Raw genomic sequence first — 60,879 nt, 5'->3', positions numbered from 1 at the left:
AACATAGTAACCAATGGAACCAATTTAATCTATACTACATATAAAGCAAATTGTGCAATGTGTAGCATGGCCAATTCTGTTGATGCATTTAATTCCATTATTTTCCTAAACTGAGAAATTTTACATTTTGTATTCTAAAATAGTATGATGACATGAGTTTGTGCTAGGAGTAATGTTAAATAATACAACTTTAGACACATGTAAACGTGTCAGTATTCAGCCAATATATGATGATGTTTTCAGCACGTACCATGTCACCAAAATGAGTTCATCATAAGGCGAGGACAACATGACGGTTGTATGAGACAATCCCTCTGTAGGCTATAACCCCTATGACAACACAGAGCTTTTGTCAACATGGCAGAAAGCCTCAAACTCAACTGGCTCCAGAGACTCAGCACTCATAAAACCAATTAAATAAAATCTGATATTTATTTCAATAATTTGAGAACAATTCCAAAACCAATCTTCACAACAAATATATACTGAACAAAAATATAAATGCAACATGCAACAATTTCAAAGATTTTACTGAGTTACAACCAATTCCAATAAATTCATTATGCCATAATCTATTGGCGGGAACTGCAACACGATGTCTTACACGTCAATCCAGAGCATCCCAAACATGCTCAATGGGTGACATGTCTGGTTAGTATGCAGGCCGTGGAAGAACTGGGACAATTCTAACTTCCAGGAATTGTGTATAGATCCTTGCGACATTGGGGCTGTGCATTATAATGCTGAAACATGAGATGATGGCAGCAGATGAATGGCACGACAATAGGCCTCAGGATCTCATCACGGTATCTCTGTGCATTCAAATTGCCATCGATAAAATGCAATTGTGTTCGTTGTCTGTAGCTTATGTTTGCCCCTACCATAACTCCACCACTACAATGGGGTACTCTGTTCCCAATTTTGACATCAGAAAAACGCTCACCCACACAATGCCATACACGTGGTCTGCGGATGTGAGGCTGCCTGGACATACTGCAAAATTCACTAAAACAACGTTGGAGGCGGCTTATGGTATTGAATTGAAAGTTAAATTCTCTGCCAAAAGTTCTGGTGGACATTCCTGCATTCAGCATGCAGTTGCACTCTCCCTCATAACTGGAGACATCTGTAGCATTGTGTTGTGTGACAAACCTTCACATTTTAGAGTGGCCTTTTATTGTCCCTAGCACAAAATGCCATTTAATCAGCTTCTTGATATGCCACACTTGTCAGGTGGATGGATTATCTTGGCAAACAAGAGAACATTTCTGGGATCTTAAATTTCAGCTCATGAAACATGGCACCAACACCTTGCATGTTGTGTTTATATTTGTGCTCAGAGTATTATAAAGCGTTTGTACCTTTTAGTCACAATTGTTCGGTTTAAAAACATCCAATTATGAAAAATATTCCCCTTACTCAACTATATTTCTTTGTTGATCCAACAGTAGAGTGAATAAGTTGTTAGTCGGTATCCATTGTGTGGGAAATAACGCGAGTGGGGAATGGGCTATTTTTGCACCTGTGCACATTTTGCCCTGGCCTCTATAGTGGACTATTCAGTTTGATAAATGAGCATGTCATCCATATACATCTGAGTAGCAGGACACATAGACTGCAGATAATAAATCGACAATGAGGGGAGCACCGAGACCACCAGTGACACGTAACAGACCCCCCCCCCTTGAGCCTTTAAAACGTAACAGGAACAACCAAGTCCATGGTCATGCCATTAACTATAGCACTCCGGTTAGATGGCAATGGTGAAGGAGAATGAAAATGGATCATTTTGATGTTCAGGAGGACTACTTTGTACTCAACAGAAAAGAGCCATAACCTCTACTACAATATAGTATGTAGTAGTACTATGCACTGTAGTAGCAGCCTAAACAGTCACTGTTGCAAACCTGTGGAAGGTTAGTTTGCCTCCATGTGTCTCTAGCTTGCTCTAATTACTGCAGCATCAAAGGATAGAAGAAGCTCTTCATCCTCATTAATGGATTCAAACAACATTTGCAACAGACAGCAATATGACCATCCCCAGACATCTTCACACCATCAGCTGGTGGCCTGCGCTTTAATGAAGATGAACATTACTACTCGAATGCGTTTGGATATTTTGGGGAGGAATTTCACGAAAAGCTCGAAACAATCAAGCACCAAAAGGTAAGGGCTTCATATTCCCGAGAAGGAAACCGCGTTCATTTTCATATATTATTTATCTCCCTTTATATGAACTGTGGGAAAGCAGACGACATATAATGTTGCCTGTAAGTAACCTCTCTGAGCTTCCTTCTTGAATCCGTGGCTTTGTATCCTAAACTCCGCCCTACAAGAACACAACATAGTTCCTCATTCTGTATTCTCATCCACAGTGCTTCTTAGTCGGTTCTACCTGATAAGAAATGTACAATGTGGCTATGTGTCCTTACTATTTCAACAATTTGTTGATGACAAATGCATGCAATAGTTCTTCAGTAGTACTTTCATACTATACAGTGGGGTGGTAGGGTAGCCTAGTGGTTAGAGCGTTGGACTAGTAACCGGAAGGTTGCAAATTCAAATCCCCGAGCTGACAAGGTACAAATCTGACATTCTGCCCCTGAACAGGCAATTAACCCACTGTTCCTAGGCTGTCATTGAGAATAAGAATTGGTTCTTAACTGACATGCCTAGTTAAATAAATACAAATACAGAGCAGCCTTGGGGCCATATTGGGTCGACCACTACATTTCATGTTGTGACCTTGTGACCACATAAATGAGTTTCACTGACAAATACTATTTCAACCATTTGTTGATGACTAATGCATGCAATATGATATGCTCCCTTGCAGTTGCCATGAATAATGTGTGAAGATATGATTGTAATTTAAGTCCTTATAAGCTACCCGAGGAGAATCATGGAACTTGTTGACTTGGCAGATGTTTGTTGGTATGCAACTGTGGTTTAAGTAAATGTGCATAATGTGTTCTTGCATTGTGATCATGTCGGGCTTTGTTTTTTTTGTTAAGGAAGTTACATTGCCTTGTCTGGATGCCATGAAAGGTATCCTTATATAATGTACCATCACTCCTTGAACCAATATGAGTGTGTCATTACAGTGAAGCACTTATTGATGTCACATGGCAATGTTTGTATTGCTGGTGCAAAGGTGAGAGTGCCTGTCCAGCATTGGAGACTGATGTCTGGAGAGTAGGCCTATGGACTTTCAGTGCATCAGTGACTAAAACGTCCTTATTGTGTCTTCAAATACAAAATGTATTATCAAAATTAATCAAACAGTTGTCTTGACACTATTCTGAATGAGATTGCATGAATAGCCAACTGGTCAGCATTTGCAGTGACCACTTTGTCTCCAGTCAGAATGTACCCAGAGCAGAGAGAACCCATCACCCGAAGCAAGTCCAACGCCCACGCAGAAACGCAGTTAATTTGCGCAGAGGCTGGTTGATATTCCACTGTTTCGCTGTTTGGTTCCAGGGTGAGGTCTCCCAACAACGAGAGAATTGACTGACAGAAAAACCGAATTGAAGGAAATACTGAAGTAACCTTCAGTTCCGGCGCGACTAGTTCATCTTTCTATATTCATGGGAAAAGTGTGGCAACAACAGATGTACCCCCAGTACTCCTATTACTACCCCCGATACCTGCAAGCGAAGGTACAGTAAAACAGTGCTCTATGTACTTGAAAATGGGCGATTGACTCTACATCGTAAAATGATCAATCCGCGGTTAGATTCGACAGTTGATAAGAACATGTTCTTCATCTGCCTCGGTAGATTATTGTACTCTATTTTGTCTGTCAGATTTCTTGTTCGCTGGGGTTCTGTTTATTAAGTCATTTGAAACGCATAGGCCTATATTTTCAGGAAAAAATGATTTGAGATCACTTTATGACTTAAGCACCCTGGACAGCTGTAGGCAATTTAGTGCATCTCAACACCTGTAAAACTCTTCTGACAGATTTTTCTTTACACTATTGACTTGGATCATTTGGATTTACATTGGAGTGACTGTGGCTCTCCAGGGTTAGCTAATAGAAACGATGCACAATTTATAGGTTTACTGTTATTCCTAAATCCCTTAAACACTGCCATGTATAATTAAGTGTTAGATCAAGATAGCATCTCCCAACCCAATTTATTTGATTGTGAATTGTTTAGGTAGTTTTTGATATGCTGTTTCGTATTGATGAATGGTCATAAGAGCGCAAGTCAGGTTTCATCGAATTCTTTACAGCATCATTAATGAATTATGTGTTGAAAATCAGAGGGCATATGGGGGTCAAATGACAGTCCTCAATTGACCTACAGACATCACCACTGAACATCAAGAGGCTCCTACAGAATACTTTGCCTCACTTAAGCTCCATACATGTTTAATCAGCTTGGCTGCCTATTAAATGACGAGGTCCCAGAGCGGAAGCCCTATAGGCTGCTTAGTATGCAACAGTAAAATGAGGATATGTTTTCAAACAGAGATAGACATCTGAGTGTGTCGATCCAATGAAAAAGACCTTAAACGGGATTTAGGAATTCCATTGTGTTAGCTACACAGCCTATTATAGCTGAGTTATGGGCGATTTATTTTCCATTTTGATATCATTTGAAGAGCTTCCATACAACTAAGTGATACCAGCAAGAGCAGGTTTCTCTTTTATTTGACGATATAATTTGTAGAGAAAGTATTAGCTTATTCGCCAAAGTTACCTGCATTCGTTAGTCATTTAGTCATAAAATGCTGACTTTATAAATGACACGCAACTCCATCTTCCTACTGATGAGCAAAATGCCATGTGTTTTTTTTCTCCTTCAAATCCCACTATTCCATTGGCTGAAGAGTCATTCTTTGTATTCGATTTTAAAATAGGGTCATTCATGTGATTTCCACATGGAAAGGGATGTGGCCCCTTTCAGTTTGTTTTATGACACACCATATATGTGTGTGGTGGCCTTAGTACAGAAGTGGCTTGTCCACTTCAAACAGGGCCTTGCTCATGGATTTGTGGATAACTGACATGGCGGTTTACATTTCACTGTCCTGCTCTGTCCTGCTGGCCTCTGCTTGGATCCAAATGCAATGACCCTGTTATAATCTTATTGAGGGGGCCTGGCACAGATTTCTCATCTATTTTGGTGTGTATGTGATGTTGAGAGTCTTTAAAGGTTTAGTGATATTGTAGGTTATTTGTTGTGATATTGATTTAGTATAGAAGAGCTGTATCATGTTCAGTCAGCGGCAAAATATTGCATTATTCATGATATGTGCTTTTGTTGTCGTCCATTTGTTGTTACGTTTTGAGATACTCTCACAGGAATCGCATTGACAAAGCACAGAAATTCATAGCGTGTTTTAGCATGTTTGTCAAGCAACTGGATTTCTGTTTCGGCAGGACACTAGCTACAGTACTTTGATAGAGTAATTCAAGTGGAGCAGAACAGACTGCTTCTAGTTTCAGAACAAAGTGCTTGGTACAAACTGGTGTCGAATATCTATGTGAGCGATCCAGTATTTCAGGGATCCACTAGAATATGGGTTCACAGATTTACAATAGTTTGAAGAACAGATGAACAAGTGTTTACATTGAAGGAAATAAGCTTTTACAAGCTTAATAATGATTCAAATCCAATTAAATCACTATTTTGTATTCTTGTTTGTTGTCAACACAAGCCTATAATAATCCATTGAAGGTAAGGACATGAACTGCCATCGGACATTACAATGTTAGACTGTGAACAATGGCATTACGCCGAGGCTGAAAAAGCCCTATACAATGTTTACAATAAAGTTTGGAGAGTTGCCTAGCAGCTGAATGTACACAGTTGAACAGCACAATGTTACTGCTCTTTATGTTGGTGCAGGGCTGAAAGAGCAGCCATTGTGCTCCTATGATTCTCATTCTTGGGGACTTTTGACATGAACAAAATGTGGGTTTACACGGTGCACAATAATATACCCACCCTGCTGTTGAGGCTCTCTCTGCCAAGAGGCTCTTTCATAAAAAATAGAGAAAACATTGAAAAGCCTCATCAGAGTTAGAAAGATGTCAATGGTGACACACGGGCCATCAAGGTAATCATTTCTTATTCATTGCTTCTTGCGTTCAAACAATTGAAATGAGCATGCAATGAAATAAAGCAACAGGAGCTGTTATATCAATTGTAACATAGCAGGAATATTTCAATCTATTTATTTATAAAAAAAATTCACTTTGCAAAGTCAATTATTATAGAGGCAGAGTACTTTTCAGGGTTTTAGAATTTGGGATTTTCACTTCTCATCAAGGCCCCTGTCTTTTTTTCATGAGAACATATCTTATTTATGAGAAAAACATAAACATCTTGTATCAGGCTATTGCATTGATAATCAATTTCCCCTTTCTTGAATTATTTATGAAACACCTCACTGGATCTGAGGCGGGGAATAGGAAAGGTAATTGAAAATGGGTGCATTCATGTCAATCATGTATTTATTTTCAAGCAATATGGATATGAATGATTTTCAAATGAATATTAAAGAATGGATGTGGGTTATTCAATGTTTCCTATTTGCTTTCACAGCAAAACAATAATAATAATAATAATACAAAATCTAATTTGTTGCCATATAGAGTAGTATGAAATGAAAATATTTGTTTCCTACTTGGAATACATTGCATGCGCTACATTTAGTCAGTACACAAGATGAAACATTCTTCAAATTTTTAGAAGCACTCTTATATGAATGTGGCATTCAGTATGACATAAAAAAAAACGGGAAAAGTTCATTTGCAATGTTCTATTACAACCCCTCTCAACTTACCAACAATAAAGCCAAAGCTCTCTCATTGAGCAATGTGCTCTTGACAGCAAAACATCAGTTTTTGATATTCAATCCCTCAGCGCTGGTGCCGTAAGTCAAATTTAGATCACCTGCCACATGATCCCATCCCTGGTGCTGACATCACATGACCAGTGAGTGCTTCAGACAGATGGGTAGTACAGCATGTTTACCCTGTACTTTACTGTCCTGTCCAAGCTACTCTCTGTTTATCATTGCAAAACTGTCTGCTGACTTCTGTCAAAACTAAGGTTGACACACATTTTCAGGATCAGGCATTTGGGAAGTTTTGTTTGTCTAAAGCAAAAGTTTGTAAGACCGTCATTGTCCCGAGTGTAGCATCCACTCTACAAGCTTTTCTTGAATTGCCTGTGCAAATTGACACTCCTAATACCTTGCAGAGTCTCCTTTATAACTAATCTAATGTAATACTTTGATAATGTTTTGTGTGAGATTTTCCTAACTGACTTTTCATCGTATTATTTTAATTTGATGAATTTAGAAGTATGGAAAGACTTTCCAGTAATCTACTCCTGGATAATGACAACTTCAGGTTGAGCTGTTCTTACCCCACCACCATGCCACACACACACACACACACACACACACACACACACACACACACACACACACACACACACATACACACACACACACTCACACACGCCTGTCTTTGTGGCTTACTCGCTTCCACCCTAACGTGCTGGGTGTCGTCGAAAATGATTCTGTTGCTGCCTCAGAGGGGCTTTGTCCCGTGAACTCACCCCTTCCATCCAGGCAGGAAGGTAAATATACAGAGCTGTTTGTAAAGCCTTCCTGGTACTGGTGGAACTCTCTTTCCTCCACTTGAATTTCAGGGTGCTGTGGTATTGCTGGATCTCACTCTGAGCGAGCTAACAGAGAGGAAGGAAATGGATGGGAGATGTCAGCGTTTCAAAGAGGACAAACTGTTGTGTTAAACCGTATAGCTGCTGTTAGTTTCCAGACAAACTGATTATTATAATTATTATGGGCTGTGAGTGCCTGATTCCTTGAATGATGAAGTCTTAAACCAACTGTTCTCATAAAGGGCTCAAATTGGCATGTATAGTGGCATGGTGTGTATAGTCGTCATATATTAGGCAAGCTGCTAGATTATTTGTAAGAGCCCTGATGTCTGTAGGGTTTGGTCTGACATAGAGCCAGAATTAAATTGATAATTTGTTAGCTCTGCCGATTCAGCAGAGACTGTATCATGTCAAAACAGCCTGCTTAGGAACTGATTTGTGGCCGTGGGAAATTGGATATCACTGCAGGCCTTTCCGTGACTGTAGGTTCAGACATAGGTGAGATATTTGTCATACGTCATGTATAACAGCAATTCTCAAGCACCAGAAGTGTTGCTTTAAGTCTGTAGAGGACCACATCTTTAGTTTTATTTCACATACACTACTGTTCAAAAGTTTGGGGTCACTTAGAAATATTCTTGTTTTTGAAAGAAAAGCACATTTTTGGTCCATTAAAATAACATCAAATTGATCAGAAATACAGTGTAGACATTGTTAATGTTGTAAATGACTATTGTAGCTGGAAACGGCTGATATTTAATGGAATATCTACATAGGCGTACAGAGGCCCATTATATCAGCAACCATCACTCTTGTGTTCCAATGGCACGTTGTGTTAGCTAATCCAAGTTGATCGTTGTAAGGCAGAATTGCAAAGAAAAATCCATATCTCAGACTGGCCAACAAAAAAAGAACAGATTAAGATCGGCAAAAGACCACAGACACTGGACAGAGGAACTCTGCCTACAGGGCCAGCATCCCGGAGTCGCCTCTTCACTGTTGATGTTGAGACTGGTGTTTTGTGGGTACTATTGAATGAAGCTGAGGACTTGTGAGGCGTCTGTTTCTCAAACTAGACAATCCAATGTACTTGTCAGCTTGCTCAGTTGTGCACTGGGGCCTTCCACTCCTCTTTCTATTCTGGTTAAAGCCAGTTTTCTCTGTTCTGTGAAGGGAGTAGTACACAGCGTTGTACCAGATCTTCAGTTTATTGGAAATTTCTCGCATGGAATAGCCTTAATTTCTCAGAACAAGAATAGACTGACGAGTTTCAGAAGAAAGGTCTTTGTTTCGGCCATTTTGAGCCTGTAATCGAACCCAGAAATGCTGATGCTCCAGATACTCAACTAGTCTAAAGAAGGCCAGTTTTATTGCTTCTTTAATCAGCACAACAGTTTTCAGCTGTGCTAATATACAGTGCCTTGCGAAAGTATTCGGCCCCCTTGAACTTTGCGACCTTTTGCCACATTTCAGGCTTCAAACATAAAGATATAAAACTGTATTTTTTTTGTGATCAACAACAAGTGGGACACAATCATGAAGTGGAACGACATTTATTGGATATTTCAAACTTTTTTAACAAATCAAAAACTGAAAAATTGGGCGTTCAAAATTATTGAACACAATGTATCACTTCAACAACCTCCAAAAAAATCTCCAAGGAAAAAAGGAGGAAGGAAAGATTCAAATTGGCGTTTTTGGTAGATCGTGGTTTAAAGTGAGCACCTGCTGAAACCAAAAGGAAACGTTTTATTGTGATTGGGTTTTTGTTTTTTTGGGCTGATTTGGTTTTAGACCAATGTTGACATTGCTCTGTTTGCAGTGGTCAAAAGACCAGATGTTGCATAATCTCATTAGCGGTTGGTTCAAAGCCCCTGACACAAAAGGGCGAACAAAACTAATAGACTTAGTAAAAGACAGGAAATGCAGTTGGGGAAAGGATGTAAAGGATGACAACAAGCCAGGTGAAAGAGAGAGAGCCTGGTAGAACAAGAAAGAGGTCAGAAAGATGACCACAAAGGCAACGACCACCTTAAGGTCAGCATGCATTCATATTCTGACAACATCACCACAGTTGGTTTTCGAATCAGAGACTGAGAATGGCAGGTGAATTGGTTTTGATTTATAGCCTAGCACAGCCTCTAAGTGTATGTACTTCTGGCGCCGACAGAGATGGCCGCCTCGCTTCGCGTTCCTAGGAAACTATGCAGTTTTTTGTTTTTTTACGTGTTATTTCTTACACTAGTACCCCAGGTCATCTTAGGTTTCTTTACATACAGCCGACAAGAACTACTGAATATAAGATCAGCGTCAACTCACCATCAGTACGACCAAGAATATGTTTTTCGCGACGCGGATCCTGTGTTCTGCCTTTCACCCAGTGTAACCGAGTGGATCACATGCAGCGACCAAAAAAAAAAAAAAAAACGACTCAGAAAAAGAGGGAAACGAAGCGGTCTTCTGGTCAGACTCCGGAGACGGGCACATCGTGCACCACTCCCTAGCATTCTTCTTGCCAATGTCCAGTCTCTTGACAACAAGGTTGATGAAATCCGAGCAAGGGTAGCATTCCAGAGGGACATCAGAGACTGTAACGTTCTCTGCTTCACGGAAACATGGCTCACTGGAGAGACGCAATCCGAAGCGGTGCAGCCAGCGGGTTTCTCCACGCATCGCGCGGACAGAAACAAACATCTTTCTGGTAAGAAGAGGGGCGGGGGCGTATGTCTTATGGCCAACGTGACATGGTGTGATGAAAGAAACATACAGGAACTCAAATCCTTCTGTTCACCTGATTTAGAATTCCTCACAATCAAATGTAGACCGCATTATCTACCAAGAGAATTCTCTTCGATTATAATCACAGCCGTATATATCCCCCAAGCAGACACATCGATGGCTCTGAACGAACTTTATTTAACCCTCTGCAAACTGGAAACGATTTATCCGGAGGCTGCATTCATTGTAGCTGGGGATTTTAACAAGGCTAATCTGAAAACAAGACTCCCTAAATTTTATCAGCATATCGATTGCGCAACCAGGGGTGGAAAGACCCTGGATCATTGTTACTCTAACTTCCGCGACGCATATAAGGCCCTGCCCCGCCCCCTTTCGGAAAAGCTGACCACGACTCCATTTTGTTGATCCCTGCCTACAGACAGAAACTAAAACAAGAAGCTCCCACGCTGAGGTCTGTCCAACGCTGGTCCGACCAAGCTGACTCCACACTCCAAGACTGCTTCCATCACGTGGACTGGGAGATGTTTCGTATTGCGTCAGACAACAACATTGACGAATACGCTGATACGGTGTGCGAGTTCATTAGAACGTGCGTTGAAGATGTCGTTCCCATAGCAACGATTAAAACATTCCCTAACCAGAAACCGTGGATTGATGGCAGCATTCGTGTGAAACTGAAGGCACGAACCACTGCTTTTAATCAGGGCAAGGTGTCTGGTAACATGGCTGAATACAAACAGTGCAGCTATTCCCTCCGCAAGGCTATCAAACAAGCTAAGCGCCAGTACAGAGACAAAGTAGAATCTCAATTCAACGGCTCAGACACAAGAGGTATGTGGCAGGGTCTACAGTCAATCACGGACTACAGGAAGAAACCCAGCCCAGTCACGGACCAGGATGTCTTGCTCCCAGGCAGACTAAATAACTTTTGCCCGCTTTGAGGACAATACAGTGCCACTGACACGGCCTGCAACGGAAACATGCGGTCTCTCCTTCACTGCAGCCGAAGTGAGTAAGACATTTAAACGTGTTAACCCTCGCAAGGCTGCAGGCCCAGACGGCATCCCCAGCCGCGCCCTCAGAGCATGCGCAGACCAGCTGGCCGGTGTGTTTACGGACATATTCAATCAATCCCTATACCAGTCTGCTGTTCCCACATGCTTCAAGAGGGCCACCATTGTTCCTGTTCCCAAGAAAGCTAAGGTAACTGAGCTAAACGACTACCGCCCCGTAGCACTCACATCCGTCATCATGAAGTGCTTTGAGAGACTAGTCAAGGACCATATCACCTCCACCCTACCTGACACCCTTGACCCACTCCAATTTGCTTACCGCCCAAATAGGTCCACAGACGATGCAATCTCAACCACACTGCACACTGCCCTAACCCATCTGGACAAGAGGAATACCTATGTGAGAAGGCTGTTCATCGACTACAGCTCGGCATTCAACACCATAGTACCCTCCAAGCTCGTCATCAAGCTCGAGACCCTGGGTCTCGACCCCGCCCTGTGCAACTGGGTACTGGACTTCCTGACGGGCCGCCCCCAGGTGGTGAGGGTAGGCAACAACATCTCCTCCCCGCTGATCCTCAACACTGGGGCCCCACAAGGGTGCGTTCTGAGCCCTCTCCTGTACTCCCTGTTCACCCACGACTGCGTGGCCATGCACGCCTCCAACTCAATCATCAAGTTTGCGGACGACACAACAGTGGTAGGCTTGATTACCAACAACGACGAGACGGCCTACAGGGAGGAGGTGAGGGCCCTCGGAGTGTGGTGTCAGGAAAATAACCTCACACTCAACGTCAACAAAACTAAGGAGATGATTGTGGACTTCAGGAAACAGCAGAGGGAACACCCCCATCCACATCGATGGAACAGTAGTGGAGAGGGTAGCAAGTTTTAAGTTCCTCGGCATACACATCACAGACAAACTGAATTGGTCCACTCACACAGACAGCATCGTGAGGAAGGCGCAGCAGCGCCTCTTCAACCTCAGGAGGCTGAAGAAATTCGGCTTGTCACCAAAAGCACTCACAAACTTCTACAGATGCACAATCGAGAGCATCCTGGCGGGCTGTATCACCGCCTGGTATGGCAACTGCACTGCCCTCAACCGTAAGGCTCTCCAGAGGGTAGTGAGGTCTGCACAACGCATCACCGGGGGCAAACTACCTGCCCTCCAGGACACCTACACCACCCGATGCTACAGGAAGGCCATAAAGATCATCAAGGACATCAACCACCCGAGCCACTGCCTGTTCACCCCGCTGCCATCCAGAAGGCGAGGTCAGTACAGGTGCATCAAAGCTGGGACCGAGAGACTGAAAAACAGCTTCTATCTCAAGGCCATCAGACTGTTAAACAGCCACCACTAACATTGAGTGGCTACTGCCAACACACTGTCAATGACACTGACTCTACTCCAGCCACTTTAATCATGGGAATTGATGGGAAATGATGTAAATATATCACTAGCCACTTTAAACAATGCTACCTTATATAATGTTACTTACCCTACATTGTTCATCTCATATGCATACGTTGATACTGTACTCTATATCATCGACTGCATCCTTATGTAATACATGTATCACTAGCCACTTTAACTATGCCACTTGGTTTACATACTTATCTCATATGTATATACTGTACTCGATATCATCTACTGTATCTTGCCTATGCTGCTCTGTACCATCACTCATTCATATATCCTTATGTACATATTCTTTATCCCCTTACACTGTGTATGACAGTAGTTTTTTTTGGAATTGTTAGTTAGATTACTTGCTCGTTATTACTGCATTGTCGGAACTAGAAGCACAAGCATTTCGCTACACTCGCATTAACATCTGCTAACCATGTGTATGTGACAAATAAAATTTGATTTGATTTGATTTATGTTTTGCTATAATGAAAAAGCTGGGTCACCCTATCACTCACAATTGGGATCTCTGTGGAAGAGTGGCTTGAATCCTTACTGTTACATGCAGTGTCTTTTGCACAGTCACTTCTCATCGATAGCGTCCATAGACTTTGTAACTATTACTGGATTAGAACAGTTAGACATTTTTAATTGGTTGTATATCTTTTCAATTACATTTTTCCATGTGTATTTTCATCTCACTGTTTGCTCTTTTTTATTTGCTTTCATCAGTCTGATTAATGCTTATTTCAACGAGTATCCTATGGCCACAACCCTCAATGTACTTTTTTTCTTTCAGTGTTGATTATCTTCATAACAATTAAATCATTTGTGTTTAATGGACTAAGTTGTGGCCTGCGTTCATTCAATTTCTTAAATATTCTTCAAATTGTAATAATTTACGAGTCTTGGATCGATCAAAAATATCGTACTGCTCCTTTAACTATCTGATGGCCGCACTATGGAATGTATGGTATGCATTTCAGACTAGACGAAGTGTAGCAAAACAGGGAAACATTGTTTGTAACAATCTATCGTTTATAGACCTATTATTTTATCATACCAGCTATTAACCAGCATGGCCTCTACATCTTATATAGGCTGTTTTGTTGTAGATTATCTCCTTGGAATTTGCAGAAAAAGTTCTTATATAGTGTTGTTTTCATGTTATCCAGTGAAGTCATAATCCCTATACCAGATAGAGTAATGGTTTTTCCCACCGTAGCAGAGTCGGTTCTGTGGAAGATTCAATGCAAATCAATGAACTCAGTCAAAAGATCGGGGTTGGGCAAACGAAGTTCAGACTGATTCGCGGATACATTGCCATCGCTGTATAGTACAGTAGTATATGTCAAATACAGTATACTATTTAGGCCTACAGTAGCCTATAATTTATGCTTTAGTGTAGCAAAGATACGATTTGTTTTAAAAAAACATCTCTGGTTAAATGTACAACTTCTCCTAAACAGCCATTGGATACAAATAGTTCGAAATAAATCTGTTTTGGGATTTTGGAAACCGACGATGATTTTTGCGAATTCTGCGAATCCATTGAGGACTCCGTATCGTAAGCAGGTAAATAGCCTATTTGATTATACAAGAGGTATGCAATAGTAATCCTCCTCACCACCAAGCGGACTTTATCCACATCGCCAAACAGGAATGTTTTGTTGATTAGCCTACGGTGACGAATAGCTTAATCGCAGAGAGAATTTAAGAACAGAAAGTTTCGTTTTCATTTGTTAACAGACTTTTTGCTGGGCATTTAAAAACGTACTTCTACTCATATAGTATTAGTGGGTTACTCTGAAACTCTGCTCTATTGTCGTTGTATTCTTTCAGTAAACTGGTAGGCTATTGCTACTGTAGTTTGTTGGTCCTTATGTCAGTGTATTTAGACCTTTAAAAGTGAATCTAGTCACTCATCAACCTTTTCTGTGACCTGGATTTTAACCAACAATTAATTTCGTCTATTATATAGTTTGTTATCAAATGCAATTCATTTGATATATCGTGGTAGAGAAGTGAAGGCATCCTCAAGAGAGGCTCTCTGAAATTCCACTTTACCTTTAAACTTTGGAGATTCAGGAGCTTGTCCTGGCTACTGTAATGGGAAATTCCATGATAACATGATAACATGTTCCATGTTAATGAGACTCAGATTTGTTTTGACATTGTGTGCCAAACAAAAACTAATGATTGCAAAGTTAAACAAAGCATACACCTCTATTTACAATGACTATTTTTTAACAATTTCCACTGAATATTTTACAAAAACACACAGAATGACGGTTTGTGCTGTTTGTGCCGTCATTCTGTTACCAAACTTTGCATCTGCACTGTTCTTCAACTAAGTATGTTTTTGTAAAATGTTCAACGGAAATTGTTAAAAGTAGTCCTTGTAAATAGAGTTATCTGGTTTGTTTAACTTTGCAATCAATGAAAATCGGAGTCTCATCGCTGCTCTGTTACTGTGGAATTGCCCTTGTGTTCCAATGTAGAACTGGTTCAGTAGCAGTGCCTAGACAATGTTGATATTTGACCTATTTATATGACTGGAAGGATTCTATGTAAACCTTCATGTATCACTTTTTCATATTTTTCAAACCTACAACAATGTAATAATCCACACAGATAACATTGAGGTCATGAGGAAATGTATTGGAATGACCTTGATATAATTGAATGATAGTTTGATGTGCCTCTGTAGCTTGCTGTTTCGCATGTTAAATGAATGCATAGTGGAATGCAATTCAATCATGCATCTGATTTTCCCAACTTAGAATGGATTAACATTCTTGACATAATGAAACTATTGATGGAGTTGAAGACTTCAGGATTATTCACATTCAGTATAATTCAAGTCTGCTGTCATAACAAGAGGCCAGTTTTAGTTCAGTGCTGGGATAGTGCTGTGAGGGCGCGGTCTGTGTTACTGGAAGCCCAGTGTATTTCCAGCTCGGATATGACGGCTCTGCTGGTCTGGAGCATGCTGATAAGAGGCTGGGTTCTCCCCATCACACTCCCTTAGACTCTGGAGCTCAATAGGCATGCAGATGTATGAAAACAAGCAGGCTTTCAGTCCTGTAGAAAAGGGAGTTTCTATCCTTTAGTATGTGGGTTTAGCCGAGGGAACTGCGGGCATTTTCCTCAAAGATTGTCTTTGTTCATATATATCTTGAGCTGATGGCACACTTCCTAGTTGGGGGCCTGATGATGGGATCAGATGATTATGTCGAGCTATAACATTATCTAAATGTTCTCTTTCTCTTCGCTATTACATGGAGCAGACTGATAGTTATGTATAGAAAGTTTAAACAAGCAATTTGAATACACTGGATTGCTGTGAAGGACGACATGATCATGAAGTGCTTGTTGTTCAAATGTTTATAAAGCACAAATACCCAACAACACCGTCTTTAACATTGTGAGAACAATCAACATGGCTCTCAACCTATACCCAATGCTTTCTGTACCATGTGCACTTCATACCAGATGCGTCTGTTATGTGTTCAAAAGGTGACTGTGATTGAAGGACCTTTACAGTTGACAGAAAACAAGTGAAAGAATTGACTGTTTTGTAACGTGACCTATCAGGACGTGACACTCTTTGAGAGACAGCCTGGAGATTACATGTGATCCTTCTTCTTGCATGTTACATGGAATTCATGAAATTTGGGACATGTTTTAAAAAAAATCCATGCAATGATTCTCAATCAGGTTCTACTGTCAGTGTCACCTTGGAGGACACATGTCAGCATTGACCTTTTATCTCCTTTTTCTCATGTCTTTTAGGCTAGGGCTATGTATTGAGTTACAAGGCCAACTCAATAGGAGAGTATTCAATGCCACCTTTGGGTCCAGACTTTCAATGTAATCTTTATTTAATGCACTTGCATGGTAACATTGTTGTTAACAGAATGAGACATGACGCTGAATGATGACTCATACAACAGTAAGTGTGGGAATTTGGGATATCTGACCATGGATCGTGAAATGGAAAGTGAAATGCTGCGAAAGGTGGTTTAAAATGGAAATTCCTGTTCCCTATAGATCCCACCATGAGATTTATGCCCGAAACAGAAACATCCAGGGAGTGCAAGATAAACATGGTAATAGTGGGGTGTTGGGTTTCTTCAACTGTATTTCATGGAATTGGACTTCTCTGTTCAGAAAGCACAGTGACAAAGACCAGGGTTATTTTTGGCAGCTTGTCATAAGAAAGTTGCATTCATGTCAGTTTATGTCAGTTCTTTGTCTAGAGGTTAATAATAGCCCGCATGTCAGATATGATGCTTGATAGATAAATTGTATCTTGCCTCGTATCTCAAAACCTCTAGCCGATATGTTACGACCTCAAGCATGCACGCCATGGTGATTTAATGTCTTAACCTGTCCTCCCACCATATAGAGGGAAAATACATGGGATCCTTCAACCGCCAAGAGTCCCCGTCAGAGTTAATTGAGGACAGCCGTCAGAGCAGCACTCTTTGTGAAAAGGTAGTCATTTCATTTGAGTAGTTTCACACCATACAAAGAGCAGTTTGTGTCAGAAAGGAAAACAATGAAGGAAATTAAATACCCATCATCGTCGTCTTGAAAACAGGAGGTCAAGTCGGTTTCCGTGGTGAAGGTATGTGAACCGGAAAGGAAGAAGATCTCTTGCTTGGAACCAGTCCATCTTGAGGATTGCGCAATTCTGCCACCACTCCATGCTTGGGATTCCATCAAATTAAATTGTATTTGTCACATGCACCGAGTACAACAGGTGTAGACCTTACAGAGATTTCTTATAAGCGTCCAGGTTAGAGTCCCGTTCCTTGAAAGCGGCAGCTCTACCCTTTACCTCAGTGCGGATGTTGCCTGTAATCCATAGCTTCTGGTTGCGGTATGTACGTACGGTCACTGTGGAGACAACGTCATCAATACGCTTATTGATGAAGCCAGTGACTGATGTGGTGTACTCCTCAATGCCATCAGAAGAATCGAGGAAAACATATTTCAGTCTGTACTAGCAAAACAGTCCTTTAGGTTAGTATCTGCGTCATCTGACTTCTTTCGTATTGAGTGAGTCCGGGTACTTCTTGCTTTAGTTTTTGCTTGTAAGCAGGAATCAGGAGGATAGAATTATGGTCCGATTTGCCAAATGGAGGGAGAGCTATGTACGGGACCTTATGTGGAGTAAAGGTAGTCTATAGTTGGTCTATAGTTTTTTTTCTCTCTGGTTGCACATGTAACATGCTGGTAGAAATTAGGAAAAACGGATTTAAGTTTCCCTGCATTAAGGTCCCCTGCCACTAGGTACCCACAACTCATTGAGTGCGGTTTTAGAGCCAGCATCAGTTTGTGGTGGTTAATAGAAAGCTATGAAGAATATAGATAAACTCTATTGGTAAATAGTGGTCTACAGCTTATCATGAGATACTCTACCTCGGGCGAGCAAAACCTCAAGACTTCCTTAATATTAGATTTCGTGCATCAACAAATAGACACAGATCTTGCCGATGCACGGAAAACCCAGCCAGCTGTATGTTATCCATGTTGTCGTTCAGCCACGACTCGGTGAAACATAAGATATCTGTCATTCTGCCCCTGAACAAGGCAGTTAACCCACCGTTCATAGGCCGTCATTGAAAATAAGAATGTGTTCTTAACTGACTTGACTAGTTAATTAAAGGTATAAAAATACTAAATTAAAATCGGCAAATCGGCGCCCAAAAATACCGATTTCCGATTGTTATGAAAACTTAAAATCGGCCCAAATTAATCGGCCATTCCGATTAATCCACACTTGCCTTGTGTCGTTCTTCAACAAAGACGGCTTACAAAACATTATGGTGGAACCAGATGTAAGTTGTTATAGCGTCATAACGAGTCAAGCAAAAAATGGACAATTGAGAGGAATATCTTGGTTAATGTAGAGACAAACGTTTGTGCATATTTTTTTGTCATAAAGTTAATTTTACTAGCCAATATTAGCCAGCTAGCTAGTGTTAGGAGAATGAATTTGTAATTCGTGTTGTTTAATGTTTTAGGGACTCCTGAGAAATCCAGCAAACAAGGCTGTCGTCTTGTGAAACAGTGGATGTAAAGAATCTAGCTAGCTAAAGCACTTACTGCAAATTGAATGTACAATTGTATAAGCTTGCCTTGCAACCTAGCTGAAGTAACATAGCTAACTAACTATTTACTTGCTTATTGTGTAGTGGAGGATAAAAAATAACTGTATGCCTATGGATGTGTAGCTAGCTACAGTATGTAGCAGATCTGTGTATGGACCCTAAAACGTTAGGTTCTGAACTAATATTCATTCCAATCTATGAACCTCAGCTATCTTAGTTGTTGCATAAACTTCAAGTCTAAATGGCATTAATGAAGCCTATGGATAGAGTAGAATATAATAACTTTATTGTGCCAAGGATGTAAGTCCTATATACACATGTACTGTAGTTATTACCACGCATGAGATTCCCACATTGTAGCCTGTACATTGAATATATTCACTGATGTACACTTCCTTGGCGGTTCAGGAATGAATCTCTGAGACTTCTTTTTCAGCCATATCATACTCCATTATTTAAATGATGCTGTGTCTGCATGTATGTATTACAATTATACACTTCAACAGTGTTTACTACCCCAGCTCCTGGGACATCAATGATTACACATTGTAACTATGCAATAGACTAGAAACATGATTGATTTGTAATTCATATATACAGAAATAAACTATGCATATCTAACTCCCTTCATCTGCATTAATCTGAGGAACCAGGATAGTATTTCAATGAGATACTTAATTTCCACCAGTGGAGAATGTGAAACGCTTTATTGAAAGAAGTTCATTATCCAGGTGTTATAAATACATAAATGCATTATAATTATGATAATTGTAATATTATAAATACAATATAATGTGTGTATTATAAAACGAGGAAGAAAGACGAGGTGGGGAGAGAGGTGTAGAAGACAGAAAGGGAAAGAGATAGGAACAGCGGCAGACAACATATGATTCATGAATTACAGTACTACCCTAATATTCTCTCAGTTCATCACAATTGCGGTGTCTCCTAACCAGCCTTGGGCACCCAGTTGGTCCGAAGGTTATCTTAAGAGCGGGTGAAGTGGCGATGACGGGACTGGCTTCGTCTCTCACATCAAAACATACCTGCAGATGAGAGAGCATGATTAAGCCTTGTTTAAAAAAATAAATAATTCTAACACGGTCAGTCATCTTAAATCAGGAGGTGAAATGCAAAACGGACCTTGGATCATTAACTCTGGGACTCCTACCTCTCTGTCTGTATTTCAATGTAAAGCGTCTCTTTAATAATACTTCCTGTTGACCCGACCAAGTGACATCTCACCAATGATCATGCTGTGCCCTCTGTGTCAGCCAGTTCAGATGCGGGAGGAATTCACCAAAACAACTGATATAACCTAGAGGGTTTAGGGAGAAGGGGGAGAGGGATGGAGTGAAGAAGAGAGACTGTTTTTTTGTGTGTGTGGTCTTACCTGGTGTCCACACTAAGTGGCTGCAGAGTATTTTATGCTGAAAAACAGACACATGAGGACAAACAATAGAAGATAATATCAATATAAGATACTGTATGTGACGCAGACACCTATCAGAGGGTACCTGAAGCGTTTAAATATAGAGGGCTATGTGTCTCACCACTTGGTTATTGCAAGGCTAACCCTCAGGGAAATCATGACTTGGCAGCAACAGATAGTCCAGTGAAAATGGCTGTGTTTATGTGGTGTAACTCTGAAAATTAGCAGCTGACATCTTTAGGGTTTTTTAATTAATGTGAGACAGGTTCCATGTATGTGAGACAAGTTCCATGTACAACAAGACAGGCAGAGATTGAGAAAAAGAACACAGAACAGTTTAATTAGCTCTGGTTATAGACACTTTTGCCAGCGATAAAGCTTCCACGGCCTGTTCCTCGGACAGTGAACATCTGGCAATATCTACATTTTCGACCCCTAGGTCCGCTCGCTCTCTGAAAGTAAAGAAAACAGCTTACTTTTTATAGACATGAAAACAATAACTGAGAAATGACCGTTCAATCTAAAGCAGCAGATGTCGTTTTTAGGATACGTCAATACAGCCCATAACCACACATTTATACAAACGTGCTGCTGTATGCAGAATTCTAGACGCACAACCAAAGATGCTGCCATACCCTGCCAGCACGCCCACGAGCGAGCCACTCAGAAGCAGAATGATGACCCGTGGAAGAGGGAAAGGAATGAGATTTGTTGCAAGTTGGGAAGGAGGGCTAATAGCTGAACAATAGACTATTCAACCTTTACTAAAGAATAGTCTCATAGCCGAGCTAGGTGTGAAAAAACCTATCACAGACCAGATTTGCCCTAACGACCAAGGGGTAGCTTGCTACTTAATGTAACAAAGTAATGACTTTTCAAATAAATTACGTTACAAGTTATGTGGACAATAGAACGAGTCAAAATTCATCCAAGACTGAAAAACGGCTTAAGAACGTTGGCTAAACTGGAACACTAGTGCGAGCCCATAGCAAATGAATGGAATCGAACGTTCGCGGAGCCTGTTTTGACTGGTGTGATGCTTAAAATTCCATTAAAAATGTATCTCTTTTCATTTTACCACTAGAATCTGTTCGTCGGACGAAACTGGAAAAAACTACTTGTGTAGAAAGTAAACATCTGCACCTCGATGGTGTCAACTGTGCATATGTCTGCGTAATGAAAAAGTAGGGGAAAAATAAAAACTTCGGACTATTTCAGGTCTAGCGATCGATGACCAACGAGCTCGCTGCCCAGACTTACATAATTACAAAGAGGAGATTCTCCTGATTTTAAAATAGTGTCCGTGTAACAGTTTTCCTTCCGTCCCTACCTGGGCTCAAACCAGGGACCCTCTGCACACATAGACAACAGCCACCCTCGAAGCATCGTTACCCATCACTCCACAAAAGCTGCAGCCCTTGCAGAGCAAGGGGAACCACTTCAAGGTCTCAGAGCGAGTTATGTCACCGTTTGAAACGCTATTAGCGAGCACCCCGCTAACTAGCTAGCCATTTTACACTGGTTACACCCGACTTGAAAAAAGTCCAAATATACACATTGCAACATATTTGGCGAAATAGACAGACATGCCTATATTTCCCCCATAGGAAACAATGGGAAGACCGCAGAATTCCAATATTATTTTTGTTGTTTACATTTTGTTGTTTACATTTGAACTATAATACAATGTGAGCAGGTCTCATTACCAACAATAGCGAAGCAGGCATTGTGACGTTGAACAATAAGCTGGGAATAGAACGTTTGGAAGGCGAGTTGGTGCCACGGTGCTCAATAGAACTAATAGGAGCTGGCAGGGTGAAAAATGCACTAAAATAAGTCCTGTTTTTCGCGATTACTTCAAAACGACTGCAAGCAGCTGGGAAATATTATGAAACTGGGCTCCACGCTGGATGCAATGAACTAGTTTTTATCAGAAAAGAACGTTGTTAAAATTTTTATGTGTCCAGCCTACTATCTACACGGATTTCAGAGCACTCTCGTCTGAGTGTACCAGAGCGCAGAATAATTACTTTACGAGCGCTCAAAACCCGTTGAATATGGCCGGTGTCAGTAAATGTTGGGGAAAAAAACGTCATTAAATTGTTTCCAGCAGCACATTTAAAGTCACCAACGCTCTGGTTAACACAAAAACTGCCTTACCAGCTCTGCTAGGGTGAGTAAAATGGTCAGAGTGGTGTCATTTGTGTCTGGAAGTAGCTAGCCAATGTTAGCTTGGGTACTTGACTGCCGTTGTAAGGCCAGAACTCTCAAATCAACCCTACTCCTCGACCCGAACGTGTGTGCTCCGAGAGCGAAACGTTCTGAATTTACAAACTGACAATTTTTCTCTGAATGGAAACACCATAATATTAATCAAATTAATGAAGCCAAATTTCTTCAAATCAATCCCATATACTACGTTATTACAAATGCTTCTATCAAATGCTTCTCAAAGATGCCCTCTGGTGGTCAAATTAGCAATAACTTGCAGTAACAGAAGAAATGGCTGAGAATTAAATGGCGTGCCACAGAATGCTGCAGCAACACGCAGGGTGTGCCGCAGTATGACGCAAATTTTAAAGGAGGAACCACTGTAGGTTTGATGGTAGAGGCGGATTACCCACACGCCATCGGATCCTTACAAGACACCCCAACCTACGTCCCCTATCTCTCTCTCTTCTTCATGCGAATGAAGTAAATCCTTTGCGTCCGACTCGTATAAAAAAACATTTTTTTTTACAGATCTTCGTAAAGTACGAGGTGAGTCATCTCTGTCCTGATATCCAGAAGCTCTTTTCGGTCATAAGAGACGGTGGCAGAAACATTATGTATAAAATAAGTTACAAATAACGCAGGAAAAAAACACACACAATAGCACAATTGGTTAGGAGCCCGTAAAAACAGGCAGGCATCTCCACCGGCGCTATTGTATCATCTCAGCTTCCTCTCTTGTGATTCCTCAGAGGGGGAAGGGTGATAATCAGTGTCAGACACAGAACAGACACACAGATCAGTTTTAGAAGAGGGCCAGCTTTTAAGATCATAACATATGTGGCCCTACAAACAGGAAGCATGCTACAGATGTAGGATGTTAATTTCATCATCCTGTCGCAGGAGAATGTTCCTGCAATGCGTTTGATGTTTAAAAAGTCTTCGGAAGTTTGTAATTTCCACTTTGAAATATCAGACTTGGTTTTCCCTTACGAAAAATGTATCGACCCCTACAAAAATGTCCATAATTATAATCCACATAACAATTTTTTTGTTAATCCACACAGCAAACTGGCTCAAATTAAGATCTTACATCTGTGTAATAGCCTATTGCTCAATCACACAAGGGATCTTTTCTGAGATGTGGAAAACAAGCTATTCTTGACAAGGCCCATCTGATTTATAGATGCTGATTGAATTAGAGCAAGCATCTTGGAAATACATCTGAAATTCAATGCTGGAAATGCTGGTCGACACATTGTCTTTCCATTTGATTCGAGAGGGTACATCGTTAGCATCTGGCAAGTTTCAGAAAATGGGTGGCATGTCATTGTTTCAATCACGCTGATCCTCAGAGTTCAGAAATAGCAGTACTGGTCTTGAGGTTGAGTTACATTCTGCACCATGCCTTAAGTCTGCATGTTACTGTAGGGGAGCAGTGGAATGGGAAGAAAGCCATGCTGGGGGGTGTAGTTGTTAAGATGTCTAGTTTGGAGTCAGTCAGCCACCAGGGGGCGATGGCCTCAGAAGGGCTCACTCTTTCACGCACAACCATCCAGTCTCACACTAGTGTCAGAGCAGATCTGCAGGCCTCTCTGGACCCAGTTTGTGCTGACTTCTCTCTATGTATCACTGCTCTGTGAAATATTAATCCTCACACCAGGCACCCACTCAATATTCTCAAATGATGGAGTATCGGGACAGTTCATTTTTTAGTATGCACCAAAATGGAAGATTTAGCTGGGCCACACAACGATATGTTTGTGGTGAAGACAGATGGTTTTCTGGTCCAGCGCACTAAAATACTGTTATTGGTTACAGTGGGAGTGAGTAATAAGAATGTCTCTGTGCAGCTCATGGTGGAGACAAGATTCATAGACAAAGCTGAGGGTTTTAATCAAATCCACGCACACTTTGTTAACCCACTAATGAAATGCAGACTTTCATTGTTTCATGATTACTCTCTGGCTGGCAATCACTAGCTCTGCAAGACATCAATACAAATGTAACAGATATATTTATTTGAGCAATTAAATGGCTCTGCATCCATGTGGCAAGGCAATGTAGTCTGCTTCGTTTTGAGAAGTCTATTTCTCTCTCTGACTTTCTCCCTCTTGTTTAGCAAAAGGGAGACGCCAGTATTGCACTTCACACCGACATGTTGTTTTCTCTTGGACTGACACCATTCTGTGTGTTTCCCTTTGGCAGCCACCTGTTGCCTCCTCCTCCCAGCCCATGGCTCCGCCCAGCCCCAGCACCAACAGCAGCACCAACAACAGCAGTAGCTCCAGCACTGCAGGTTGGGAGCAACTCAGTAAAACCAACCTGTACATCCGAGGCCTTGCCCCAGCCACCACCGACCATGATCTGGTCAAGCTTTGCCAGCCGTGAGTACACTTCCTTCATCTTATGATTACATCTATTGACTGGTTATTGACTTGTTGGCTGCTGTCACCAACACCATGACTGTGGTAGAGAGATTCAAAGCAGCAGTTACTTATTTGACCTGAGTTGGAGATAATAACAGCCTGTTCAAACCAAATCGAATTGTATTCGTCACATGCGCCAAATACCACAAGTGAAATGCTTACTTACAAGCCCATAACCAACAATGCAGTTTTATGAAAAATACATGTTAAGTAAAAAATAGATAAGAAAAAATAAGAAATAAAAGTAACAAATAATTAAAGAGCAGCAACAAAATAACAACAGTGAGGCAACACACAGGGGGTACCGGTACAGAGTCAATGCACAGGGTCACCGGTCAGTCAAGGCAAATGAGGTAATATGTGCATAGGTAGACCCAAAGTGACTATGCACAGACAATAAACAGAGAATATCAGCAGTGCAAAAGAGAGGGGGGGGGCAATGCAAATAGTCCAGGTAGCCATTTGATTAGCTATTCAGGAGTCTTATGGCTTGGGGTAGAAGCTGTTGAGAAGTCTTTTGGTCCTAGACTTGGCACTCCAGTACTGCTTGCTGTGCAGTAGCAGAGAGAGCAGTCTATGACTAGGGTGGCTGGAGTTTTTGACCATTTTTAGGGTCTCCCTCTGACACCACTTGGTATAGAGGGGAACAGGGGATACCTAGTCAGTTATAGAACTGAATACCTTCAAATTAAATGTGCCTCTCTCTGAATCAGAGGGGTGCGCGGGGCTGCCTTAGTCAACATCCACGGCACCCGGGGAACAGTGGGTTAACTGCCTTACTCAGAACGACACATTTTTACCTTGTCAGCTTGAGGATTTGATCCAGCAACCTTTCGGTTACTGGCCCAATGCTCTAACCACTAGGCTACCTGCCGAGGTCCTGGATGGCAGGAAGCTTGGCCCCAGTGATGTACTGGGCTGTACCCACTACCCTCTGTAGTGATGCAACCAGTCAGGATGCTCTTGATGGTGCAGCTGTAGAACGTTTAGAGGATCTGAGGACCCATGCCAAATATTTTCAGTCTCCTGAGGGGGAATTAGTTTTGTTGTACCCTCTTCACGACTGTCTTGGTGTGCTTGGACCATGCTAGTTTGTTGGTGATGTGGACACCAAGGAACTTGAAGCTCTCAACCTGCTCCACTACAGCCCCGTCGATGATCTCCTTTGTCTTGATCACGTTGAGGGAGAGGTTGTTTTCCTGGCACCACACTGTCAGGTCTCTGACCTCCTCCCTATAGGCTGTCTCATCGTTGTTGGTGATCAGGCCTACCACAGTTGTGTCATCAGCAAACTTAATGATGGTGTTGGAGTCATGCCTGGCCATGCAGTCATGAGTAAACAGGGAGTACAGGAAGGGACTGAATACGCACCCCTGAGGGGCCCCGTTTTGAGGATCTGCGTGGCGGATGTGTTGTTACCTGCCCTTACCACCTGGGGGCGGCACGTCAGGAAGTCCAGGATCCAGTTGCAGAGGGAGGTGTTTAGTCCCAGGGTCCTTAGCTTAGTGATTCGCTTTGAGGGCACTATGGTGTTCAACACAGAGCGGTAGTCAATGAATAGCATTCTCACATAGGTGTTCCTTTTATCCAGGTGGGAAAGGGCAGTATGGAGTGCAATAGAGATTGCATCATCTGTGGATCTGTTGGGGCGGTATGCAAATTGGAGTGGGTCTAAGGTATCTGGGATAATGGTGTTGATGTTGGCCATGACCAGCCTTTCAACGCACTTCATGGCTACAGACGTGAGTGCTATGGGTCGGTAGTCATTTAGGCAGGTTACCTCAATGTTCTTTGGCACAGGGACTATGGTGGTCTGCTGTTGCTATTACAGAAGGTTTGTTTGAGGGCATAGCAGGATTTCATATAAGTTTCCAGGTTAGAGACCCACTCCTTGAATCGGCAGCTCTACCCTTTTGTTCAGTGCGGATGTCACCTGTAATCCATGGCTTCTGGTTGGGGTATGTACGTACAGTCATTGTGGGGGGGGGGTGTCATCGATGCACTTTTTGATGAAGCCAATGACTGATGTGGTGTACTCCTCAATGTAATTCCGAAGTCATCATGATATGTCATTGTTTGTCAGACCTGTGCTAGCATAATTTATTTGAATCTAATTCATACAAAGAAACAAACACTGAGTGTACAGTGACCAGGTGAATCCAGGTAAAAGCGATGATCCCTTATAGATATAATTTGTTAAATGCACTCTAATCAGTGTAGATGAAGGAGAGAAGACAGGTTAAATAAGTATTTTAAGCTTTGAGACAGTTGAGAAATGGATTGTGAATATGTGCCTTTCAGAGGGTGAATGGGCAAGACAAAAGATTGAAGGGCCTATGAACGGAGTATGGTAGTAGGTGCCAGGTGCACCGGTATGAGTGTGTCAAGAACTGCAACGCTTCTGGGTTTTTCACACTCAACAGTTTCCCATGGGTATCAAGAATGGTCCCCCACCCAAAGGGCATCCAGCCAACTTGACACAACTGTTGTAAGCATTGAAGTCAACATGGGCCAGCATCCCCGTGCAACGCTTTCGACACCTTGTAGAGTCCATGTCCCGATGAGGCTGTTCTGCAGTCAAAGGGGGGTGCAACTCAATATTAGGAAGATGTTCCAAATGTTTTGTGCACTTTAACATTATGTTAGGTGTTGCATGGTCTTCCTGTGATGTCACAATGCTATATGAAGAACAAGACCTCAGTTACCAGTGGACCGTCTCAATGTGCATTTAATAGATACTAATAAGGTTAGATGACTCACTGTAGCTCAGTTGGTAGAGCATTGCACTTGCAACGCCAGGATAGTGGGTTTCGATTCCTGGGACCATCAGAATGTAAAATGTATACACGCATGACTGTAAGTGGCTTTGCTAAATGGTATATATTATTATTATTATTGTTATATTACTGCCGTGTTTTAAGTAGAACCTAGCTGGGACAGATCACTGGACCAGATAGAGAGAGTGAGAGAGATAGCAGTGAGTGAAGGAGGGGGGATGGAGATATTTGAGTAGATGATGTCCAACACTGCAAGGGGAGAGCTGACAGGGGCATTACATCTGAATTTAAAATGAAAGATGATATTGGAAGACTACAAGGGCAAACCCAGAGAGCCTTAGCAGCTGACAGTATCTGAAGCGAGACAGTGGGGAGTTCATGTATGCAGAGGATAAAAGGAGCCATCCCAGCCCGCTCTCATCCACAGCCCCATTGTGTTATTGTGTACCTATCTATGGAAAAGACCACCGAGGTGACTTTGAAATCTCATTTTCATCTCCCAGACCCCCGCTAAACCCCCCCCCACCTCCACAATGTGATGTTGACTTTGCAGCACATTCAACCCCTCGATCTCCCAATCGGCTTGCATAGATCCTCTATCCTGCGTTTAGAAAGAGAGATACAGAGTGATAGCTGCTGTTTGGCAACCTATACCACACACAAGATTGTCTGGAACACTAGTAAACTATGTTTACTTTTCCTAAAAAATGACTTAGAGGGGAATTGAATAATTGAAGAAAGCAAACAGGTATTGAATGTTTGAGTCCTGCACGGGTTCGTTTTTTGGAGCTGTACCCGGCCACATTAATTCCGAGCCCCACCCGATACCCGATATCAGGACAGATTCTTCTCCGCAACCGGACCCTCCCGCATATAATTATCCTGAGAGCCGACCTGTGACCCGCCAAAATAACATACATTTATTTAATTGTTTGTATGTAGTTTATTTGGCTATTCCCTTTCCCTGCCTTAATTAATTTGTCTGCGTGTTTTTTCAACATTTCGATAAAAGGAAAACGTATCATTAATTAAGAACAATATGTTCTTATTTTCACAATGCGAAGCGGCACATTGACAATTCAAATGGCTTAAAAAAGGAGCCTTCTAATTAGCCTTCTTACCTAATGAAGGACTATAGCTGACATAACAAAACCTTTATGCATAGATCATCAAATAGTTTAATAAAAACGCCAATAAACAATTCCCAGATTCAAATAGGCTACAGGCTGCAAAAATAGCCTACATTTATTTAGTAGGCTATAGGCTACTCAAACTTTTACCAGTTTCACAGGTTTAAACTTTATATGGCCTGCATATGGTCTAAATTAACTGAAGCCTGAATGAATGTAATAATGAACTCTGGTTAGGCTACGTTAGCCATTTTTGCTTAAACTAGGCTAGCCAGGGAAAGTAAACTTGAGAACACAGTCGTGCGTGTGGGGGAGGGAACATAATCTCTGAATTTGATCAAATTAGGAATGTTTTAGCACCACACAACATGCTCCTGGGTAAAAAAAATATATATATGTAAGATCTTGATTTAAAACGTTTCCGACCCGCAATATATTTGTTCTGGACCGCGAGCCGACCCACGGGTTGAAAGAATGTTTTAAATTCCACCCGCCAGCTGATTTATTTTGTAGGTTACCTGCGGGGACCATGGGTATCTGACCCGATGCAGGTCTCTGTTGTATGTACAGTGAAAGGCAGTTAGATTCATACTGATAACGTCATGTATATAAGGGAGTGATGTCCGGACCGTCTCTAGCACTGTTGATGGTTTGTCATAGCGCAGCCGCTTTCTGTTGCCATTTTAAGATTTGGGATTAGAGCTCTCTTTAGAGATTCCGGGTCAACAGCTCTTGCTCTTTTACCCTGTGTTGTAACTAGCTTAATCCTTCCCCCGACTGAAATGTTCTTAGCGTATAAACTCACCCTAATCAATGTTATATCAATGCTGATTTTCAGTGACTAGTAGCCTAAATACTGGCAACAGTTCAGCCACGCTCTCCCAAAATAAACTCTTAAAACGTTAGATGAAGAACGTTGTGTTCAACAACCAATCAGTGACCCCGCTTGAAATTGGAGTGCATATTAACATTGAGATTGCAGAGGCCATTCTGGTTGGTATGACCATGAATGGACACAAACAGGAGTTGGCTAATGCACAAACAGACTGGACCACCAGTCTACTCAGTCAGTAGGTCAGGGGTAATGCACCTTAGCTAGTTGTTTAGACAATCTAAAGAGGTTGGAATAGATCCCTGTGTTTTTCCAACTGATCCCACCTGAGCTGATCCACCAACCGATCCCAAAATATCCCCAAATAAAATCCTGAAATGTCTACTTAAAACCTTGAGGCATTAGTTGAGGATTCAAAAAGCACAAGGTATAATCAGTTCTTGTTGATAGCAAAGTGATTCTTCATATCGCATTAAAAAAAAAAATTCACTTGCTACTCAGGAACACTTTACAGCCCTCAGTCAATACGAGGCCATAACTCAATCCTGCTATTTTCAGAGCAGACAGAACAGTATCCCTCAGTGCTATCCGCAGGAATCAATAAGCATGCAGTGAATAGTAATCAGAGCCCTTTTAGCCACTGTAATGGGATAAAGGCAAGGGGGGGAAAGGCAGGTGGAATGGGAGTACATTGTTCTCCTAGCTGCTACTGCCACCACTTTCTCAGAGAAGACATTCTACCTGATTCAAGCAGCTCACCCTCATCTGTCTGACAGCACCAAGCAGCTCACCCTCATCTGTCTAACAGCACCAAGCAGCTCCAACACACTGTGATAGATGGTTAGTGAAAGCTAATGGAAAAGGGGGGAGTCTAATGGCTAAGGTTGTCTTAGGAAGCTTATTTTCCTGGAAGATGTGTTGAAGCACACACACACACACACACACACACACACACACACACACAGAGACACCTTTGGCCGTTGTCTAAAGCCTTCCACATGTTTCTGTTCGGCTGGAGCCGAACAGTTTGTTCACATACTCCTTCAAGTGACAAAATGTGCATAATAAGGGAATCTTTTCTCTTTGAATGACTACAAACACTTCATTGAAGAATCTCCTCGCTACTGTTGACCAGTCACCGATGAATGGGCGTACACTTCGGTTACCGACTTCACCTTGACTCGATTAAAAAACGTCTTGTGCACGAACAGCCAGAAAAAATCGAACTAAAACGTCACAAAATGTTGCCATAATACATTGAATTTTGTAAAGTATTCAGATCCCTTGACATTTTCCTAATTTTGTTACATTACAGCCCAATTTTAAAATGGATTAAATTGTTTTTTCCCCCTCATCAACCTACACACAACACCCCAAAAACATTTTTTTTTTTTTTGCAAAATGTACATTTTTGCAAATGTATAAAAAATACCCCCGGAAATATCACATTTCCATAAGTATTCAGACCTTTTACTCAGTACTTTGTTGAAGCACATTTGGCAGCGATTACAGCCTCAAGTTTTCTTGGGTATGACGCTACAAGCTTGGCACACCTGTATTTGGGGAGTTTCTCCCATTCTTCTTTGCTGAGAAGAATGGGAAAATTCTTCTCTGTAGAGAGGATCTTGAGATCCTCTCAAGATCTGTCAGGTTGGATGGGGAGTGTCGCTGCCCAGCTATTTTCAGGTCTCTCCAGAGATATTCAATTGGGTTCAAGTCTGGGCTCTGGCTGGGCCACTGAAGGACATTCAGAGACTTGTCCCGAAGCCATTCCTGCGTTGTCTTGGCTGTGTACTTAGAGTCATTGTCTCGTTGGAAGGTGAACCTTCATCCCAGTCGGAGTTCCTGAGCGCTCTGGAGCAGGTTTTCATCTCTCTGATTCTCTCCAGTCTCCCAGTCCCTGCCGCTGAAAAACATCCCCACAGCATGATGCTGCCACCACCATGCTTCATCGTAGGGATGGTGCCAGGTTTCCTCCAGACGTGATGCTTGGCATTCAGGCCAAAGAGTTCAATCTTGGTTTCATCAGACCAGTGAATCTTGTCTCTCATGGTCTGAGAGTCCTTAGGTGCCTTTTTGGCCAACTCCAAACTGGCTGTCATGTGTCATTTACTGAAAAGTGGCTTCCATAAAGGACTGATTGGTGGAGTGCTGCAGAGATGGTTGTCCTTCTGGAAGGTTCTCCCGTCTCCACAGAGGAACTCTGCAGCTCTGTCAGAGTGACCATCGGGTTCTTGGTCACCTCCCAGACCATGACCCTTCTCCCCGATTGCTCAGTTTGGCCGGGCGGACAGCTTTAGGAAGAATCTTGGTGGTTCCAAACTTCTTCCATTTAAGAATGATGGAGGCCATTGTGTTCTTAAGAACCTTCAATGCTGCATACATGTTTTGGTACACTTCCCCATATCTGTGCCTCGACACAATCCTGTCTCGGAGCTCTACGGACAATTCCTTCAACCTCATGGCTTGGTTTTTTGTTCTGACATGCACTGTCAACTGTGGGACCTTTATATCGACAGATGTGTGCCTTTCCAAATCAATTGAATTCACCACAGGTGGGCTACAATCAAGTTGTAGAAATATCTCAAGGATGATCAATGGAATCCGGATGCACCTGATGTCCATGTCTAGTCTCATAGGGTCTGAATACTTATGTAAATAAGGTATTTCTGTTTTTTTAGGTGTAATAGATTTGCAAAAAAATTCTAAATCCCTGTTTTTGCTTTGTCATTATGGGGTATTGTGTGAAGGTTGATGATGACTTTAAAAAAAAAAATCATTTTAGAATAAAGCTGTAACATAACAACATGTGGAAAAAGGGAAGGGGTCTGAATACTTTCCGAATGCACTGTATTTTCACAAACTGTTTTAGATGGGAAGCATCCCGGACACCTTTACCCTGAACTTCTGTACCAATGTCATACACATTCGATGCTGAGAGTTAGAGAGTTAAACTGTGTCCTCTCAGTCATCCAACGGTGGCCCAGATTGGGAAGCGGGTGTCGTAATCCTGTGCCTTTTTTAACCTCTTGCATTTAAGGTTTAGATTTTCGCGTCCCTTGATTGGTGAGCTGCTCTGGGGGGGGTTGCCGTTGCCGTTGACACTGTGGTGATTCCTGTAATTGATTTATTTGGAGTCAATTAGTGGAAACCCCTTCATCCTCGAGGCTCTTTACCCAGTGGAGCACAGAGTAAGGTCACGCCGGCCCGCGGAGACGAGCACAGCACACACAGACATGTGCTGCTGCTCGCAAAGTCAGGCTCTGTAATTGGATTTCAAATATCATGGAGATTTATTTGGTTATATTAAGCCACTGCTGATCTGCGATCATTAATGGCAAAGACACTATAGGTGACCTTTTCCTCTGCGACAATCATAACACCATGACACACAACCAGATCTGTCACAATCGGATATATCTATGACTCACGGTCGGGACGGAGGCCTCATTTTCATAAAGCCACCACCTGCCCGCCTCCCAGGTCAAGTCAAAGCTCACACTTCCTCCTCCGTCTAGAGAGCCAATCCCCTCATCGACCATTTGTCTGCCGCGCTGATTACTACAAGGGAGGCTCATTTACTACTACGGCCTGGCGTCTGTGTGTTGTTATTGGTTGCATTCATCATTGTACAGAGAGAAAGTTGCGATATATGTCGCAGTTGCGTTCTTTGTACTGATTTGCTATTCATTTTGAATAGAGTGCGCTAGCTTAGCGCTGAAAGGAAATGCAGTGCAGCCAGTGTTTAGGGGTCACCGCTGAGTTCATTTGTCAGAGCTGGCAGCAGCAGCAACACAGTGCACAAAATAACTGTTAAAGCACAGGATGTGTCTATGGAATGCTACTCAGTCCCCCTGTGCCTGCATCGTCAATAAATCGTAAATATACAGTGTGTAATGCATATTTCATTCAAGTTTATTCCTAAATGTTTTCTGATTCTCGGTACGTCTTTTTCACGAGTCAGACATCCTTATGCCTATGTAGGATAGGTAACCCTCCATGATTCTGTCGTTTGGTAAAAATCACGGCAACCTTTGCTCCAGCACCGCAGAGATTCTCAAATCCACATGGAAACAAACGGCTTCCTGTTTCTCATGCTTTTTTTTGGTGATGTCATACATTCTTGTGCAAGCCTCACTCTTTTTGTCTTTTATAACAGGCTGCCTCTGTCGGGGACATAACGCAACACAACTAAAAATACTTCTCTCTTCCTCTCTTAGGTATGGCAAAATTGTATCAACAAAGGCCATCCTGGACAAGACGACAAACAAATGTAAAGGTGTGTATGGCTTCCTCTGTTTTAACGAAGACTTTCAGTAAGTCGGGACGTGGTTGATTCTGCTAACAGTTTTTTTTATTATTATTATTTTTGCACACAACTCAAGAAGTCATGCTCATAACAACCCCTAGGCTTAAAGCAATAAAAACTCATCACATGCATCTTCATTGAGAGGATACTGTACGTAGGTATCGCAATGACTCATTGTAAAGCAGGAGATCAGTGTTAAGGCTTTGGAGCTTTGACTTAAGACTTCCAGTTTGTGATATGATGACACAAAGGATTTTCACCATAATCCTCCTAATGCTATTGTACTAAAGACAAAGGCCATGCTAAGGAATGAATGAAGATTCTTGCTTAAGGCCTTCTTGACTCACGCAGTGGGTTTGTCACCCCAATAGTGTCACAGTGTACTGGCTCTGCCTTGTTGAAGTCATTCAGTCATCCAACAGCTATGTGGCTCAGAGGGGCTGGTCTAATCAGGAAACAGACAGACAGGCTGGCAAAAGGCTGCCACTACTTCATGTTATTTTAGTCCCTTTACTGATTGGCTGTCTGTCACTGTGCAGCGCGCTATGGGGGGGATCACAAGAGGAAGTGACAGCTCATGCCCCTCCCTCTGGAGAGTGACAAACAGTCTTGGCTCTGGCTGCAGCCCTGGGCCCAACACCCTGTTCTGACTAGTGAGAAGCGCAATGACACTGAAGCCCAGCCCAGCCAGCACGCACCACAGATGGGCTAGGAAATAAGCTTGGTCACTGTCCTGCTGGGGATTATTATACCCTTATTAATCACAGGTGGCGACTGAGTAATATCCTTTCATCTTGCATGACGATTATTTCTTGAACTCACGGCTTGCTTGAAGAAAGGTACCTGAGAAACTCCCCAAAATCCCAAATTGGAAAGCCAAATGAACATTTGCCATTCATAAAAACAAACATCAGAATGTTCCGATTCAGCATATACTTGGTTTGTGCTGTTTATCACCAAGATCAAACTAGAATCTGTAATTAGATTCCGCATTGAGCAGAGAGTTTGCTGTGGACCTGTGAGCTTGTTTGATGGTCAAATATAGCAGAGCAGAGGGCAGGGAGGGACTGCAGGTCTGACTCTGGCCTGCATGTAGCCCCAGGGGGACAGTGAACTGACCTGAGCCCTGGGCGTCATCACTGCAATCTGCAGCTTCAGCACTGTTCTCTGCTCCCCTCGGCCGACCACACTACCTCACCACCAGTCACTGACTGACCACCATGGGCCACAGAGAGGTGGGGGTCAACCACAGAACATAGTGGCCTCTGGCTTGGCCTCACTGTGGTGGCTGTCAATCACATCCTGTCACTTTCTGCTTGCAGTAGACGTCAATGTTGACCTGAGATTTAGAGTTCCAACCAAATGGCACACTATTCTCTGTATTTTACGAAGCATGGAGGAGGAGGTGTGATGCTCTGGGGGTGCTTTGCTGGTGACACTGTCAGGGATTTATTTAGAAATCAAGGACACTTAACCAGCTTGGCTACCGTAGCATTCTGCAGCGATAACCATCTGGTTTGCGCTTAGTGGGACTATCATTTGTTTGGGCTCCCGTGTGGCGCAGTGGTCTAAGGCACTGCATCTCAGTGCTAGAGGCTTCACTACAGACCCTGGTTCGATCTCTGGTTCGATCCCGGGCTGTATCACAACCGGCCGTGATTGGGAGTCCCATAGGGCGACGCACAGTTGGCCCAGCTTCGTCCAGGTTAGGGGAGGGTTTGGACAGGGTAGGCCGTCATTGTAAATAAGATTTTTTTCTTAACTGGCTTGCCTAGTTAAATAAGGGTTAAATAAAATACAAACAAATACAGAAGATAGCCCTATTTGGTAAAAGATCAAGTCCATATTATGGCAAGAACAGCGCAAATAAGCAAAGAGAAACAACAGTCCATCATTACTTTAAGGCATGAAAGTCAATCAATTTTGAAAGTTCAAGCGCTATGATGAAACGGGCTCTCATGAGGAGACCCAGAGTTACCTCTGCTGCAGAGGATAAGTTCGTTAGAGTTACCAGCCTCAGAAATTGCAGCCCAAATAAATGCTTCACAGAGTTCACGTAACAGACATCTCAACATCAACTGTTCAGAGGAGACTGCGTGAATCAGGCCTTCATGGTTGAATTGCTGCAAAGAAACCACTACTGAAGGACACCAATAAGAAGAAGAGACATGCTTGGCCCAAGAAACATGAGCAATGGACATTAGACAGGTGGAAATCTGTACTTTGGTCTGATGAGTCCAAATTTGAGATTTTTGGTTCCAACCGGCGTGTCTTTGTGAGATGCAGAATAGGTGTACGGATGATCTCCGCATGTGTGGTTCCCACCGTGAAGCATGGAGGAGGAGGTGTGATGCTGTGGGGGTGCTTTGCTGGTGACACTGTCTGTGATTCATTTAGAATTCAAGGCACACTTAACCAGCATGGCTACCACAGCATTCTGCAACGATAGGCAATTCCATCTGGTTTGCCCTTAGTGGGACTATAATTTATTTTTCAACAGGACAATGACCCAACACACCTCCAGGCTGTGTAAGAGCTATTTGACCAAGAAGGAGAGTGATGGAGTGCTGCATCAGATGACCTGCCTACACAATCACCTGACCTCAACCCAATTGAGATGGTTTTGAATGAGTTGGACTGCAGAGTGAATGAAAAGCAGCAAAAAAGTGCTCAGGATATGTCGGAACTCCTTCAACACTGTTGAAAAAGCATTCCAAGTGAAGCTGGTTGAGAGAATGCCAAGAGTGTGCAAAGCTGTCATCAAGACAAAGGGTGCTTACTTTGAATGTAAAAATATTTTTCTTTGTTTAACACTTTTTGGTTACTACATGATTCCATATGTATTATTTAATAGTTTTGATGTCTTCACTATTATTTGACAATGTAGAAAATAGTAAAATAAAGAAAAACCCTTGAATGAGTAGGTGTGTCCAAACCTTTGACTGGTACTGTATATATAAATATGTAAAAATGTAGTTAAGTACTTTTGACCAGGGTCCGTAATTGTTATATGTTTAATTGCATTGCCAACAGAAGATAGTAATGTTAAAGCTGAATGATAGGCTGTGTAACGCATATAGTGAGAAGTTTCTTGAGTGGTATGGTGTTCTGTCCCTCAGGTTACGGCTTTGTGGACTTTGATAGCCCTGCTGCAGCTCAGAAAGCTGTCACTGCCCTGAAGACCAGCGGGGTCCAAGCCCAGATGGCTAAGGTGAGGGTATGCTTGCAGTCTATTCCTATTCTCACACACTAACACCTGACAATACACAGTCTTCAATGGATTTTGGTAGTCCATTTACAGGCAGCAAAAACCTGACCCATCCAGCATTACATAGATGAATATGTATCTCCCTGCCCGGGTTGCATGTGTACCTCTCAAGTTTGTCTGCAGCCCCCCTGTGACTCTGTGGTCATTGTGCAGTAACATGAGCCCATAGGTGTGTGTGTGTGTGCGTGTGCTAGCTTGCTTGTGTTTGTGTTAGTGCTCTTGCGTTCATGTGTGTGTTCCTGCCTTTGTGTGTGTGTGTGTGTGTGCTCTTCCATTTGTGTGTGTGTGTGCTCTTGTGTTCGCGTGTGTGTGAGTGGTGGTGGTGTGTGTGACAGTTCCTAAAGGCATCCTGTCACACACTTTGGAGGGGCACCAGGGGTGAGTGGCGCCGACAGGCAGACTGTTGGGTGGAGAGAACAGGCTGGTGATACTCTGCGATGACAACAGGGTGACGAGCCGGAGAAGGAATTCCCCCTGGGGACGTGTGTCTAAGCCTCAGCAGGAGCAGAGAGGACTCAGTGTGTCCTTTCTAAAGGAGGCATATAGGGCAGACCGTATCCTAAATGAGAGCCTATTCCCTATTTAGTGCACTAGGGCCCTGGTCAAAAGTTGTGCCCTAGATAGGGCATAGGGTGCCATTTAGGACACATCCAGTGTGTCCTTTCTAAAGGAGGCTCATCTTGTCTGTTCAAAGGGCTCATTTACACTAGCCTACACTAGCCTTTTTCACTAGCCTTGGGGCGGCAGGTAGCCTAGTGGTTAGAGCATTGGGACCGTAACCGAAAGGTTGCTGGATCGAATTCCCGAGCTGACAAGGTCCAAAAAAACGATCGTTCTGCCCCTGAACAAGGTAGTTAACCCACTGTTCCCCGGTAGGCATTTCCAAACCCGGCTCCGGCCAATTGGGCTTTACGAGCACAACCAACCAAGGCACAAATTGTTGGGAAATACAGTATATTTTCCTGTTTCCCCGCTCCACATCCAAAGAAGATGTGACAGTCAATGAACGGTGTTCTAGGTCTGGAAAGTCTTAATGGGTTCAGTGCCGACTGGCACTGAGACAAGTTTGATCCCCTTGGTTTTAGGCAGGACAGGTGAAGGCTGCTTTTTGACACAATGCCGAATATTCTTGTCTCACAGAATCTTAGCTCTAAAATGACTGGAAAATGATTCACATGTGCTTGTATAAACATACAGTATATGTGTACAGTGTAATAAAGTAAAGTGTATAAATTAGATGAGCCATTAGGTTTTTTTCTCAAGCTTCCTGGAAGCATTGCTGTGGAAATTTGGAGGCAAAAGAGGATGAAAGTAATGTGAAACTTTGACTAAGACTAAGTGGTGAAGAGGGATATTAGTTTGAGAAGCATGAGTCATGAGCCTTGCATTCTGCGTGTAACCGATCTAGCTTGCTGCAGCATTACTCACTGAAGTCACACCAGCTTGTGTCACTTTAAAAAGGCCTGACTTACTAGACAGACTGTAATGAAAGGGTTATGAACAGCGTACGTGTAGCAAGTTTGTCCTGTTATAGAATGTCCTTTGAAAGTCCTATGTGTCTGGCAGACTGAGCTGGGTAAAGCATTACTGGAGCAGTTTTGAGGCCAGTTTCTGGTGGGAGTCAATTGGGCAGAGAATTCACATGGTTGGTCTTCAAAGGGCCAGCAGGGGCTGTAATAACTTTGAACAAGGTAGTTTACAATCTTGGACAGAAGAAAGGGATGTAAATCGTTTGGAGATTGCCATGGCAACCGAGCCAGTTATAGTTCTCGAAATCAGGCCCGCAAAGCCTAAACAGGAATCCTCAAAATCCTCTGCTTTTTGACATGCCTCTGTGCACCTATTTAACTTTTAATTAAAATAAAGCCGTTTTGTGAGGAATGCCTAAATTTAATCTAGGCATTGTTCAAGGTAAAGGCCATTTAAAAGTCGGAGCCTTTTCAGTTAACTTTTTCTCATTATTACCAGGGCTTGCTTGGGCTTAATGAACTCCCCAAACAAAGGTATTTTCTTTCTGCCTGGGAAACATTTAATAGGCATTCACTCATTATTATTTCAAAGGCAGGTAGGAAGTCAGCAGATGGGGGTTTCCTGTTGAAAATGTTCTCCTAATGGTATTTTCACCTAGATATGTTCCTTTTCCTAGATGGATTGCATACTTATATTCTCCATTTCTAACATGTTACAGAAGGAGTACAATATAACATAATAATGATACAATGTGTCTGTATCATAATATTGTAAGTGGATAAACTTGTTTAGGATGATGTGAACATCCCCTACTAATGACAGATGAGTGAGGTCTACTTTCCCACTTATTTTGGACATGAACAGACGATCGTAATAATAAACCTGTGGCACAGTATTTGGAGGGACTCCCTCTCCGGCTAGACAAGCAATTGGCAGGCCACCCCTCCTCCTCCCCTCAGCCGCCACTGGCCCTCCTAACCTGCTCCGTAAATTCTCCTAAACCTGCTCCAAAAAGTACATTTTGACAAAATCTGTATCCCTTCTAGACATAACCCTCAATGAGCACGCCTTAGTCACATTACTTGTTTTGCTGGTGACCCCATTCACTGCTGCCCAAACAGATGTCTTATTTTGCCGCCAAATTTCGGTCCCTACGTTTTAAGAGCCGCTTCACACGCACAGAAAGGCTTTTTCTCTCTCTAATTTCTGTCAGATGGTGGCGGAGTTAGGAGTTGAGTCGGGGCTTATACTAAGAGAACTCCTATTCGGGATGACTCACGGGTAAACCATGTGGTAATTATTCTACACTCATTCCTCCCGCTGAGCCACTGAAAACATTACTAGTGAAATTCTCTGTGGAATACAGGTCGTGTGTGTTGACTAAGTTAGTTTGATCTTCCGTCTATCGTCTTCCATACTTCCTGTGTAGGCAGCCTGTTATCCTGAATGGTTATCTGTGGCCTATTCAATATAAATGTTTTAAAGGCCATTTAACTGGATGAATGCTTTACCATTACCCTTTAGGTAAGCCATAAAGGATAAAATGGTAAGGCAGTCTTTTTGCCCTTGAATATAATTTGTGTGTGTGTGTGTGTGTGTGTGTGTGTGTGTGTGTGTGTGTGTGTTGTGTGTGTGTGTGTGTGTGTGTGTGTGTGTGTGTGTGTGTGTGTGTGCGCGTGCGCATGGTGAGTAGGGAGGATTGTTGCTGATGGCCACCCCCCTCTTTTCATTCTAGAGCACTTTTTAGAGTTATTAGAGCAGAACACACACACACACACACACCCTTTTGCTGCTGAGTGCTGAAACACACTCCTCCCTTCCTCCATCCATCCCTCCCTCAACTCCTCACCAATCCCTCTGATTGAACACCTCCACTGGGTGCTTTGCTCTGCTGTTCTGTGTGGTGCCAATTCATTGTTCCTAATAGTTGGATGTAGATTTCTCTGTCAGCGTATTAACTTAGTAATCCAATCGAGTGTGTTAGGCTGGGCTCTGAATGCGGCAGGATGCTGATGAATATTAATGGTGAGCGGCTGCTCCCCGGGGACCCGTAGCCGTGTCTTATGTTTCTGCTGATGCTATTGAAATACAGGAAGAAATCAGCTGATGTGGGTCTCAACCAGCCGTGGGCTGCATGCAAATCACTATTCATGGTGACCCTTTATTAGCTAAAAACCCAGGCAGACAAAGACAGCGGAGGTCGAGAGAGGCATCACGGTAGTCAAAGAGGTCTCAGCGTGTCCCAAATGGCACTCTCTTCCCTATACAGTGCACTACTGGGCCCTGGTCAAGGGCTCTGGACAAATGTAGTGCACTATATAGGGAATAGAGTGCATTTTGGGACACAGACAGAGAGTAGGAATTATTCAAGGGATATGACTGCCGTGCCTGAAACTGAAATTGATGCCAATAAAGAGACGGAGTTTAAGTGTTTGAGATTTTTTCCAGGTGTGTCAAGGTTGTTCTTAAGTGCCGTTAACACGTCAATGCTTTCTGTCTTTTATCACCATGCAGCAACAAGAACAAGACCCAACCAACCTGTATATCTCCAACCTGCCGCTGTCGATGGACGAGCAGGAGCTTGAGACCATGCTCAAGCCCTTTGGCCAGGTCATCTCTACCCGAATACTGAGGGACTCCAATGGGACCAGTAGAGGAGTGGGCTTTGCAAGGTCAGCCACTAGTAGTAGAATGAACTGGAGCCACAACCCAACATTCCTGAATGGCGTTTTTATTCACGTGAAATGAAATTGATAGCCTAAGTACCGGTCCATTTGTGCTATCACGCCAACTCCTTGTCATTCACTGTCGTGCAAAACCAATGTTTGGCTTGGCAAGGATAGCGACAGAGTTTACAAGAGCACATACAGATCAGACTAAAAATGTATTTTCACGTAATCAAAATGCACAACTACATTGCTTGATTAGAGATAGTTATAGCCATTATAGCCATTGTAGCCCAGGAGTTATTGTATTTCCACTTTTCCCCAGAGAGGATGAGTGAACACACTGTGGTGAGCCGTGGATTTTAATGGACAACGAAGAGTTAATGTTTTGAAGTGCCAGTTGAAGATCAGTTTCATTATGACTGGGATGGTGTAATTATAGTGTTAACGTGGGCCTCCTCCTTTCACGCTCACATAACAGGGCACTTGACTGACTAACCTGAAAGGGAGGCCAGGCCCTTGATTCACAAAGCAGAAACACTATCTTTGCTTCATAGGAATGTCTGTCTGTCTATGAGAGGGTGTGTGGTCAAGTCCCTGCCTGCATGCATGTTACCAATGATCCAGAGCAGAGATATATATACTACATTACATTTAGGTCTAGGACCTGCAACCAAGATTAAAGCCCAGGATATTGACCCATTAAAAAAGCATTTATTGGGAAGGTCTGCATTTATATTCCGTCTTAAAAACATAAAGCAGTGTAGGATGCCACCATGAGATTCTGCAGTGTAACTTCTCGTCTCCTGCATATTTCAGGATGGAGTCGACAGAGAAATGTGACTCCGTTATCTCTCACTTCAACGGGAAGTTTATTAAGACACCACCTGGAGTTACTGGTAAGGGACTGATTTCTTAAGAACCAATAATTGTTCACCCTTTCAGCAGCTGCACTGGCTCTCAAGGGTTAGCTCTTTTATTAAACAGCTTCAAATTATAGTAAAAGGTGGATTGCCTATTGGTTCATTGGGATGTGAACCAATAAGGTGAGTGGTCAAGCAGCGGATCTGTGGTCCCTTCAGGAGGCTGGGACTGTGTCCAAAAATGGCATCCTTTTCCTTATATAGTGCACTACTGTTGACCAGGGCCCTAGTGAATCAGGTGCCATGGACCCTCTACTAAGAGGCAGAGTGAAGAGCGGCCTTCTGTGGCTGGAGAACTGCCTTATTTGCCAGTTTAAGCTATTTAATTGGATTAATCGACTGAAATAGTATCTACTGGCCCTGCCGCCTTTTGGAAAGGACAGGGATTACAGGGCCCCAGCTGACAAATGAGATGTCTGTGTTTCTCAGCCGGGCTAAAAAACCACTCCCAGGCTCAGTCAGCTTCCATGAATGACTGTATAGTAACATTTACATTTGAATCATTTAGCAGACGCTCTTATCCAGAGCGACTTACGGGAGCAATTGGGGTTAAGTGCCTTGCTTAAGGGCACATCAACAGTTTTTCCACCTAGTTTACTCAGGGATTCGAACCAGTGAATTTTTGGTTACTGGGCCAAAGCTCTTAACCGCTGGGCTACCTGCCTCCCCAGTAAGCGATTCAGACAGCACCATGCATACTGTAGCAGTGTCTGTGTGATTGTGAAGCCCCTCTCTCTCCCTTTGTCTCTCTCTCTCTCCCTTTCTTTCTTTCTCTCCAGTGCCACCGGAGCCCTTACTGTGTAAGTTTGCTGACGGCGGGCAGAAAAAGAGGCAAAGCCAGTATACATTTTTGCAGAACAGCCGTGCGTGGGCTAGAGACGGCGATGCTAGACTGGTGAGTGCTGCTGCCCTTTCGTTTCAGCATGCATGCTAGATGGAGTGGGATTGCTGCACACGGAAGAGCACATCTATAGGAATGGCGTTTAGATGCGTAAAAATCAGTCTAGTTCCAGTTTTAATAAACCAACGTCAAGGTTAAATCCTATACCTAGAACTCTTTGACAGAGTTATGGGGTATAAGTGCAGTAATCAGTCTACACAGGTGTCAAGGGGAGATTTGTTTAAGGCTAATGTAACTGTGTGTGTGGGTTGCCTCAGGGTATGAGTTATCTGGTCTCATTTTAGCTCTCTTGTTCTTTTCTATGTCCCCAGGCTGGAATGACCCTCACGTACGACACCACCACAGCGGCTATGCAAAACGGGTAAGAGACACCGCAACAAATCCACTGTGTTCATATTGCCTTTTTTTATGTCAATTCAGCATTTTGTTGTTGTTGCCGTACACTGTGAGTAAGGAATCAATCCAATCAAAGTCTTATCATTTTGTGGCGTGTAGGACTCTAGAAACGTTTGAATTTCCCTCTACAGATTTTATGCGTCTCCATACAGCATCGGAAACAGGATGATTGCTCAAACGTCCATGTCTCCATATCTCTCACCTATCTCCACGTACCAGGTTGGCATCTACCTCATTCAATTGATATGGATGGATGGGTTTGCATGGCTTTGAGTAGCATCACTATTCTACACAGCCACAATGCACACTTTCTGTAATTGACCAGGTCTACATGTATGTATTAACCTTTTATGACACTTACCTCAGAGGGCTCTCCTTAGAGGGCTGGGGCTGTGAGAGGTCACTATGGCCTTACTCCCTGGACTGTGTCCCACATGGCAACTTATCCCCTAGTGCACTAATTTTGACCAGGGCCTATAGAGATCTGGTCAAAAGTACTGCACAAGTAGTGCACTTTATAGGGAATAGAGTGCCATTTGGGGCGTATTCTGTAGTGCTGAGCCAAACAGAGAGGCATGTGAGCTCCAGAAATAGCTCTCTCCCTGTGCTTGCCCTGTGCCCTGTGCTGTGCCAGTGTGTTTACAGAGTGTATGTGTGATGTTCCAGGTACAGAATCCCTCCTGGGTTACTCACCAGCCCTACATCATGCAGCACCCAGTAAGCCCAAATAAACAACCTTTCTTGACCCTCTCTTTCACACCCCCTGCTTATTTTCTCATCAACTCCTGTCCTTGTTTTCTTCCCTCACCTTGGAATGTAAATGTTTCTCCTTTCTCTTTTCTTCTCTTTTCTTGTTGGAATGTCTTGCTTTTCCTCTCCTTCTCTTCTCTCATTCCCTTCTCTCCTCTCTCTTCTGTTCTTTATTACTCTGGGCAGGTGTAGATCAGCTGTTTGCAGGTGTTCCCTTTGCTCTATGTTTAGAAAAGAGGAGAACTAGGGAGGTGAAAAGCAGTGTTGTAAAAGTACTACTTAAGTCGTTTTTTGGGGGTATCTGTACTTTACTTTACTATTTATATTTATATATAAACTTTTACTTTTACTTCACTACATTCCCAAAGAAAATAATCTACTTTTAACTCCATACATTTTCCCTGACACCCAAAAGTACATGTTACATTTGGAATACTTAGCAGGACAGGAAAATGGTCTAATTGACAGACTTATCAAGAGAACATCCCAGGTCATCCCTAATGTCTCTGATCTGGCGGACTCACTAAGCACATGCTTCTTTTGTAAATTATGTCTGAGTGTTGGAGTGTGCCACAGGCTATCTGTAAAAAAAAAATGGTGCTGTATGGTTTGCTTAATATTAAAAATTTGAAACGATTTATACTTTTACTTATGATACTTACTATTTTAGTAATGACATTTACTTTTGATACTTAAGTATATTTGAACCCAAATACTTTTAGACTTTTACTCAAGTAGAATTCTACTGGGTGACTTTCACTTTTACTTGAGTCATTTTCTGTTACGGTATCTTTACTTTTTCTCAATGACAATCGGGTACTTTTCATCACTGGTGAAAAATGAAGATGGATGGTAGTGAGGACACACATACAGGATGTGACTGGGCACTCTGGGATTTACTGGTACTAAGGTGTTGAGAGAAATACTAGAACCAGGATGCCTGACTCTCTTGGTGATGCTCACCACTCACCACAGGACAAGTTGGAAGCGCTTCAAACATCTTGTGTTTGATGACTGATTCCATTTAGTAGGGAGATGAGTAATTGTTGTTCTGTGCCATATAGTCGTACCTGCTTTTACAAGGAAATAGTGGTTCCCAGTGGGTGTTTTTCTTACAAGTACTTCCATGTGCCCAAGATTGTCAGTGGCTGCTTCCCAAATGCACCCTCTTCCCTATGTAATGCCTATGCCTCTGGTCAAAAGTTGTGCACTATATACAGAATGGAGTGCCATTTGCATCCAGTGACTTCTATAGTCAGTGTGGCCATAGGATATGAAGTCTGACACACTGAGCTCAGTTGATCTCTCTCTCTCTCGGTCTGAAACCTAAAAGAGGGCATGCCCTTGTGGAATGATACATGATTCAGGAAGGGAAGGGTTTAATCTAGGTATTATTCCAACGTTCTCCAGCTCCACCTATCTGCCCTGACTAGTTCCAGAGACTTAACAGAATGACTGCGTCTCAAATGGCACCCTATTCCCTTTTCAGTGGACTACTTTTGACCAGGTTCCATAGGGCTCTGGTCAAAAGGAGTGCAATACATAGGAATTAGCGTGCCGGTCTGTCCTTCTTTCTCTCTTACACTGTCTCTCACTCCTCTGTTTCTGACATTTTGATCTTGCATGGTATTCGTGGATGTGTGTAGCGTTTATTTGTTATACGTACAAAGAAATATAGGATCCATGAATGTCTGTGTGCCTCTGCTACCGTGCTCTCATCCTCTCACACTCTCTGTCCCAGGGAGCGGTGATATCGCCCTCTATGGACCATACTATGTCACTACAGCCTACATCCATGATGAGCCCTCTCACTCAGCAGATGAGTCATCTCTCCATGGGTAGCACAGGAACGGTGAGAGATCTGGGGTCACAGGGTCAAATACGTCAACTGTGTTCATGTGTTGTATAATTAGAGCGAAAGCCGTATGTATCAAGCATCTCAGAGTAGGAGTGCTGATTTAGGATCAGTTTAGCCTTTTAGATCCTAATAAATAAGATAACATGGACCTGATTCTAGACCAGTGCTCCTACTCTGAGATGCTTACATACGGCCCCAGAAGTACATTTGATGTCGGAATCTGTATTGTATATAGTGCATTTTAGATGGATGTATGCTAACACAGTTCTGTCCTTCCTTGTGCAGTACATGGCTGCAAACTCTATGCAAGGAGCCTATATTCCCCAGTACACACACATGCAGGCCACAAATGTTCCAGTGGAGGTTTGTGATTAACTTACTATTGATGAATCATATTTTATGCTGTCCTGTACCTTAGCTGTACCTATAGAGCCAGTTTCCCAGACACAGATTAGGTCTAGTTCTGGACTCAAAAGTTATGTCAGTGGAGAATCTCCATTAAGAATGATTTTTAGTCCAGGACTAGGTCTGTGAAACTGGCCCATAAGATTTTAGCAATACTTACTACTTGGTTGTTTATAGATGCTAGATTAAAGAGGTAATTCACGTAGATAACACTTCATGTATTTATAGATGGTAAACTGCTTCATTTTCCTTCCAGGACAACAGTCAGCAACAACAGGTGGAGTCATCAAGTGATCATTCCCCTTACACCTACCAACAAACCAAGTAATATGGAGGTACAGTCAGTGTGGGATCTTTTCCTTATGTCATACATGCTGTGCATCTCAAATGGCACCCTATTCCCTATATAGTACACGAGTACAGATAGGGCTCTGGTCAGACTTAGTGCACTACATATGGAATATGGTGCCATTTGAGACCAGGGTCTTCAGCCTAGCCTATATGGTTGTGGGTAAATGTTTTATATTATGAAGTGGCTTGTTTGGATCCTGGATGCTGATTGGTTGATAGCAGGGAGTTATTCACCACAATCCCCAGGTAATGCCTGTTAACAGTTCCATGTCAATTGTCAATGCGCGTCCACTGTGCCACAGCCCAGCCAGGCCGTTCATAAACGTAATCTCCCCTGGCAAAAGGCATTAAGACCTTATGGTCCCATGTGACTCAGTTGGTAGAGCGTAGCGCTTGCAACGCCAGCGTTGTGGGTTTGATTCCCACAGGGAACCAGTACAAAAAATCTATGCACCCCTTACTGTAAATTGCTCTGGAAAAGAGTGTCTGCTAAATGACTAAAATGTAAATTTCCCCATGCGTGTAAGCCTAGCATTAGGTTTGTCTAAACTTTGCTGCCTGCCTCTCTGACATGTGCAACAATGTTGCAATCTCCCCTGTGCCATATGAACATGTCCAAAAGAGACTGACGGCTTCTCTGAGCCAGGCGAATTCATTTATCAGGATCATTAGAGTGGATATATCGATAGAAATGGCAATAGAAACAAAGGTAAAACAAACAAATGCACAGAGTCTGCTGTCATTTCAGCTGCCGGGTGTGATTGTGAGTTAGTATTAGTTGGCTAGCTAGCAAAGCAGAAGTAGCTAGCCTATGTAGCTACATGCCAAAGATTTGTTTGGCATAGGAGCCATTGCAAATAGAATGAATAAAATGAATGGCCTGCCTGTTTGGCTAGCAACTTCACAATCTCAGAACTAACAACTGGCTTTTCTTCAGACTATATCGTCTGGTGGAAGGATGAAAGAAAATGAATTTACTCATTAAAATAACATTTTTAATGAAAACATATTGTTAATCTCTTTTTAATGTTGGAAATCGTCATAGCCTATAAACTCCCCCCCTAAGGGCTGTTTCCCCAGGCCTTTCTCTCCACATTGGGCCTAAGAACAACTCTTAGTCGGGGGTTATTCGCAACGATAATCCCCAGGTTCTCATGCCTTATTGCTTAATGATCGGTTTTCAAATTCTGATTGACCAAACAGCAAGTTACAAGTGACCAAATCGGGGTTTGTGTGTGTTCAGACAGCAGTAAATTGCTGACATGGCTAGTTGTCATAGTAATGACGGTTGTGTGCGCAGTGGTGCAGGCTAATTAGAGGTGGCACTCGTGCTTCCTATCACTCAAGAGGTTAGCAAGCTAACGTAACAACAATGCCTGCCATGGTCGTTTCCCAGTTTCTTTGAATGTTCAAAATCATAGTGTAAGAACACTTTTAAAGCCTCATAGGATAAGATGATACAACTTTCAAAATGAGTACTTTGGCTAGCCACACCAGTCAACTAGCTAGCTAGGTAGCTGTTTAGCTCTCTAGCATGTTCACTAATTTGTTTGTAAACAATTAACAAACAAGTTCTCTGCCACATGTTCTTGTCAAACTGTCAACAGAGTAGCTAGTGAGCAACACGATATGCCAAATAACAGTCTAAAAACCACTTGAGGGCAAGTACATCACATTTGACCGTTCAGACACAAGTCGCAAGGCCAGGAATCAGATTTGTTTCTGATTTCAAATGACCTACCAAGGTTTGAAATGTGGCTTGAAATATGGGATTCCATGTGCTTTTTGGCTGTTCAGACTGCAGGAAAAAGAACAGACTCGAATCGGATATGCAAACAAATAGGATTTAAGTCACTTCAAACTGCAAATGTGCACAAGGCTTTAGTACCAGAGTGTACAATCATTTGACTGTCTTGGTTGTGTCCTCAGGTGTGGTAGGAGCCCAGAAGACAGAGTGGGATGACAGTTGAAACAATCATGGCTGCTTCTGGTGATGGATTGTGCGTTAAGGATTTATCCCCATTTTGTACAGAATTCTGCAATGATTTACTTTTGTTTGTGATAAGAAAAACAAGTGAGACAATTTTGGTATGTCCCATGAGGTGCAAATAAGTGATTAATTTCATCAAAGGATTCAAATTCTCTCTAAAAAAACAAGAAAAAGTAGTTGTATTTTACTAAAGAAAGAATGTTTATTTTTTACCAAGAATTGTCACATGGATGCAAGAACCTATAGAGGATCATGTGACTTGTTGTTTATGGTGCATGATAGTAAAGATGTCTTTTGTTAATATTTTTTTATAATTTTAATTGAGTTTTTCCTCTTATTTTGTACTGAAATAGAATTTTCTGAAGTTTTATTATTTATCTTGAAAATGATGTTTTGTGCTTGCTGTGTGAGTGTTGCTATGGTGACGTGTTAAATGTTTCTTATTGTAAAGTGATTTATCGTAGTGGTCTAGATTGATCTTTCCATCTAGACTACAGTAGCTGTATAGGCAATCTCCTAGGCTAGAAATGAGGAAGTCATGGTGAGAGCTATTGCCTTGTAAATCAGTGAAATAGGGCTTTTCCTTTGGATATAGCAAAAATAAATCTGCTGTGTTTAAATGTTCTTGCTTTTCCCCTCTGAAAATGAATCTAAAGTAGAAGTTTTTGAGAATTTTTTTTAGAGTGAAATTACCCTCTAAATCTGATGATGTTTTAATAGAATGTAATGTTTGTATAATCACAGGGCCTTAAATGTCTCTGGTTGTTTGAATGTGCTAGAAATTCTGTTGAATTATCACATTTTGAATCTTGCCTTTTTTTGATTACTTGGTGTTGTAGATTAGCCTAAAATTAGCTTCTAGGGGTGGGGATGGAATGTGGTTGTGTCTTTTTGGGGGATTTTGTTCTTTTTCACTTTCAGTTGAAATGCAAAGAGGCAAACTTCGATTTATCAAAGCCTTCCAGTGCAACTTACGGCAAACGTTTAATGGAGTTTTAGTGGGGAAAAACTGAGATGAATATGTAGATATTATTGCACCCAGCTCTTTGATAGGAAACAAACAAGCTCGGCACTTTCAATTATGATTTACTTCACCAAAGAACTGTGAGCTAGTAAATTGAGGAAATAGTTTAATTTCTCTTTCTAACCAGGATGTAATTGACTTTTTGCCAGACTAGATTGCAGTTTGGAGAATGTGCCTTTTTTGTACATTTACATTCAGTTGTCATACGTTTTATGGGAAAATATGGACACAAACAAGCATGAAGGACGATTTGGATCCAACAAGTGCCACACACTGATTTTGTCACTACAGAAAAATGGAAAATGCAACGTTATAAAATGAATTGAACCAGGAAAGAAGACAGTTTGAAACTATGAAATTTCAAAAATACAATAATAATTTGTTTTAACATTGTGCAACAGAATGTTATTGCTAAAGTTTGATAATTTTTTTTATCATAGTAGATTTGAACAGGCTTTATGATTAAGTTGTCTTCCAGAAGCCTGTGTTCTGGCCAATAGATGGTATGTTCTGGCCTGATGGTTGCACAGACCGACCAGTTATCTACCTCAGAGTTTACTTTCTCCTCTGTATTGAGCCGGGTTAGCAGGTCCAGCCCGCCCTTCCAGACCAAACGCCATGCTCAGGAGCTGGCAATATACACTTGTTTTCTTTCAGGTTGTTTTTAATACTTTTTGATTTTCTTCACAATAATTGTTTTATTTTTTATGACGTATTATTATAATCATTCGGAGGAAAATTGTGCGTTGAGCGTGTTTTAGTTGTGTTCAGAAATTCAGTTTCATAGTTTCAAAAGTAGAACTGCTGCTTTCATCACAATTCCAGATTCCAGAGGCTAATAAAAGTGGTTGAAGATAAATAAAAGCTGAAAGTTGTGGTATTTCCTGGATCTGTGCTCCTGAGAACATCATTGTTGCTTTGTCAGAGTCCAGACAGACTTGCAGCAGCATTTCCTCTGAAGTCAGCTTAAGTTGAGTTACCAAAGTAAAGGGCCATTGTGACTATACTTGAGATTTCTGTGAAACGCCTGAGACTGATAACTAATACTGTTGAATTCTTGTGAGGGTTATGCTGCTAGTAATGTCTGAACCAAGTGCCAAACTGCGTCTGGGTCAAGAGTTGGAAGGGTGCATAAAGAAGGAAAAGCTCATTTAATTAACCATCATGTTAAACAGTCATTCAGTTATATTGAAAAGTAGTAATTTATGAAGAGAGAAGTTTTGTACAGATTGTTTGAAGAAACAAAAGATTTTCATAGAGATATCTATATGAGAGTAAATACTATAATATTTTTTTTTTTGACATGTGCCACACATTTGCCAGTGGTAACTTGTATGTCCAGTTTATGAAAACTTTCCTCTATATTTTTGTTTTGTAGAGTTTGTTAAAGCCAAAAATATTTTTTTCAGTACATTGTTACTTAAGCGTTATTTCTGTTCATTTCTTCGAATTTAAAAAAAATAAAAACTTCCATTGGAATTGTTCTGTGTTTTGACTTTCTGGTTGGTGTAAGAGAGGAGAGGTGGTATTATATTGATCTCTGACTGTTGTATTTCCCTGGATTCTTCCCCATAGTAAACATACACCCTCAGAGCTGAGACAATTGCTTATGAAGAGCTTGTTCATTTCCTAGCAACATGACAAAAAAATATATAATTATAAATTACCATCCTTTACGTTATAGGATCTCTATGCCAAAAACAGTCCAGGCTGAATTCCCCGAAGTAATTGTCTTTGGATGTAAAATATTGTTTCACTGTCTTTGCCTCCCTCTTTCTTGCTGATCAACACCCCACCCAATCAGTCCACTGTGGAGTCTGTATTGGAGGTACTTCATTTGACCAATGGGAGCTGCTCCTGCTCTATACAAACATACATTTTGAGAGTTACATGTATCAGTAACAATTGGAAGACAAATTAAAGGATATATTGAAAACATATGACTTTGAAGATTTAAATAAACAGTTTTATTAGCTTATTTTCTTTTATTTCCTTACAGTGAAATGTGTCAAGACCAGAAAAATTTGAAGCATATCAGAAAACTAGCATATCTTTGAAAAGGGAATTATATATTAACCTTTTATTTTTGTCTCTTTTTGTAAATGATACCCTTGACCTCTGTTTCCACAGATAAGGTGCTGAAGGAAAACAATTTCAGCAGTTCCCGCTGACACAGCCTTTGCAGTGTTTTTCTTGTGGATCTTCCTCACAAAGCCAAAAGCTTTCAGGAAATGATTGGAGCGACAGTACAACATGGCCTGTATAGGCCTGTCTCCTTAACAGCGACTGGCTCACCAAGGCCAGGGAGTGAGATTAATCCTACAGTAGCAATTTCCTCAGAGCACATGAGAATTCTAGTTATTGGTCTCAACACACTGACACTCTGACCTTCCCTCACATAGAGTTGAGATTGACACTGCTCTCTCTTACAATGAAGATATGTGACACATTTCCTCTCGCGACAGAGGGGAAACTTATCTATGAGGTCCATTACCTTTGCAAATGACAGGCTCAAGAAAAGGAAATTGGATAAATGGGGTAGAATCATACCGTGTCAATCCAACCCGATTCATATAACTCTGGCAATGCAATTTATCATGAAACTTTTGTCTGTTTTATTTCTCATCTTGTGCACTGTTTTGTAAATCCGATATGGAGGCAATCTAATCAATATACCAGGACTCACTGCTCTAGTCTGTCATTAGAATGCCTGAACAGACCTTACTGTTGAAGAGACCTTCTGTTGAGTTGGACATACAGTGTGTTTGGCACTAGCACATTCACAGCCCTGAGGGTGAGGGCAGTGTAGAGATTATCATCAACACCATCTACCGGTCACGGTGTTAACATGCATGTCCCTGTCTCCACCAGGGTGAGTGGTGACAGGAGGGAGGCTAGAGGGACTGGGCCTTGGAGGGGGCTGTGGCCAGGCCTGGGTGTGAGGTGGATGGGAGGGAGGATAGAAGGACGGGAGCTTGGAGAGGACCATAGTGGCTAGGCCCTGGACTGGCAGATGGGTCTTCCTGGTCTCCTGCAGGGTGTGGTGCCACCCGACGGGAAGCCATGAGCAGCAGACCGACAAGGGGCCAGATCCATGCTGCAGCTGTCTGTGGCTTGCAGCCAGCTGCATCTACTGTACAAGCCGGGCACGCCTTCTGCCTCCACCATAACTACATCATACTACCCGTTCTGCCCTTTCGTCTGGCTGCAGGTAATATCAGCACAGCAGCTCTCCAAGAGGAGCCATCAAAAAATCATGTCTTCTGTTCCACCAAAGTATGTGGCGTTTACACAGGGAGAGGACAAAGATCTCTTGATCTTTTCTGGTCTTTTCTGAAACATCAACCTCCGGCATCTCAGTGGAGAGTGAACTAACAGTTGTATCTTTCTATCTGACCATTATGTTTGATCTGTTACATTTAACATTCCGATGACGTTGAACGGCTGGGTGTATAGCTCTTCTGCTCTGTCTTCACTCACAGAGGTTCAATCTAAAACGTTTGCTCGGTATCAGGTCCTGGAGGGCTCCTGAAGATAATAACTGTAGATCCGTATTTACTGTAGGGGAGAGTGTGGTAAGTTGAACCGCCCTTGTTTCTAGGAAACCATACACAAAAATTAATGAATTAATAATTTGACCAATTATTTAGGAAGAGGCCATCATTTAATGGAATGTGTGAAGGAAGAAACCACATGGAAAAAGGGGTAAGCAGGTAAAAAAAAGATTCACCAAGTCAAATTAAAACATTTTGTGTTAGAGGTTTCATGATACTTGTATCTATCTTTAATTGTAATTATAGGGTCTCTATAAGCTTCAATATGACATCTTAAACCTAGCATGAAAGTGCATCCTTGTTGCTGTGTGGACTAATATAGTCCAAATGTTCAAAGTACCGCTGCAATGCATTCTATTTTTACAGTGAACACTGTCCGAGTGAGGCTACAATACATTGAGTTTCACAGAGAAGCTATGAAGCCAGTTGTAGCCTATTGCTATTAACCTCTAAAAGTCTAAGCCGTTGGGGGGAGGTTTCTACTAAGCTAAGATATGGAATTGTTTTAAGATGGTCCTACAGTACCATGGATCATTTAGGTATTTGATTTGGAATTTTAGGACCCCTTTAGGTATCAAAGAAATATTGAGCCTTTACTGCTATAGCCCATAGAAACACATTGAACAACACTTTCATAAATGGCAAAAAGAACAGTAAAAAAAATGAATCATAAGGAATAAGTTTTTGAAGTGTCTGTCCTATATCTAGGAGATATAAGAAACCTCAAGAAATATTTTAGTTTTTGTTGGATGCATATTTAACCCCTTATTTTTGTTGGCACAAAACTACTTCTGTATTTTCATCCATTTGTATGGGACAAGAGTCCCGTGACTCTTGTGGGGATCATAGAGCAAAACGGAGAACACCATCGTGTTCGTGAGAGTCTCCCCTTTCCACAGTGTAGCCCAAACAGTTTGGACGCTACAGACAGAAGTTGGCACATCAGCGTTACCGGCTTCAGATGAGTCCTGTGGGACTTGAGGGGGATGTGGAGCAAAAAGGAGAACACCATTGTGTTCGCGAGAGTCCGTAGGCCAAACCGTTTGGACATTACAGACGTTTCTGTGAGAAGACCACCTCCCACCTGCTGTGTACCGGACAAAACCGTGCCTGACAGGCGAGGGCAAAGGACACTGTCTACAGGTGTTGCCCCCGGCTACCGCTAGCTACCGGTACACAGCAGCTGGGTGACACTGTGTGCTAGCATCACTGTGCACTAGCTAGCTTGATGGTTAGCTAGCTAGGACACGGCGTCGCCCCTGCCTCCTGCCTTCTGGGTACTCCTTAGGAGCAGCTGGCTAAGCTAGCACACAATGTCGTTCGCTCCCGCCTGCCGAACACCGGCCCTGGCGTCATTAACAGAACTGAGGGAAAACAGTCCCCGACAGGCAGGGGTAAAGGACATTCTACCGGTGTGTACCAGCTACAGTTGTCGCCCCTGCCCCCGCATCTTCCTCTTCTGTGGGGTTTATCAGCTGTTGGCATCCAACGTTATGGTGGATTACCGCCTTCTACTGTACTGGAGTGTCCCTGCCTTCCACCAATGTACTGGAGCGTCCCTGCCTTCCACCAATGTACTGGAGCGTCCCTGCCTTCCACCAATGTACTTGAGCGTCCCTGCCTTCCACCAATGTACTGGAGCGTCCCTGCCTTCCACCAATGTACTGGAGTGTCCCTGTCTTCCACCAATGTACTGGAGCGTCCCTGCCTTCCACCAATGTACTGGAGCGTCCCTGCCTTCCACCAATGTACTGGAGCGTCCCTGCCTTCCACCAATGTACTGGAGCATCCCTGTCTTCCACCAATGTACTGGAGCGTCCCTGCCTTCCACCAATGTACTGGAGTCATAGCTTATAAATTGACCAATAGAAGTATCAAGAAGGGTTCCTGCATATACAGGATTGCCCACGTGCAGGAACGCCCGAATTGCGGGCTGCAGTTGCACCCTTCTCCTTTCCACTGCAGATGCAGAAGGCTGACATACGCGGGTGTGGTGGATTGAGACACAGCCCATGTAAAAAAAACAGACATATCTAGCTTAAACTGATGTTTTTTATTTTATTATGTTACTTAGATTGTCGCAATCTTAAGGATGATATTAAAGAATGTGAAAGAATGTTGTGCATGTTTACTATTGTCTGGTTGTGTTCATGAATTTGTTATTAAAGAATGTGAAACAATGTTTACTGCTCTTCATTAAATCGTGTATGGCTATTTATATTTTATATAGGCCTACATTCGTTCATGTGGGCAGGTATGTTCACTGCTTTTCATTCAATCACGTATGGCTATAAATATTGTATAGGCCTATACATTCGTTGATATGGGCAAAATATTGTTTATATAGCCTACATAAATTGGTTCAGTTATGGCCTAAAATAAATGTATTGGTATGGGCAGAATATTTTATATACATACAGTACCAATCAAAAGTTAGGACACACCTACTCATTCAAGGGTTTTTCCTTATTTTTACTTTTTACATTGTAAAATAATAGTGAAGATATCAACACGATGAAATAACACATATGGAATCATGTATTAACCAAAAAAGTGTAGTAACCAAAATATATTTGATATTTGATATTCTTCAAAGTAGCCACCCTTTGCCTTGAAGACAGCTTTGCACACTCTTGGCATTCTCTCAACCAGCTTCATGAGGTAGTCCTGGAATGCATTTCAATTAACAGGTGTGTCTTGTTAAAGGTACATTTGTGAAATGTCTTTCCTTCTTAATGCGTTTCAGCCAATCAGTTGTGTTGTGACAAGGTTGGGTGGTATACAGACGATAGCCCTACTTGGTAAAAGATCAAGTCCATATTTTGGAAATAAATATGCCGCTCGGTCATTGCTCATCCATATATTTATATGTACATATTCTTATTCCATCGCTTTACTTAGATGTGTGTGTATTAGGTAGTTGTGGAATTTTTAGATTACTTGTTAGATATTGCTGCACTCTCAGAACTAGAAGCACAAGAATTTCGCTACACTCGCAATAACATCTACTAACCATGTGTATGGGACCAATACAATTTGATATGATGATTTGATTTGAGAACAGCTCAAATAAGCAAAAAGAAATGAAAGTCTATCATTACTTTAAGACATGAAGGTCAGTCAATACAGAACATTTCAAGAACTTTAGAAGTTTCTTCAAGGGCAGTCGCAAAAACCATCAAGCGTTATGATGAAACCGGCTCTCATGAGGGCTGAACAGGAAAGGAAGACCCAGAGTTACCTCTGCCGCAGAGGATAAGTTCATTAAAGTTAACTGCACCAGATTGCAGCCCAAATAAATGCTTCACAGAGTTCAACTAACATACACATCTCAACATCAACTGTTCAGAGGAGACTGAGTGAATCAGGTCTTCATGGTCGAATTGCCGAAAAGAAACCACTACTGATGGTAGTAATAATAATAAAAGACTTGCTTGAGCCAAGAAACATAAGCAATGGACATTAGACAGGTGGAAGTCTGTCCTTTGGTCTGATGAGTCCAAATTTGAGATTTTTGGTTCCAACCGCCTTGTCTTTGTGAGACGCAGAGTAGGTGAATGGATGATCTCAGCATGTGTGATTCCCACAGTGAAGCATGGAGGAGGAGGTGTGATGGTGTGGGGGTGCTTTGCTGGTGACACTGTCAGTGATTTATTTAGAATTCAAGGCAGACTTAACCAGCATGGCTACCACCTGGTTTGTGCTTAGTGGGACTATCATTTGTTTTTCAACAGGACAATGACCCAACAAACCTCCAGGCGGTGTAAGGGCTATTTGACCAAGAAGGAGAGTGATGGAGTGCTGCATCAGATGACCTTGCAGAGTGGACCGCAGCGTGAAGAAAAAGCTGCCAAAAAGTGCTCAGCATATGTGGGAACTCCTCGTGAAGCTGGTTGAGCAAATTATTTTTAAATGTTTTTTTTTATATAACCTTTATTTAACTAGGCGAGTCAGTTAAGAACAAATTCTTATTTACAATGATGGCCCACCCAAAGTGTTGCTACTTTGAAGAATCTCAAACTTAAAACATATTTTGATTTGTTTAACACTTTTTTGGTTACTGCATGATTCCATATTTGTTATTTCATAGATTTGATGTCGTCACTATTATTCTACAATGTAGAAAATTGCAAAACTAAAGAAAAACCCTTGATTGTGTGTGTGTGTGTGTGTATGTGTGTGTGTGTATTCTTTTGTAAATATATTATGTTAATAGTTCAATAGTTCACTGCCCTCATCTCACCAGAATATTGTCTATCAATTCATTCATATGGTTACAGTATATGAAGGCTGAAGACTAAAAACAGCCTATACTATATCTAGAGCTATAAATAATGTATTTTCTTCACAAATAGACGCAGGCAAGACGCAATCAAACTTGGTCCTAGATATATGTTGTTGTTAAAACCAATATATCTCTCCTCACCGATGTCAATGAATGAATGGAGGGTTATTGAATTGTGCATGTGATTAGATTGTATTTGAATTATGTAAATAGCCTAATGATAATGACGATGACAGAGTGAGCCTAGTAATAGATTGACTGCAGTCCCTTTAATCATAGGCTATTGTTACTTTGTGTCTCTAAAATCACAATGTTTCCATTTCTATAGCCATGTGACAGTCTATTGGGATAAGTTGAGCCTATGGTTGAGCCAATAGCAAGTTGAGCAAATGTAAGTGTTTTCTTCCCTGGCATAACGCAAGGCATTATCTCTGGGATATGAGGTACCAACAGGGCCTGGGCTATGTTAAAAGTGTTTTTTTTTAAGTACAAAGTGTTTGTTAGGTGTTAAGCCTTTGTTAAAAGGTGCTTAAAATGATTAAAGACAAAAAAACTGTGTGATTGTGTTGAATTGTGTTTGGGAAATAACGATGGTGGTGGTAATATTACATTGAGTATAAAAATGTGTAGGTGGCTTAACTTACCCTGTCTTGAGGCACAATTTACCCCGGGGTAAGTCATACCCCAGATACAACTTTTTTGGAATTGTAATGCTTACATTAATTCTGATTATTTCTAGGGATACACAACATCCTGAAATATCTTTGTTAGAAAAAATTATATACTTCCCTTGACAGACTGATGCTGAATAAAGATATTCTCAATTTACCCCATTCTCCCCTACATATTAAGTATGTGTGAGATATCAATCACAGTCTTGTCCCATAGCTAATGTGTGGTGACTTATATTAAATATCTTCCAAGTCCCAACTATGCAGATTGGATGTTATTAAACCCCCAAAGAATTTCTGGCATCGCCGAAGAACCTTTGGAGTGGACATGCAGCAGACATTGCGTCTATGCTCCCTGTTGATTTGGTCTTGTTTATTAATGCAGTGTCTCTAATCTTCTTTTGTCTAGAACTGGCTTTCACGTATCCCACTGAGCACTGTGCCATTCCAGCTCTCACCAACGGTCTTCTCACTTCTTCAAGTCTCGCATCTTGTTTTTTTCAGCCATATCCTGGTCAACTCAGCAGAATCACTGGGAGTTTTGCATTAATTAATGAGACATTAATGTTATTCATCATTTGAGTCATGGTAGGCCTACAAGTAAGGATCGGGCTATACCAACCTACAACTTAATGGAATTTATTGTATTTCATATTTACATCCAATTGCTCACTAATTTCAGTTGAATTAATGTATAAAATATGTTCTTGTGTGACTGTATACTTTTCAAAACATAATGAGGCACTCTAGGCAGAATGTGATACCACTGGGTTGCAATCACTGAAATCTAGACATTTATGCAGTTATGGCACCATCTAGAGGCTTTATGGGTTATTCTCCAAACCAATATCCTCATGGGGCCCCTACTCCTGTGACAAAACAAAACATAACCAAATATCCTTCTCCACAATCCATAATAAAGCAATTGAAAATGAAATCGAATGTAATTAACGTAATGCTATTCTTAAACTTCACTAATAATGTCAACAGTATGCAGCTATGCAATATCATGCAATTCACAAATTAGTTTCAGCATGATCATTTGTTTCGACACGCTTCAACCACTCTTGAGTCTGAACTTTGCTCCGGTCTACTTTTTGAAGGAGCATGATTATTCGGGCACTCTAGAGGTGGGGTTACATTTCAAAGTGAGATGCTGACGTATGAAGCTCTGAAAAACTTCGGAGCCATGAGTTGGAGTTCGCGGACATGGAGTCAATGAAGAAATGGCACCTTCGCCCCTTATCCTTATGCAATCTCATTTTCGTTGTGGTTTATTGGCAATCTACTTTAGGTGGTGGTAAGTTGAGATAATTAACTATTGTTTAATGTTATTATATTAAGTGGATGGGAAATGCTCACTTCGTGTTGTTCGAGAAAGTTGAAGTATTTGTTGTGCTTTCAGTTTAAACATGTAACGGGATAACATTTCGACAAAAGTTCACTGAACGACATTGTAACATTGCTGACGATTTTCTTGTCGGCATGTGTTTTTTTGTATGGATTTATATTTTCATTCGGTTACATGCCAAATATTCTAGTATTTATTAGAAACGAATAAAGCTGCCCTCATAATTTTGCTTGTAACAATGTACGTTATAATTCAGACATCGAGGTATTCTGTTGAAGCAAACAATATGTGTCCACATCATTTCCAAAGGTAGCAAGGCAGTGTAGCCTAGTCTTCAAATCGTCTTCTGTAAAATGTGCATAATGTCAAAGTGGGCCCACCTACAAAATGTAAACAAACAATTTACTCCATGACATTTTCGCTGACATGGCACTTGATTTCTACCTGACAAGATAATGCAATTGCACTAATCTCACGAAGGTATATATACATTACATTTAAAGGGTATATTTAATTATTTGAAATTACTGGACAACATCCAGACGGTTGCTTTAAAAGTACTTAATGCTTCTCTTGCTTTAAAAAAAGTACGTGATTCCTCAAGAAACACAGACAAAAAAAGAGTGGGATCACTGCTAGTTTTAAGGTTATGGCCCATTTTATCCCATCCTCGTCGAATACTTTGGGCTCCCGAGTGATGCAGAGGTCTAAGGCACTGCATCTCAGTGCTAGATGTGTCACTACAGACACCCTGGTTCGAATCCAGGCTGTATCACAACGGCCGTAATTGGTAGTCCCACAAGGCGGTGCACAATTGGCTCAGCGTTGTTCGGGTTTGGCCGGTGTAGGCCGTGATTGTAAATGCGAATTTGTTCTTAACTGACTTTGGATGGCTCCAATTGGATGGCTCCATCCGCGACATTTCAATCTAGCTGTGGAGTGGGCTTACGGTACGTTCT

General features: G+C 41.9%; 2 protein-coding genes across 9 annotated transcripts in view; both read left to right on the top strand.

Annotated features, from left to right (window-relative positions):
* Window positions 1–3,465: 3,465 nt before the first annotated feature.
* LOC112235968 (RNA-binding motif, single-stranded-interacting protein 1) lies at window positions 3,466–50,394 on the top strand. Of its 8 annotated transcripts, none has more exons than XM_024404559.2 (15): window positions 14,069–14,390; window positions 17,227–17,315; window positions 24,789–24,967; window positions 33,969–34,027; window positions 37,177–37,274; window positions 41,310–41,467; window positions 42,281–42,360; window positions 43,164–43,279; window positions 43,597–43,646; window positions 43,813–43,900; window positions 44,348–44,398; window positions 46,173–46,283; window positions 46,575–46,652; window positions 46,951–47,029; window positions 48,975–50,394. In XM_024404559.2, exons 2-14 carry the CDS (start codon window positions 17,238–17,240, stop codon window positions 47,020–47,022), a joined length of 1,218 nt encoding a protein of 405 aa, XP_024260327.1. In that variant the 5' UTR covers window positions 14,069–14,390; window positions 17,227–17,237; the 3' UTR covers window positions 47,023–47,029; window positions 48,975–50,394. The 8 variants fall into 8 exon arrangements, with proteins under 8 accessions (XP_024260335.1, XP_024260344.1, XP_024260327.1 ...); XM_024404553.2 differs by lacking the exon at window positions 14,069–14,390 and adding an exon at window positions 16,831–16,927 and having other exon boundaries at window positions 37,177–37,268; window positions 46,218–46,283; XM_024404539.2 differs by lacking the exon at window positions 14,069–14,390 and adding an exon at window positions 16,831–16,927 and having other exon boundaries at window positions 37,177–37,268.
* A 9,310-nt stretch (window positions 50,395–59,704) lies between these two features.
* The window catches only part of LOC112235960 (CD302 antigen), a 4,523-nt gene continuing 3,348 nt past the window's right edge, over window positions 59,705–60,879 (top strand). The window contains exon 1 of the mRNA XM_024404520.2: window positions 59,705–59,869. Coding sequence (XP_024260288.1) covers window positions 59,779–59,869 — 91 coding nt within the window. The 5' untranslated portion in view covers window positions 59,705–59,778. The remainder of the gene's footprint in view (window positions 59,870–60,879) is intronic.

Source organism: Oncorhynchus tshawytscha, linkage group LG03, assembly GCF_018296145.1.
Source record: "Oncorhynchus tshawytscha isolate Ot180627B linkage group LG03, Otsh_v2.0, whole genome shotgun sequence".
NCBI lineage: Eukaryota > Metazoa > Chordata > Actinopteri > Salmoniformes > Salmonidae > Oncorhynchus > Oncorhynchus tshawytscha.
The sequence above is the reverse complement of the archived record's forward strand: the minus strand, read 5'-3'. Positions and strand labels throughout refer to the sequence as shown.

Bases quoted from the DNA above. Each gene is read 5' to 3' on its own strand.
- LOC112235968 (XM_024404532.2), top strand. From the start codon at position 16,846: ATGGAAATTCCTGTTCCCTATAGATCCCACCATGAGATTTATGCCCGA. The intron at 44,399-46,172 runs GTAAGCCCAAAT...TCTCTGTCCCAG, and splicing joins CCTACATCATGCAGCACCCA to GGAGCGGTGATATCGCCCTC. The intron at 46,284-46,574 runs GTGAGAGATCTG...TTCCTTGTGCAG, and splicing joins CCATGGGTAGCACAGGAACG to TACATGGCTGCAAACTCTAT.